Here is a 72,089-nt window from a genome sequence, read left to right on the forward strand (position 1 = left end):
GATGCTGGCGGAAGGTGCAAGCGGTACATAAACGTCTCGAACACAAAGAAAGCATATGATCTAGAGTCAGAAAGTAAACGTGCGGGCTGCCAATTACTGGAATAGTCGCTTACCTTCACTAATGCGGTAGATAAATGGTTAATGGTTAATGGTAGTAAAGGGTTAAGGTATGGGCCTTTAGCACTGCAACCATATTGATATATTGTGCACCCTATGCTGTCTATTGACTGTTAAGTATGCGTATAAATTATACGAGCTCCTTCTGAGGGAGTGATTGAAGGTCTTCATCTATAAGCATGAACTTGTTTAAAAACTTTTTCCTTCTATGCGTCAACCCCGGACATTCGATGATGAGATGTTCTTCGCAGCAAAATCTGCAGGTGCTGGTGTTAGTTATGCCTAATTTATGTAACTGTTTGTTGCAGGTGAAGTGACCCGTGAGGGCGCCTCTGAGAGTGCGAATGCTCTTTGTGTTTAACATGAGGGCCATGTTAGCTCTTTTAGCATTGAAACTTAAGAATTTTTTGGAGTGTCTAAGACCCTCTACGTTGTTCAAATGCTGATTTTCTAGAGTTTTGGCCCAGTATTTTACTTTTTGTTTTAGGCTGTTTTTGTTAAATCCAAACATGGGACTAGGTCCGATGAAATTTACATCTGCCCCTTTTTTGGCTTGAAAGTCTGCCTTTTCGTTGCCGTCATATCCCTCTTGTCCTGGTACCCAAATTAATGAGATATTGTTTTTGGATGCCAGGTTATTGAGTGCCTTGTGGCATTCTAAGAGAGTTTTTGAGTTCTAGGTATAGGTATCTAAAGCTTTTAGAACTGATTGGCTGTCCGAGAGTATTATAATCTTTTCTCTCTTCTGGTTTCTACGTTGCATGATGTTTGCTGCTTGCATTGCGTATAATTCCGCTTGGAAGATTATGGTGTCCTTGGTGAGAGTGAATGATTTGTGGATTCTGGGTCCCACTACTCCTGCTCCTACACCATAAGGTGTTTTTGATCCATCAGTGTACCATTTTTGTGAACCATCATTCATCCATTTTGGGTTGGTTTTCCCCTCGATCCTCTCAGGAAAGGTAACTGTGTATCCTTTTGCGAAACAGAGGGTTGGATCAATGTGGTCTGAAACTTGAGCCATGCTTTTGGTGTTTTTGATTTTATTTAGGATACTTAGGTGACCGGTGAGGTTGCCTAATTTGAAATTTTCTTTCATGTGTAGCATGAGTGCTTGCGTAGCTGCTTCCTCTTGGATTGCTACTTCATTTAGCAAGGAGTGCTTCCATGCCAGTTATTGGGGTAAATCTCATAGCCCCTGTGATGCATAGGCAAGGAGGCCCTTGTACTTTTCCCAGTTTGGTTACCGCTGTTTTTTGAATAGATTTGCTCCACCATACTAGTGCCCCATATAGTATGATTGGTCTCACCATTTGTGTGTATATGCAGAGGGCCATACTAGGGCTGAGTCCACAAAGATTTCGTGGATTTTTTTGTTATATTATTTAAATATGACTCCCAAGTGAGTTTTTTATCTAAGGTTAAACCTAGATACTTGACCTCTTCCTTTAGTTCTATCACTGTTTCATTTATTTTCAATATAGGAAACTCCAATATTTTTTTTCTTGTGAAGGGGATAATTGTGGTTTTGTTAGGGTTGATCGACAGCCCCTCCTTTTTACATCATTCCCATGTTGCGTTCAAGGCATTTTGCATTAAGTCTGTTAGTGCCCTTTCATGATTGCCTTTTATTATAACAGATATGTCATCTGCAAAACCAATGGTTATAAATCCCTTATTATTTAGGTGCTGCACCAAGTCATCAACTCGTAGGGACCAGAGCAGTGGAGAAAGAACTCCTCCTTGCGGACATCCCTTTACTGTTGTTACATTAAGTTCAGCTTGGCCTAACGAGGCTTTAATAATCCTCTGATTAAGCATTTGGCTTATCCAAGGTGCTAGTATAGGGTGTGCACCTCTTTTCTCGAGCGCTGTTTCCATGGATTTGTAATTTGCTTTGTCGAAGGCTCCCTCTATGTCCATAAAGGAACAGAGGGCTATTTCTTTTTGATTTAGAGCCTTTTCTATATTGACAACGAGAGTGTGCAGTGCTATGACTGTGGATTTCCATTTGGTAAGCAAATTGCAGCTTATGAAGGGGTTTTTTGAAGATTACCTCTTCTCTTAGATGGTATTCAAGTAGTGTTTCCATTGTCTTTAACATAAACGCCGATAGACTGATTGGTCTATAAGATTTTGGAGAATCAGGGGGTTTGTTACCTCCCTTAGGAATAAATATTACCTTCACTTTCCTCCATATCTTTGGAATGTATTCCAATGTTAGACTAGCTCTGAAGATTTTCACCCTGACTCGGGTCAGTTCCACAGTGCCTTTGGATTGAAGTGCTCGGAATATTCCATCCAGGCCTGGTGATTTAAAGGTTTTAAAGGAGTTAATTGCCCACTCTACCCTTTCAAAACTTATGATTTTGTTGACAAATGAGACCGTCTATCTCCGTTGATGGTGAGTTACCATGTCTAGACTATTGTCGATTGATAAGTCATGACTTTTACAATCTGGGAAGTGAGTCTTTAGAATAAGCTCTAATGTTTCTAAGAATGTGTTGGTAATAGTTCCGTTTGGACCTTTTAGTGTGCCAATGGGACTTGAGTCACCTTTGGATAGTGCTTTTTGAGTTCTGGCTGTTGCTGGAGTATCTTTTAGATCCTCGCAGAAGTTTTTCCAAGAGCTTCGTTTGGACTTCCTTAGTTCTTTGTTATAGTAAGTCAGGGATTTCCTAAACTCGTCTCATTTATTTGTTTTCTTTGCAGTGTTAAATAATTTCCTCGTTGCTTTCCGAAGTTTGTCAAGTTCGTTGTTCCACCAGGGGACCCCCTTCGTAGAGGATTTCATTTTAAGTGGACAACAGTCTTGGTATGAGGCTATAATTGAGTCAGTCATGTCTGTTACTGCCTTCTCTAGCTCCTCTGTTGAGGTTATTTTCGGTACGCTGTTATTAAGCTTAGCTGAAAGACATTCATTGTATCTTTTCCAGTTTGCTGTTTTTGGGCTTCTGAAATGTGGAAAACTTTACCACCTCATTTAAGTCAAAGAGTGTGGTCAGACATTGAGTCCTCATCCGAGACTCTCCAGTTATGCTGTAGATAAAAGCACAACTCTTTCTACTGGGATGGGTAGATTGGAGCTGGAGTTTAAGCATGAAGAGACGTGTTCAGCGGTGGCGCTTTCTAGACAATTTTTTGAACTGTTATACAATTGTAACTATCTAATATATAAGTATACAAAATAGTTTTAATAATTGCATTTGATACTTTGACTGGTTTTAAAAAACATTATACAATATAGTCGCTTCCCGTTCTCCATAAGGTCTGCTATCGTTGGGCGCTTTAATCGTCTTCGAGAATAATTCAGCCGAAGAAAGCTGGATGATACATCGTTGATATGATTTTTAGTCACTGGTAAATTGCTTTGTTACTTCACAGTTGGTATACTAAGATCATGACGACTAAACTTAGGTATCATGGTAACTTCGACGAATTTCTAATATATGTATACTTACGTACCTGAAGCTGAGGCACTTGTTAAATGAGCTGGTCTAATTAACCATTGCAATTTTTTGGCAGATTACGAAGGAGTTCAGGTGTGATTAAATCAAATCCTGGGGACCTTTTAAGCTTCATTTAGGGCAATTTTGAATAGTTGCTACATACTCCATTAGGGCTAAAGGTTTTTTCCAAATGCCCAGCAAATATATTCGCTTTTTTCTCGCTTGTCCTAGCCCAGTTTCATTCAACAGTTTTAACAGGAGTGCTGTGTTGAATTGATGTATTGAAAAATTTAGTTACTTTCTACAAAGAATATTCTGTGCTTTTATCAACCCAGACAGAAATCGATTAAATGTATCATTTTAAATGCCTTGTTCGCTGGCGTATCTGTTTATTTTTTAAGTTAAATTTCGTTTTAATTTACTAAGATCTGTTTCGCTTCCAGCGTTTCCGTTTTTCTGACACAAGGTTTCTGATCGATATTGGCCAACCAAATCAATCAGGTCTCTTAGAGATAGAGCTTTTGGTTATATTGTGGTTTTATTATCTTGCAAATTTCATGACATTTGTGTTTATCAATTGTTTGAGGTATATCGCTGCCTGTTGAATTTTTACCACCTTTTTGAACTACTCAATTATTTCCCAAGTGGGCTAGGATCCAAGCGAATACTGCATGCGTACTACAGACATGCATCATTTCAACAAGCTCAATGTAGATATAAGAGGAATTACTTTCAAGAATACTCCGACTTAGTCGTGCACACTATAATGATCTAACACATCTTCCGAGCTATCAATCTCAAATAAATCAAGCGGTAAATGAACTCACCCCGAAACCTAGATAACACTCTGTTGTTGTTGTTGTAGCACCAATACTAAACCCTGTCAGTGCAGTGTAAATCACCGGTCATCTTAGTCTAGTTCATCTAACGGTACGCCCAGAAAACTTGCTCTTTCGACAGGTTAGGTCCAAAGGGAGAGGGGTGTTAGATGAGTGGGTTTGATGAGGCTGAAGGTGCTGCACATACATTTGGCATGTCGTGGTCAATTCTGAATGAATAGAAGTTTAACCTTCTAAAATATCCAGAACATAGTTGTACCAGTGTTACGCGGGTCTCCCGAGGTAGCTGGAGCTCTTCATCTGCTGTGGGTGGTGGTTGGATTACGGCATTTGACGGTTGAGAGCTTAAGAAGGTGGTGAGCGTTTCCCAATGAATGCTTTTTATTGTCTACCTAAACACTGTCAGTTCGTGTTGTCTTGGACTTCGTCAGCGTAATTGAAGAGGTGCCTCCTGACGTGCTTGGGAGGCGGCCCAGGCTCGAACAGGTGTCTGCATGGGTGAAACTTGCGGTAGCAACGTAGCAGACACTGTTTGCTGATCAGTTTGTTGCATAGCTCGCAAATAACTGTTGACACTTTTTCGTTGTTTGCAAATAAGTGTCTTTCAGTCACACAATAAAAAATACTCAGACAGAAACTGTTTTTGTCGCGTCTGGCTTAGCTCGCTCGCGCTCTGAGCGAGACAGTTATTTCTGTTTTCCTTTCGCTGAAATCAAACACTGATCGTTTGCTTGAGTTAAATGAAGCAAATTGTCTTTTGCATATGTATGGGTAAACACACGCGATTGTTGCGTTCTTTTTGTTTGCATTATATATTACATATTAATTCCATTTGTGAATTCAATGTGTGTAGAGCATTATATTTTTTGCGAAATGGGAAGAGACGGAAATAAAAAAGTTCAACATTTTTTTTAGATTTATTGTCGAAGAAAATAAAGAAAATGTTTCAGCGGTTGAAGCTCCTGCATCTGAATATATAAACTTATCATACATCTTCAACTTTTTCGACTGCATCCTCGGCTGAAGAGAAGACGCTCTTGTCGGCATATTTGGATGATGTCCAGACAGTGACAGAAATCAAAGAAGATAATGTCTCTGCAAAACTTATAAAAATTTATGCTGACATTGAAAGTTTTGACGCAATATATGGTCGTTTACCATTAAACGCCAATATTTTGGAGTTTTTTAATGATCTCAGACTTAAGTTGCCACATTTGAGTGCACTCGCGCAGGTTGTTCTAGGCAACTCAGGTATCTATAGAGCGAGCATTTTCTGCCCTTCATTTTATTTTAAGTGAAAGACGAAGCTCTATATCTGCAGAAAATCTTAACGCATTATTAGTTGTTAAAAAAAATAAATACTACAATATTAAAAACAAAATAAAAATAAATATTGTTAAAAACATTTTTTCACATTTTTATTTAACATCCGATTGCATTTTTTTTTATTATTTTCATTCTCATTTACATTTATATGTATGTATGTATGTATGTATTTACATGCACACGAAGGAAAAGATCATTTCTGTTGAGTTTTTTAGTCAAACTGTCTTTTACTGAGAGTCTTTGTGTGAGCGAAAATAGTATTACTCTTTACGCGACACTCATTTGAGAGCGTCACACGAATGAGTCAATGCAAAGCGCAGAGAACATTAAATATAGAGAATTTTCACGAGCTACGAATAGTGTGAATTTTCAAAAATGAAGTGAAACGGCGAACACTGTTTCACCTCGCTCAACTCGAAGGCGGGGAAGTTTTTAACAGAGCTGATTACAGTGAATTATGTAGAAGTACATTGGCTCCGCTCACTCTTTGGTTTCTGTATGAAATCAAGCTGACGAATGACGGCGGCATTTTGCAAAGGATTTGCTTGTGCATTTCTATGTTACCTTGAGAAACGTAATTTTATTCACTTTATATTTTCAAACAAATACAATTATGAAATTATGCGCCAACATTCATCACTTTTTTTTTGTTGATTTAATCTAAAAAGAAGAATTTAAACAAAAATTTTAGTAAATTGAAAACTTCATACAAATTTGATGAAAATTTTTAATAATTTTTCGAGTCTAAATTAATTTTAGACAAGAATTCATAGAGCATACAAGTGTATGGTATATTGATGTATATGTATGTATATCAATATATGTTAGTTATGTTTGTGCAAAAGATCAATTGCATCTTTAATTCTTATAGAGTTTGGTACATACGTGCACACGCACTGGAGTAATAATGGCCTATCTCTTGACGCACCACCTTATCATATTTACATTTGAATATGCATTCATTTGTTCCTTTGCAAACGAAATTTTTTCCAATTTAGATTTATTACTTGGAATAATACATGTATGCATTTTATAGATAGTATAAAACTTTGAAATTTAAAATAAATAAAAGAAAACTTGAAAGAAACATATTTGCATACATATATGGGACAACTAAGTTCTATTGCATCTTTAATAAATATAGTGTTGCACGCATACATATGTATGTATGCACTGAATAAAGATGACCTACCTCACGAGCATCGCCTTATCATATTTCATGCAATAATTAGGGAGTAAATATTCGAATGATCGAATTCCTTCAAATGCTAAAACAATTTCTTTTGCATATGCATCGACGTATTTGCATGTGCGTATATGCACACTTGATGCCCTAACTATGTATGTACGTTCAATTGATCAAATCAAAAAATTCTTTATAGAAAACGCTTCATTACCAGGCACACAGAAGATGGCATATGCAAATATAAATATGTGAATTGAATTCAAGCAAAACAATGCTTAGGTATTAATATACACATATGCATGTGCATACAACCGCACACGCAGGGCATTCACTTTATTCCCTTAATTCCGAATGTCGTTCAAAGCTAACATTCTATGCCTAGCGACTACAAGAACAAAAAAGTTTTGATATTCAAAATAAATAAAAGAATAATTTTAACAAACCCAAGATATCCTCCATATTTACACATTTTATAGGATAAAAAAGCATATTCGTATGTTACCGTAAGTATATCAGTAACAAAATCTGTTTAAACTGTTTCTTATTACATACATATGTATGTACATACAGTGGCTCAATAAAGAACTCGGACAAACCTTAGTTAAAACTTTGTATAAAAAACATTGCTAAAATAAAGGCAATTTGAAACAATATTTTTCGATTTCTAAATGCTTCATTTATATAATTTAAGAAATAACAAAAACATAAGATAAGTCGTGTGCACTTCTTTTACAATAACAAAAAACTTTCAAAATGAGGAGAATTCACGCCAAAAAAGAACTCGGACATGGAAATTAATTTTACTTTAAAAGCCAATAAAAATAGAAATTAATATTTTGTGGGAAACCCTTTGGATTTAATAACAGCATTTAGTCGTTTCGGAATTGACTCCACCAAATTTCTGCAAACGGAACGATCAATTTTAGCACATTCGTCCTTAAGAGCAGCTTCGAGGTCCTTTTTGTTTGAAATTTTGTGATTTTTGAGTTTATTCTCCAAATGCGCCTATAAATGCTCAATGACGTTTATATCAGGGACTGTGGTGGAGTTTCGAGCACTTTCGGGCAGTTATACATCAACCACAAGCGAACATCAAGCGCCTTATGCTTGGGGTCGTTGTCTTGGTAAAAATAAAATTGTTCCTTTATACCCAATTTTTCAGCACTTTGAATTAAATTTCTTTTTAAAATTGAGAGATATTGCTTGTGATCCATTATGCCATCATCAAAACAAAGATTTCCGGGTCCGGAGGCGGACATACATCCCCAAACCATCACTGAACCGCCACCGTGTTTAACAGTGGCACGCAGGTTTTTCTCTTTCAGCTCCTCATTTGGCTTCCTCCATACATACGACTGCCCATCTGATCTGAATATGTTGTATTTGCTTTCGTCGCAAAATATCACATCTTTCCAGAATTCAATGCCCTTATTTTTATAAGTTTTTGCAAAATTAATTCGTTTGTTTTTATTTTCCTTACTAAGGGTGTTTTTTCTTGCGACTCTGCCATTGAGGTTGTTTTTTCTTAGAACTAATCGGAAAGTTTCTGGATTGCAGTCAATTTCAAGATGTTCTTTAACTTGTGTTGTAAGTTTTGGTGCACTTAAATGAGGATTTGCTCTGACTTGGCTTACTATCCACCGCTCGTTGGCGTCCGTAAAAAGCTTTGGCCATCCTGTTTTCACTTTGTTTTCTACAGATTTTGTTTCTATAAAGCGTTTTATGGTGTCACATACAGTTGATCGCGGTCGATTTACAAGTTTGCCGATTTCACGCATGGTTTTTCCATTTTTATGTTGCTCAATAATTATTTTTCGCACTTCTACCGAAGTTTGGCCACGTTGTCGACTCATTTTACAAAAAAGAAAAAAGAAAATGCGTACTTGACACAATTTTCTTGACACAATTTACTTCCAAAAGTGTCGATCGTTCCTCAATTAACTGTATATAATTAAAAAATGGGATTCCCCCATTTAAACTGTCAGAAATTACGAAGTGATGCCAGATGTCCGAGTTCTTTTTTGGCGTGAATTCTCCTCATTTTGAAAGTTTTTTGTTATTGTAAAAGAAGTGCACACGACTTGTCTTATGTTTTTGTTATTTCTTAAATTATATAAATAAAACATTTAGAAATCGAAAAATATTGTTTCAAATTGCCTTTATTTTAGCAGTGTTTTTTATACAAAGTTTTAACTAAGGTTTGTCCGAGTTCTTTATTGAGCCACTGTATATACATACACATGTAAGAAACAATTAAGCCAAAGGTCAATGTACTGAAGCAACCATGACCTACCTCACGTATTGGCATATTGCGCAAGTGTGCCCTATTATATGTATGTCCGTACATACATATATGTACATACATTCTCGACTCCCAGCAAAACTATGCTTATTAGTATACACATATGTATATACATCCAACAGCACACACAAAGCACTGTCTTTATGCCTCTGCACGCGTATGTTTCCGAAGCTAAAATTATAAGCCTAGCGACTGCAAGAACAAAATACATTCATAGGCGCAGTCGCAGCGGTCATGATTTTTTTAGTCGCAACGGCGCTGAAAAATCCAAAATATTCTATAACACTAAGTTCGAGCTCATCTGCTCATATGACAATTTTCTCGTCAATTCGAAAATAGTCAATATTGTAATATTTCGCGTTGAATTATTTGCCAATATTTGGTAAATCTTCAATTTTTGTCAAGTCGAGTGGCCGCGGCTCCGTACATATGTATACATCAATATATGTATGTAAAAATGTGTGCTAAATTCTCGACAGCAATAGCAAATCGAAATATTTTTTCTGTCGCAAGTGCTCGCAGCCTCATATGTGGGTATGGCTATGGCAGTTTGTATGCATGTATTTATGTACTGTATATGCGTGTTTGCTTTTGCACGTCCATAGTAACAATTTTTCATATGCAGATATTTATTTTATTGAGCTGAACGAATATGTGTATTGATATTCTAATGAAATTATATTATTGGTATATGTTTCTTTAAGATCCTCTTACCAAATAAATATTATTATCCTTAAGAAAATGAAATACTAATTTTTTTAATTTTAATTTTTTATTTTTATTCACAGAAATTTATGTATATGTATATATATTACAATGCTATAAATAATAGGTAATTACATTTCCTGAAATGAAAAAAAAATATAATTATTTTTATTCACAAGTAATTTAAGTATTCTTATATGTATATGTATATATATTACAATGCTATAAATAATAGGTATTTACATTTCCTGAAATGAAAAAAAAAAAATATAAAATTTTGAAAGCACGAATTACGAAATTGTTCTCATACTATAACAATTTCTCACACGACTTCGATATTGACATCGATTAAGTCATTGCGATTTACCTGATTTTTAAAACACTACTCTCAATCCATCATGATTAAGAAAAAATTGTAGTGCTTTAAAAATCTAGGCTCGGGTGCTACCTGAAAGAGAAGAAAAAATAAAAAAGAAGCCTGTAAAATAGACTAAAAAATAGAAAAAACCTGAAACGGAAAATACCTGTAAAATATATAAATAAAAAAAAAACCTGAAATATAGAAAAGAGGAAAACCCTGAAATAAAAGAATAGGTATCATCATATGCAAAAGATAGCTAATAGATTATTAATTACCTGTGTGAGCGGTGAATCTCTTTTCGTGGGGCCCTGGCTTACAACCTACTTACAACCTACAGCTTTTTAAATTTATTTTTAATTTTTCTGTTTTTGGCATTATTGGCCTCATTTCGCAAGAGCCACTTTGTATTCTTGAATAAAAGGACAGTTAAGAGAAAATCTAATAGCTTCACGCGATGATCTCTACATTCGCCAGATACTATAAACCAGTCGGGAAACACTTTTTGTGTTTTTTCTTTTAGAGCGGACAACATTAAACACCTAAGACCTGCAATGTGGGCATATTTTGCGAAGAGCTGACGGTACCACACCATTTGGAGTCGACACACTTCGAAAACCCTGTCTTCAGGATGGACAAGCCTTAAATCGCTGTCATCCGTGAAGTTTTTTGATCTTATCAGGGCTTCTGAATGCAACTTCAGCTCCCCTTTTGTTTTCGTCATGGCGTGGGTGCACTTTTCACATTTTAACTTGCACAGCACTTTCTGGTAAATACCATAGCCAGTGAAGTAACGCTGCACTTGTACCTCAGCTTCATGACTTTCTTCAGCAAAATTTAAATCTTCCACATCAATCTCTTCTAAAATGAGATCGTCATTTCGCTGGTCTCCTACTTCTGCCTCAAATCTCTGGCGTAAAATTTTCATTGAGATCAGTCGCGCAACTATGTATTGAATTTCGTGAGCTGAGGGATGGGTATTCATACCCTGACTAGCTCGTATGCGATAGAAAAAGTTTTCTAACGCATCTTGATTTATTTTCCCGGTGAAAATAAATTTGAGGGAGCTGTGCTCAATGAAAAGTTCCTCGCATAACTTTTGCATCGCTAAAATCGTTATGCGGAAACCTTCGATGCACTTAACGTGTGCGTTTCCCGGCAACTGTACTGACCGCAAAAAATCTAGATGTTTATTTAATCTATCAATTTTTTTGGTGTCACCACGCCTAATCGGGCATTTTGAAGGATTTTTCGACTGGAATCTTTTTGCATCCAATTCATCAAAGAGATCATTCATTTGTTTTAACGAACATCTGTGTGGGCTTAGCGCATTTAATCACGTAGTCGTCACTGCCAAATAAATTTTGGGCCAAGGCCATGCCGATACCAGAGGCTACCGAATTGCTCAGGACCTGAGTCGCGCGTGAAACGCTCATTTTTTCCATAAAACCGGGATATATATGGCCCTCCGTTAGTTTCGGACAAATTTTAAAATGGGGATTCATTTGATCTATATCAAACAATTTTTTGATCACCTTGAAGCTTGTCACTCCATCTGATGTTAAGATGTCATATTTCATCAAGGTATTTCGGACGGACTTTATCAAGTGACAGTAATCGAACATGCAAAAAAATGTTGTGTCTTCGTGCAGGAAAAAGGGGCGATTCTCAGAAATCCCTAAAGTGTTAAAAATAGCAGTGTTGATGGACCCTTGATCGCAAACTATACCTTTCAAATTTAACCCCATTTTTTTCAGTTGTGCGATATTTTTGTCCAAAATGGACAACAATGTCTCCGTACGTAGACCACCACTTGGAGATATAATACGAAAACACGTATTTCCATTTGGAGCACAATCCCTTAACCATAAAAAATAAACATTTATTCCCAATTTTGTTTTCGCGTTGACCTTCCCCATGGTCTACAAACCCATCGATAACATCTCTAGCTTTATTATAGCTTAAGTCCGATTTGATGATGATTTCATCGAATAATAGAACGCTTATGCGTTCGGTGTCGGACATAGTTGAAACAATTTTTTCTAAATTATCACAGACATTGGCATCGAACCCCGGAACAACATATTTGATGGGGCGCCAACGCGAAAGGGATGATTTATGGGGCAAAGCAAAACCTAGATCGTCACGCATAAACGTATATGCTTTGGAGGACATATAATTGATGTTTTGGGCCAATGTCTTTTCCTCCTCGCTATAACGATTTTTTTGGCCACTGACGATCATTCTTGCGAAAGTTACAGCATCACTGCTTGAAGTTTCTTCCGCAAGAACTGCACGAGTACACAAATATTTATATTTTTGCAGTAGCTTCTCATTTTCTGCTTCTAACTCTTGAATTCTTTTTTTTTAATTTTATTTCATTGCTCCGATAATAACGAGCAGTCTGAGCAAATCGTTCGCTACTGCTTGTGATTTCTAAGTCCTCACAGATGTTTTTGTTTTTGGGTACCTGCCTTGTTTCCTCTAGCATGGAATATTTTGCGAATTCTTCTAACGTAAGATCGTTTCCTACACCTACTGTACGATTTACGTACACTTTAGTAACGGGCGGGCAAACCCAATCAGAGCCAGTACTAGGTGAGCGACTTCTAGTAACTGGCTCTAATCTTAAAGATGGAACAGCCCCATCTAAAATTTTATAACGAGTTACTTGCTCTGGACTAAAGTGGCGCTTACAAACATATAACCTGTCAGTATCGGCTGGTTGCACGTTGCAAGCCAGGGCCCACCTATTTCGACCCTCTCCGCGTCGAGGAAAGGCGTATAACGTATGACCCTTTTCCACCACGCATCCTACCACGCAACAGCTTCGTTGCTTCTTCGGTATTGTACAGCTGTACGTAGGGTCATCGTCATGCCCTATTAAAAAAGTTTATTTTATAATATAATAATTTATAAACATTCAATAATTTAAAAACATATAATAATTCATAAACATATAATAATTCATCAAACTACATATAACGCATCACTACGAAACGACAACACCAAATGACGTAAAAATTTGTATGCATTTATATTTTCACCCAATGAAGGTTATAGGCTTGTGTTTATGATGGAACTCTCTCCCCACAGCCCCCAGGCCGCGCCACCACTCTCATTCGTCACTAATAATCGAATATTAGCTTAAATTTAATCTAAAAAATCTTAGTTTTTCCTATTTCCCACTATTTATAGCGCACTCTAGACTTCATAATCCGCATAAGCTGTTCAACTATGACCCAAATGCAAAGTTCAAAAACGGTTTCAGACAGAAAATTAATAAACTAATTTTGCTTAAAATTTTCCGATTGGTTGCCGTGTATTGTAAATAATATTATGGTTATTAATAAAAAATTATTTTCTATGAAATTATATACATATCCTAAATCCCTCAAAACTTCTCGCTCGGTAATTTTATCACACTTGGTAATTCCCATTTATATGTATTTATATACAGTAGAATTCCAATTATCCGGATCAATTGGGACCAGACTCGATCCGGATAATCGGAAATCCGGATAATCAGATTTGACCAAAAAAGCTATATATATATAGGGAAATAAAGCATTAATAAGAACATTAAAATCACTTTACTTATTAAGCAATGAAGCAAGTAAGATTAAATATGTAACTTTATTGAAAAAATAATTTTATTTTAACATTTTTGTCAATGTAAGTGTATTAATGAACAAACTCGCTTTACTTAATCATAACTTAATAGAATAAAAGAACTTACTCACTTTACTTCATTTAACTTTAGATATTAAAGAAAATAATTTTATTTAAACATTTCTGTCAATGTAAGTGTATTAATGAACAAACTCGCTTTACTTAATCATAACTTAATAGAATAATATAAAAGAACTTACTCACTTTACTTCATTTAACTTTAGATATTAAAGAAAATAATTTTATTTAAACATTTCTGTCAATGTACGCTGTTTTAATGAAGAAACTCGCTTTTTAGCAGCTAGATCTTTCAAGCGCTTGACGACAAGAAGGTCTACATGGTCGCATTCAGATTGTCGTTCCATCCAATTTAAGGCAGTCTCAAAACAAGCAAACGCCTCACTTGCAGAAGGTCCAGCTTCTAATTAAAATGTAGAATCATTGTCATCTTCTGTGTCCACTGGGTATGATTCTTCTTTTGTACTCTGAATAATTTCATCGTCACTCAATAATTGGAACCCAGGATCTATTGAATCAGAATGTAACCAATCTTCGATATCCTCTACATTGCACTCGGAACAGCCTGGAACTTTTGTAATCATATTCTGCAGGTTTTCCGTAGACATTGAATCAGTATCTTTATCACTTTCCTCGTTGTTCTTCAATTCTGCATTTTCTTTTTCTTCCTGTATTTGCTGTTGTGTTGAAATTCCATTTATTTTATTCCAAGCCCTCTTCAAAGTTATCGCCTTTACGGAAGTCCATGCATCAGCTACCATGTAGCAGCAATCTTTTATGTTAATGTTTTTATGATATATTAGAGTACCTTCTTCATTTTCATCGGCTAACAATAGCTTACGAAGCAGTTGTTTTTTGTAAAGTCGTTTCATGCATTCAATGATGCCTTGATCCATAGGTTGCAGCAAACTGGTCACATTAGGTGGCAGAAAAAGAGCTTTGAAACGACCATTTTCTCTCTCAAGTAAACTTTCTGAAGGATGAGTAGGTGCATTGTCCAGCAAAAGCAATACATTCCCCTTTTTATTTATTTTCTTTTGATACTTTTTAACATCTGGAATAAAAACGTCATCAAATCATTCCGTAAACAATGCAGAAGTCATCCATGCTTTATTTTGGTTTTTATAAACAACTGGAAGCTTTTTAACGTTTTTAAAAGCCCTTGGGTTTTTGGATTTGCCAATTAAGAGTAATGGAAGCCGATGATTGCCTCTTGAATTGGCACAAGTAAGAACTGTCACGCGATCTTTGTGACCAGGAGCACTTGTTTCTCTCTTTGAAGCTAAAGTTTTACGAGGTAGTGCCTTCCAATTGAGGCCTGTTTCATCCGCATTAAAAACAAATTCAGGATCGTAATTTTCAATTTTCGTTTTAAATTCCTCAATAAACTTTTCTGCTGCAGTATTATCGGCAGAAAGCTTTTCTCCACACAAATCGAGCTCTCGAATGCCGTGCCGAGCCTTAAAATTACGCAGCCAACCGTCACTCGCTTTAAATTCGGACAAATTATCCATCTTCTCAGCAAAAATTTTTGCTTTTTCACAAAGAATAGGTCCAGAAAGAGGATTTCCAATTGAACGCTGCTGTAAAAACCATTTAAACATTGCCTGTTCAAGTTCTTTATTTTCAGCAGTTTTCATATTTTTTCTAGATGGACTTCCATCCTCAAATTGCAAATTAGAAGCAAATTTTAAAATTGCAGAACTGTTTTTCTTTAAATCCGAAATAGTCGGTGTTCCTACATTATAAGTTTCAGCCAAAAATTTATTAGACACTCCTTTGTTTAATTGTTCAATTATTTTCACTTTATCTGTGATTGAAAGCACAACACGTTTTCTTTTAGAAGACATTTTACGCAAAAACTGTACGCGAAACACTAAAACAAATCACTTAGACATAAAAAATATATAAAGATTGGAAAACGCGACGAAAATTTAACCGCTGTTTGCATACAAGTTTGTACACGCCGAAGAACGCGGTATCCGCATGCGTCTCAGTCAAGTGAAATCTACAGAGGAGGGGATAACGTTCTTAAACTCGACGAAAAACGCACTTGCAAATGCTATAGTTTCTACACATTCTACACATTCAAAATTTAGATAATATAAAAAATATTAATAATAAATTATAGTCTAGAAATTCAAGTTTACTTTTCATCAATATTATGTATTTATTATTAAATGAAAAAATATTTTTAGAAATATGTAATTTATTTTATAACATTGATGCAAGTGACAATTAAAATTTATCTCCGAAGCCCTTTTGTTTTTTGGTAAATTACTTAATTTATTAAAAATATTACAATCACAAAATTAAAACTACATAATAATTTAACTTTAAAAAATGTTAAAACATAAAAAAATTATAAAAAAAATTTTTTTTTTTTTGACGAAAAAAAATCCGGATAATCGAATGTCCGGATAATTGGAATCCGGATAATCGAAATTCTACTGTATATGCATATGTAACATAATTCACATTCAATATATATGCACATACATATGCATATGTAACATAATTTACATTCAAAAATTAGTTTAAATTTCTCAACTTCCTCCACTTTCCTCCCTCAAAACTCTAATGTTGCCAGTTAGCAAGCCTCACCCTCAATGAAACCTATCCACCCTAATATTATATCAAATGTATGCAATAAAACCTATCCACCCTAATATTATATCAAATGTATGCAATACATATGTAGGTATGTGTGTTTGCTATTCTTGTACGTTCGCTTCAGCGAAATATAAAAACACACATACTTATGTATTGAGCAAAAACTTACCTAAACGAAGGGTGGGGATGGCACCCTTTCTTAAACATTTTCCCCCCACAACATATGGCTCAAAATGCTTTACGCACACATATGAGTTGTGGGGTGGAAGATGCACCGCCGTCGGGATTTTCAAGTTGGCCCTCCACTTTGCCACTTCCTCCGGATCCTTAGGGAACGAAAACAGCCGCTTCTCGTTCTGCGAACATCCGCGTACGCGACACAATCTATCACTCATTTTTTTTTTAATTTTCAATTTTTTGATTTTAATTAATTTTTTATTACGCACGGCGCTTTGAAACAAACGCTAAATTTTTACCGCACTTTAAACACTCGAATACACGCACGGCGCTTTGAAAAAAAACGCTTAATTTTTAACGCACTTTAAACACTCGAATACCGATTTTAACGCCCGAATAAAAGTCCGCCCGTTGGAATTTGCAAGTCGCCTTCGCAATTTCGCAAAACTTAAATCTCGTTAACTTTTTGCGATTGACATTTATTATTCTGGCGCAATTTTCCAAATTCCAAAGGGCGAAATAAATAAAAAAAAAAAAGCACCTGTAATGTCAAATACATTACGCCCCTCACACAAACTTTTCTAATAATATCTTACATTGCTAATTGCTGTTAATAATACTCACTTGCTGTTAAATTTTCCGAATTGCCTTTTACGCTGTTAACTATTGGTGAAAAATGTGTCAGTGGTGAAATTGTCTTCGCGAGACGAGTACCCCTCAAAAATGAACACTTTCCTGTCATTAAGACTTCTCTATACATCAATGTTCTCTGCAAAGCGCAGAGAACGTTAAATATAGAGAATTCTCACGAGCTACGAATAGTGTGAATTGTCAAAAATGAAGTGAAACCGCGAACACTATTTCACCTCGCTTAACTCGACAGCGGGGAAGTTCTTAACAGAGCTGATTACAGTGAATTATGTACAAGTACATTGGCTCTGCTCAGTTTTTGGTTTCTGTATGAAATCAAATTGACGAATGCCGACGGCATTTTGCAAGGCATTTGCTTGTGCATTTTTATGTTCCCTTGGTAAACGAAAATTTATTCAATGCGCCAACATTTCAAATCAAAGTAACTTTAATATTTTGATTTAATTTACCTCTCACATTTTGGTATGCGTTTTAGTAAATTTAAAACTAAACAAATTTGATGAAAATTTTTACTAATATTTTGAGTCGAAATTAATTCATAGCATACAAGTGTTTTGGTATATCGACATATGTATTTACATTTGAATATGCATTTATTTGTTCCTTTGGCAAACCAAATTTTTTTCAATTTACATTTTATTACAGGGAATAATAATATACATACATTTGTATGTATGCATTTTCTAGATAGTATAAAACTTTAAAATAAATAAAGGAAAACTTCACAGAAACGTATTTGCATATAAGTTCAATTGCATCTTTATTAAATATGTATATGTTGCACGCATATGTGTGCACTGAAGCAACATGACCTACCTCACGAGCATCGCCTTATCGTATTTCATGCAATAATTAGGGAGTAAATATTCGAATGATCGAATTCCTGCAAATGCTAAAACAACTTCTTCTGCATATGCATCGACGTATGTACATGTGCGTATATGTACACTTGATGCCCTAACTATATCTATCTATGTACGTTCAATTGATCCAATCAATAAATTCTGTATACAAAACGATTCATTACCAGGCACACAGGAAGATGGCATATGCAAATATAAATATGTGAATTGAATTCAAGCAAAACAATGCTTATTAATATACACATATGCATGTGCATACAACCGCACACACAGGGCGCTCGCTTTATTTCTCAAAATGCGTATGTAGTTCAAAGCTAAAATTCTATGCCTCGCGACTACAAGAACAAAATGCAGTCTTAGGCGCAGGCGTAGCGGCCATCATTCTAGTTGACATAGCGCTGAACAGTCGCGGCGGCGCCGAACAGTTTCAACTATTGTACTGTGCAACAAAAACTCATCATCAAAAAATTCATTGATAAGTTCGAGCTCATAGTTCTAAGAGCAAGAACTTTCATTCATAAAACGAGCCGCCCATATGCCAATTTTCTCGACAATTCGAAAATAGTCAATATTGGAATATTTCGCGTAGAATTATTTGCCAATATTTGATAAATCTTCAATTTTTGTCAAGTCGAGTGCCCGCGGCTTCGTACATATGTATGCATCAATATATGTACGTAAATATGTGTATATGTACAATGCTGTGCCTATGAATGTGCGCTACATACACACAGCATATAATTACATATGCGCAAATGTATATAAATTCACAAATTTACATTTGCATATGCCATCTTCCTGTGCGCCTGGTAATGAAGCGTTTTCTATAGAGGATTTGTATTCAGTTGAAGGGATTCAACAAAGTTTTACAGACACCAGACAGACAGACATAACATACATATGTATATAATTTTGGATGATTTGGAAAAATTCAAATTATAGGTCATATTAAAAAGCTACCTAACATTCTTTGCTTCTAATCACCAAAAAATTCTTATCGACTGCTGCTAAATTTACATAATTCAGCCCCTACTGTTAATTTTTGTTGAAAAATGTGTCTGTGGTGAAATTGTCTTCGCGAGACGAGTACCCCTCGAAAATGAACACTTTCCAGTCATTAAGACTTCTCTATTCATTAACGTTCTCTGCAAAGCGCTTGACCAAAACCGATTCAAAACAAAACAAAGAGAGCCGCTTAGAGCGAGATCGTATCTGCACAATCTTTTCGGTTATGTTACGAAGCAGAGCATATAAGAAAAAACGATCAACTGTCATTTGCGAGCTATGGTTTGTTGTGCTCCTTTACTGGTAGCATATGTCCCTTGTTGTGTAGGTGTTGTAGAGAAGACATCAGGAAGCAACCCGTCGCTGTTCGAATAGTAGTGTTTTGGCAATTGCTACCAGCAAGCGTTTTGAGGCCTTCTTGCGATTTTGGACTCTAGTGGTAATTGCGGTTGTATGCTGAGAGACAGAGAAAAAAGTGTCGAAGGTTACACCCAAAATTTTGGGGTTGTTTATCGTCGTAATTTGTGTGTCGTCGACTTTGACTTTGAGCTGCAGTTTGACCTCCTTTGTCCAGGTGATAAATAGGGTCACCGCGAACTTTGTGGGGAAGGCTGCACATTCCTCGCAGAGAAAAAGCGAGAACGATTGGTGACGTAATCTCACTTTAGTGCACAGGTCATCAATATCATTGCCCGACGCCATTACCGTGCAATAGTCAGCGTAAGAGACCAGGGAGACTCCGGTGGCTGGAGGAGGTTCGATAGATAGAAGTTGAACAGCAAGGGTGAAAAGGTACCACCTTGCTTTATCATCCTCTGTCTGAAGATTTTGTCTCGAAAAATCACTGACGAATGTCGATCACTCAGGTAGTTGGGACAACCTCTTCAAAACTTGCAGGAGTGTCGACTATAAAATGTCATCTACTAGCCAAGAAGCACTACGCGGACTGGGCCCGCGGCTTATCTGGGTGTTTATGGCGATGAGTGCAGTGGTGGTACTGTGCATTCCTCCAAAGCCATGCTTGCATACGGCTGGAGTAAGGTGTTTCATGTAGAGTGGGAGTAGAAAGGCTTCAAGAATCTTCAATACTGGGGAAAGGAGAGTTATCGGTCGATAATATTCCCCTTGGTTGGCTGGTTTCCCAGGTTTCAATAGTGGTATCGCTCGCCCTGATTTCGACCTTTCAGGAATAATGACAGTGCCCATTGGCAGATTGAAAACCCTTGTGAGGTCCTCTTTTCCCAATGGATCCAGGTTTTTCAGCATTAGCATGTTAAGTCCGTCAGGGCCAATGGCTTTTCGTTGCTTAACCTCATCACAGGAGAAAGTAAGTGGTTCTATTTCGACAGGGCCCTTACAGTGGACCAGTGCTTACTCACACCAGTGGTGAAGTTACAGATTTTCAGGTGCTCTAACCATTTGGTCCACTTAGGTTGAGTGACCAGATGCCGAATCTCCAAATTGCGGGGATCGGGGGGAATAGCCTGGCGTAGGTGGTCACGGTCGTTTACTAAAATGGCTGCTTCAGCTGGGAAATTGGGGCGTATATCCCGAATCGTTCCATCAGTAATGAAGCGAGTCGCAGCTGTTGTCAGCACCTTGCGGAACGCCCGTTCGCAAACCAGCTCAATAAGCTTTGTTGAAGTTAATATATGAAAAGCGATCCGCGGAAACAAAGTCGGCAGGTCTCTCAATCGAGACGATAATGGGCAGGTGGTCTGATGCAACCGATATCATAGGTAGCGCTACAGGGGGCGGTTGGGGGTGCAGTGCTCTACAGCAGGGGGCAACGTAGTCACGTGTTCACTCACGGGTGGTGCGCAGGATAAAGGATCTCCGAAAGTTGCACCAGCCATTGCAAGAATTTCATTTGACTGATGTCGGGTTCCGAGGTACTCTGGTCTGACACACGGAACGGACTGTGCGGGGGACCAAGAGCCGCTGTTTTGTCCCCGCACTAGGGTTAGATCAAGAAGGTTGGGTTTGGTCGATGTTGGAGGAGTTGTGTTGCGCCGATAAGCTCCTTACCGTGAAGGTATGGCCTAATGGCGGGAGCAACACGTGGGCACATACCGTGTGGACCACTCCCTGTGTGACTTAAGGCCTGAACAGGTCTTAAGGTGGCTCCACCCGTTGCACTTGTTACACCTAACCGAGGTGGTTTATGGCAATCGCAGCAATAGAATACCTCTGGTCCTGGGTTGGATTCAGTACCAGTCCTAAGGAGAAGTACTTAGAGCAAAATTGCTGCATGGGATTGCTCCTGTGACGACAGAAGAGGGGCGAGATACGGTGCACTAACCAAGGCTCGTTAACTGGGACAGCTGCCCTTAGTTGGGAAAACCCCGAGTCATTCCGGTAACGTAGAAGCGGCTGGAACCATAGGAATGATCATAACATTCTCGCTATCCTCAGATCCCTTAGTCCTTCTAAGCTAGTCACGGTTGGTATCGATGCAGGGTACCGAAAGGTCTCGAATCACTATTGACGGTAAATTGATTCCAGCTCCAGTTTTGAAAAAGTATAAATTAATGGTGCCGGCTGCATGCAAACCAGACCAAGCAGTCCATTTTTTTAGTTGTATTGGTGGTCGCCGTATACGAATGGGTTGATGCCTGGCATGAGAGACCACATTATAGAAAAATTTTTTTCTAACAGCCGTTGCTCCTTGACAGGTAATGATAAACCTCCGTATTTATTTCTACCATGAAAAGAGCTCCTTGCAAAAAAACATCTGCAGTTCGGTGGCGACCTTAAGGTGTGGTTCCTCCATTTGTGGAAGTGCACCTACAAGTTTTTTGACTGGTTAATTTTTGTATACTCACTGATATACTGATTTTAAATGTAAAAGCATATGTTTGTATTACTGGGTGAGCGTGTGAAAAAAAGTCGAATCAGTTATGCAGAATGTTCCACTTGGCATATTTTGTGTAGGCCAATGATTCTTTCAGACTAAAATCCGGCACATATAATAACTTTCTAGGAGATGTATTTAAAGCAGATGAAGGTATCGTGCATCGATTAAAATATCGTAGTGCACGGAGCCTCGAATGGAGTATTAATTTTGAAAATAAAGTTGGGATATTTACGCACGTGGCTCGCCACTTTACCCTTCTATGGTGATTCACCATACGAGTTTCATCGACTTTTTTGGTGCTCCAGTAGAGTGCAAAGAACACAAGTACGAATAATATATGTATATACGAGTATGAATAGTACCTTTATTTTTCAAAACGTCTTGACAAGGGTATTCTAACTTAATTTGTTAAAAGCCTAAACTATTTGAGCATGGTTTTTCTTCCAGGAATTAACACAACTTGGTAAGTACAATTTACATTTTTAAATTATAATAACAAAAAGGGGGCACAAAAATTTAGTATTGTAAATGTAGCGTGTTGTTAAATAAATTGGATTTTGTAATTTTATATTTAAATAAAAGAATTCATTACTTACTGAATTCAAACTTGGTTCAAATTTTCTTTATTACATTTACTAAACTGTTTTGTATTAAAAATTGTTAAAAAAAGACTTTAACTCTCTTCTATTTCATGAATATTCTACATACATACTTTTATGTATTTCACAATATGCACTACTTATTACTAATTAGATAATTTTGATTTCTTCCCCGAACTTTTTTAACGAAACTTTTTTTTCTAAATGTTACAGCAAAATGCTTTAAGATCTTTAAGTTAAATAAAAACACTTTAACGGCATTTTGAAGCCGAAATGTCGATTAAAAAAGATACTGACATTGTTTCAAACAAATATGCATACAGGAACACAATCCACGAATCTCAGCCGATTTCACCACCATATGGCAAGAACAAATATTTGCCTAAATTAGAGGTACGCCCATTGATCCTACTTAATTATTATAAAAATATGTAAGTAAGAAAAGCACTATTCAACTTCCGCAGAATATGTGGACTACCACTACTACATCCGAAGGTACCACGTCAATAGACCTCGATCCAATACTATCCCGGCACATGCACGAAAGCTATCGTCATTTTGCAACGACCGCTGAATTGCCTCTAAATCACATATCGCACAGGACTCAAGTGGATCCTCCGAATCACACGGATATGCGGTAAGGTCTTATATCCATGTTTCTGAAATTTTTTGGCTTAAATTTTAAGATATTTAAAAGAAGCTACCTTCAATCTCTTTAGTTTGGCGCTTCTTTTAATGACAACTCGGTGTAACTTTCTAACTAAATACATCCATATTAAGATCTTTTTACTTGCTTCGTTAGGGCAGAAAGCAGTGTTGTACAGCATTGGCCCGTTATATCGCTTACTGCCTCCCAAACCACCATAATATATACATACATATATGTACGGCGTCCGCCGTAGCCGGATGGGGCGTGACCATTCGAAATTCGAAAAGAACGTAGGTTCAAATCTCCGTAAAACACCAATATGAAGAAAAAGTTTTTTCTAATAGCTGTCGCCCCTCGGCAGGCAATGGCAAACCTCCGAGTATATTTCTGCCATGAAATTGCTTCTGATAAAAAATATCTGCCGTTTGGAGTTGGCTTAAAGCTATAGGTCCCTACATTTGTGGAACACATTCAAGAGGTACACCAAAAATAGGAAGAGGAGCTCTGCCAAACACCCAAAAAGGATATAAGTGCCAATTATGTACATATATATATACATATATGTAAGTAAATATGCCACCGTATTCGAATGGGATTTTGCGTGAATACCTTTCTGTAGTGGTTGGGTTCAAAACCCGCTGAGGGCACAAAATACCGATTTATGCAATAGCGAAGTTTGCGAACCGACTGGCAACAATAGCGAGACATAGCATGCTTTCTTGGTCTACCGCTAGATGAGTTAGACCAGTGGTCGCCAACCCGTCGATCGCGAGCTATCGGTAGCTCGCAAAGGCAATTCTGGTAGCTCGCGCTGCTCACGTTGCAAAAAATCCAAAAGTCTAAAAATCATACCAGTATTAGCAAATTTCAGAAATTTTCATAATAAGTAGATAAACAGCGGCAACACTGCGGTAAGCGATTTCGCGCCGACAAACACGACGCGAAGTCGCGTCTCCGTTCTATAATCGGCTGGAACCGATTAGCGTGTTCGAGAATTTTTTGGCTTTATATATACGCAATGCACGTCGACATCACGCTCAGTTTAATACTGAACGGCATTATCAACGTTCTGCGTGCAGCGGTTGGGTTAGAGTTCGAAACATTATGGCAAGCAGTAGTAAGAAGGCGAAGACATACCATTTCCATTCGGAATGGGAAGAACAATACTTCTTCACAGAAGTTAAAGGCAAAAGTGTTTGTTTGTTATGTAATACATCTGTGTCAGTTCCTAAAAAAGGAAATATTCAGAGGCATCATAAAACTGTACACTCGAATTTTGAGAAGGCATTCCCGTTAAATTCTGCCACCAGAAAAGAAAAACTGAAACATTTAAAAATCCAGTTAATTGGACAACAGTCAATATTTTTGAAAACAATCGACAAAAATAAGGCTGCAACTGAAGCATCTTATCGTGTTTCCCAGATAATTGCACAAAAGAAAAAACCTTATGAAGACGGGGAAATCATAAAACAAGCATTTTTGGAAGCTGCAGATTCTTTATTCGCCAACTTTAGAAATAAAGCCGAAATAGTGTCTGCTATAAAATCTATGCAACTTTCTGCTAATACAGTGATGAGGCGAGTAGAAGTAATGAGCAATGATATTTTTTTACAGTTAAGAAGTGACTTAGATAACTGTATTTATTTTTCACTGCAACTGGATGAATCAACAGATGTAGTTGACACCTCACAGATGGCCATATTTGTCAGGATGGCTTTTAGTGATTTTACAATTAAAGAAGATATTTTGAAGTTTATTCCTCTCAAAGGACATACTACTGGGCTAGAGCTGTTTTCTCATTTAAAAAATCTCATCTCTTCTGAGAAAATTCCAATATCAAAAATGGTAGGCCTGACAACTGACGGTGCTCCAGCTATGGTGGGTTGTGATAAGGGGCTCGTGGCGCTATGTCATAAGGATGAAAGTTTTCCACAATTTCTTAGTTACCACTGTATTATACATCAGCAAGCATTGTGTGGAAATTTTCTAAACTTGAACAACGTTATGAAACTGGTGGTGAAAATTGTGAACAAGATTAGAGCTCAAAGAAGATTATTTAAAACCTTGGCTGATGAAATTGACTGTCAATAAGGGGGAGCTACTTCTTCACTCTGAAGTGCGATGGTTAAGCAGAGGACGAGTGCTCAAACGTTTCAATGATGTCCTGCCTGCTATACTCCAGTTTTTCAAAGAACGCGATAAACCGATTCCTGAACTGGAAAATTCGACTTGGCTCAGAGATTTGGGGTTTTCGTGTGGACATTACAGAGAAATTAAATGAGCTTAACTTGCAGCTTCAAGGCAGGGATAAAGAATTAGCGGAAATGATTTCTGATATAAATGCATTTATTACAAAACTTGAATTTTGGGAACAAAACCTAAAAAACCGCGATACTAAGCATTTTCCTATTCTTTCCGAAAAGATATCCAAAAATCTATTAGAGCCCTATGACAGTAAATATCATATGGAAATAGTTTCTAACTTGAAGGAAAACTTCAAAAATCGTTTCAAGGATTTCAGCAAAATTGCTTTAGTGACGCAATTTTTTGTTTCACCCTTCATGGACATTGATATACAACAGTTTGCAACTTGTGTTATGAACAACTTTGGCTTGACTTGACTTTAAAATCTTTAGGTTCAAATACAAAATGTATATGGAATTTAGTAAGTAAAGATAAGTATTCAGTTTTATGTCGTGTTGCATTGAAAGTGAAAGCGTTATTCAGTTCAACTTATTTGTGTGAATCTTCTTTTTCCAATATGAAATTTATTAAAAATAAATACCTCAATCGGCTTACAGATATACATTTGGATAACTGTATTCGAATGACAGTATCAAATTATACTGCAAATATTAAAAAAATTATCGATGAGTCAGAATGTCAACCTTCTCATTAAATATGCTCTTTTTATCTGCCCATATTTTATTTATATATTAATGTACTATTACTGTTTTGTTGTTTTTTTAAGTCGCTTGTGATTTGCCATCATGACTACAAAAAATTTTGTTACGATTGATAGGTGTGAACATGGATGTAGTTATGCATAAGTATAAGCACTATAAGTCATAAGTTTATTATATATAGAACGTATATTACTAAAGTGTATACATGTATTGTATGTCGAATATAAATGTGTATTATTTAATTTATGTTGGCTTGTGCAAGTAGCTCGCTGTTTATTTCAAAATCTTGAAAGTAGCTCAACACATTGAAAAGATTGGCGACCACTAAGTTAGACGAAGGATGACTAGTAAGCTGCCGGTGCAACAGAACCCACCAGAAGAACATATACATATACAAGCAGAGGTGCATGCGCATAGGCTATTCAATAGTATGTTAATCGTGTAAGCGAGTTATGCAACAATCCCGTGATCGAACTCACAGAGTTATTTTAAGAGATTTATTTGAATTTGAACGTAAGAAAATTCGTAACAATTGGTGTCAGAAGTGGGATTGTTGAATAAAGTCCCAATAACAGGATCGTGAAAATGGCAAAATTGAGCGAACTCAAAGTTCAGCAGCTTAAGAAAGAATTGGAACAGCGTGTCTTGTTAACTACAGGAAACGAGGGAAAGGTACAAGTACGGCTGAGCGAGGCAGAGCACTTCGATGTAGACGAAATGTGTTCCAGGCAGAAGCTGAGGAGTCATCGACAAAATGGAAGACAAGTCAGAGCCTCCAGGACGTTCACCAGGTATTGACATGACTGTGATTATGGCTAGATTTTCGCAAACGTCATCGCAGTTATCGTAAATGTCATCGCGGTCTTTGGTCCAAGTGGAAGTCATCTGGGAATCACTAAGACGCTGGAAAAGATTAAGCAGCGGTGCTTCTGGGTGAATCGCAGGGAATCAGTTGCCGAATGAATTCGAAATTGAGCGGGGCGTAAGCAGAGAGAAATCCAAATGATAGAAGTAGTGGAAGATCGCAACAACACAATTGTAGGCCGCAAGGACCACCTTTGGAAGCAATTTAAGGTTTCCTAGTAATATAGCGTTTGGAAGAGGTGCCGCTCATGCAATGGGATGGAAGAAATGCTGAAACACTATGAACTCCGAAGGATCCAGCGAAGGAAGTTTAGAACTTCTTTATACTCCGCAAAGAAAGAAATGGATTTCTCCAAAACTGCAAGCGTTCTGGGAGGGTCCATACAAAGTGATTAAAAGATTAAATGATGTGGTGTATCGAATACAGTAATGCAAAACTGTAGAAGTGGAGCATCTGGAAAGACTAGCTCCATTTAGATCGAAAGTTTTAGTGTCTAATCGGGATGATCAGACTTAAGAGGAGGCCAGTGTTGCAATCGTGAAGTTTCGCGAATTAGACTTGCTTGCGACAGCAGATAGCGAGACAGATCACGCTTTCTGGGCCTAGTGCTAGATGAGTTAGCCGAAGACCACAGGTGACTACTTAACTGCTGCTACAACAGAATTCGCCAGAAGATACGAATTGCCAGATCTAGAAATTACGATAGTTATTAAACACATATATATAAGCAGAGGTACATGCGCATAGGGTATTCAATAGTAAGTTAATCGCGTAAGCGAATAAACGAAAAGTAATAGAGTGATTACATTTAGAAGTAAAGTGTTGAAAATAAAGAAAAGCAAGTACGTTGCTATTAATGTATGTCTTTTATTCGACAATTCAGTGCACAGAGTTATTGTAAGAGATTTATTTGAATTTTAACGTAAGAAAATTATATTCATATATAAATGTGTAAACTAAAGAAGTAACGCTTAAGAATATTGCCTTACGATTTACAACCAATTATTTGGGGTACCCCGGAAAGAATGAGGTTTTATAAGTAAAACTTTATTGAATATATTTTTGTTTGCGATCTGCCTGCCTACACGACTTTGCCTTACCTCTACCACTTGTCTGTATATCATTCTCACTTTTCGTCGCATACTAAGATTCCTGTTCTACGTTATACTCTCTAGATACTCAGATTATTCCACTAAACTCAACAACTTGTAATAAATAGTTATACATGCACAATATCTATATAATAACATAAAACTTGTTCGTAAAAAACTACAACATGGTTTTTATAATAGTTATTATATTATCTACTCTTACAGTTACTCAAAAATATATTCACATATTTATGGATAATTTAATCTATACAGATTGCACGAGCATCAGCTGACGGCACATCATGCTTATCCACATCAGAATTATATCTCCCAACAGCAACACCAATTATACCGTCAACAACATCGATATTTGCACACTCATAATCACCATCTTTTGTCATATGCAGCGCAACAATTAGATGTCAACAGCAGCAGCGGTGGTACACAAACACCTGGGATCGTACCTTTTATGCCTAGTCAAGAGAACTTTCTAAATAACCCCGATAAACGGTGCTTTAATCCCTTGAAAAATGGTAAGAAGAACCTTGAGGTACATACAACATCGCACATATCTGCAAAAGGTGAAAATCAATATATTTCATTTGTGGATTCTGAAGCACTACGACCAAAGGGGACACAAATAAAATACATGTCGGAAGAAGCAAATACTGAAAAGAACACAAGTTCTGTACTTGGTGACGAGAACACATGTGAACAGAGAACCGAATGTGAAGGTGAACAAAACAATAACCCAATTTTATCAAACGATGGCCCAAAGGTAAAAGGCTAAAGTTCTCGGAAATAATGTAGAAAAAATATACACTTTCTATTGGACCAATCACACTTAATGGGTTACTCACTTTGAATAATATCTCCGAATTTATATCCAAACACACGCGCTCGTCTCGTTGTTATATAAATTCAATTTAAGACAAGAAGAAGAGAACTTTGTACGGTGTGCTCATATACAATACTTTCAATTACATTAAAATTAATTTTTAATGGATATAATTATGGTTTACAAAATAAATAAACGAAAACTGACATATCAAAAGTAAAACAGCTTCGGAAGTATGTTTTAAAATGTAGTTTCTTTTAATGAATACTGATTTTAATTGCAATTTATTGACGAGCACATTTTCGTGAAATATTAATAAAGTTGGAGAATGATCAGAGCTCGTGTTCAACCCACTTTCTTAGCTGATATTTTTTTGGCAATGAAAAAATGGAGTAGGTTGGGTGTTTTTTGAATCCGTTGATCAGTATGTTGATCAGAGAGGTTTGTATAATTCTCTACCTTTTGAGGTTTGTATAATTCTCTACCTTTTTTGTAGCGCTTAATCTCGAGCTCCGGTGTGCGTCCTGATAAATTCTTATCACCTTCCACTGTTATGGTTTCTTTTTTTCACTCCATTTATTACATATAATCTGTGATTTAAAAATAACATTCACTATTACTTCTAGTTACAATTCAAAAAAGGACATTCAGTAAGAAGTCCCAGTGAAATTCATTACACAAAATCATTACACAAAACCTTGTTTAGTACGAAACATTTTATATAATTTTACACATTGTTAAAGTATATGATACAAACGTTGTATTAAATTAAAATGCATGCATTTTTTTATCTACGGTCTGTGTCAGAAGAAAATAACCGGTTTTTTCTTGTAACTTCAATATATATTATATTTCGTTCTGCGAATGCTAACTCAGGCTAGTGTCGTTCGAAGCTTTTCCGTAAACGCCACCAAACAAAAATGAGTGAGAAGTAAGCGAAGCGTTTCCAGGTGGTATTTTTATGCACGCATTCGAAGGGTCCGAAATTATCTTACGCCGCGGCTACAAAAGTAATTAAAATATCAAAACAGTTTGTTGTGATGTGGAATCAGCGGTATAAGATGTGCAAAAATGTGGATGACTTTTCCGAGCGGGGCTTGAAGCGAGTGGCGCCAACAAAAAAGGAAATCACTTTATCCCTTCTTTGTGACTACGCCAAACACAATCAGTTACTCCTAAAAAGGGAAAAGATGTGAGTATCAACACCATCGAGCGTCGACTGAGAGAGCCGAACATATCCTACCGTCCCACGTCATCAAAACCACTGCTCTCAGAAAAACACATCGAGACGAGCTACGCTGAAAAGCGTGTTCAAAGCATGAAGAAGATGCCAATCTATACTCGACAACAATGAAAACTACATGGCTTATTGAGTAATTGCGACTCGAAGTTTTGTACATACTTTCATGTAAACAAAAATTTGAAATATATATCTTTTATACTTCATGACTAATCGCAAAAATGTTGTCTAATAAGTTATTGTTGACCCGAGGACTTAGAAGAGTGCCAAGGCGATTGCTGTATCTCTGACTGACATTGCCGACTCCTCCATATGGTGAAATTGATGAAAGAACGGTTAAAGTTATTTTCATGTATTTGCTTTCGTTTGCTTTCATACGCCATTTTTTCAACCAGGCGCAGACATTATCGAGGTTTCCTTTGTAGCTTAAAAGAAGCTGAGACATGATTGCTCCTAGTTATTACAACAGTATGTGCATATGTGGAGATGTATGTATGTGTTCGCCGATAAGGGAAAATCGGCTGTAAGCAGGGTGTACAATACAGGTCCTGCTTTTATCAGGTGGAGTTCGGTGACTTCGTCGTTTACTTTGACAAGAAAATGCCTGTTCCGAAGATATGATTTTAAGAGTGATTCAGTCTTAAGCTGAACGTGTGCATTTAAAGAAAAGTGTTGGAAATAAAGTAAAGCAAGTGTGTTTCCATTAAATTGTGATTTTACTTCACAATCTAGTGATCGAATTCAGAAGAGTTATTATATATGATGCTTTCCATTTCAATTCAACCGGGCTATTCGGGTCATGTTCTTCGATTTCGATGTAACTCAAATGTGTTGCTCTCTGGTCAAAATAATGAGAACGTGTTTTTTTGTTCGCCCGAAAAAATTTTTTTTCAAGATTTATCGGCAATTTTGTTCTTCGGCTCAAAATCGATTTTTTTTTTTCATTATAAAGCGTTTTTCAGTAAGAGCGCTTCAACTTTTGAACTTTTTTGAATAAAACACAAACGGTTTGACTTTTTTAACTAATTTTTTTCTTATTATCGAGTTTGAACATATACATTTAAGTATGAAATTCGATTTCTTTTGCATGACCACCACGTGCACGTTTTACGAAGTCCAATCGTTGAACCCAATTTTCGACCACTCTTTTGCATAAATCGGCCGAAATTCCAGCAATTTCGCGTTCAATATTGGCTCTGAGCTCACAAATCGTCGCCGGCTCGTTACTGTAGACCAATGACTTCACATAACCCCAAAGAAAATAGTCTAGAGGCGTCAAATCACACGAGCGCGGCGGCCATTTGACTGGTCCATTTCTGGAAATAATGCGCTCATCGAACTTACTCTTCAACAAATCAATTGTAGCGTGTGCTGTGTGGCTTGTGGCCCCGTCCTGTTGAAACCACATGTCGTCTAAGTCCATACCATTCAATTCCGGCCAAAAATAATCGTTTATCATGTCACGGTATCGATTTCCATTCACAGTAACGTGGCGATCGTTCTCGTCAACGAAAAAATATGGGCCAATTACGCCGCCGGCATGTAAACCGCACCAAACAGTCACTCTTTGTGGGTATATTGGTTTTTCGGCAATCTCTCTTGGATTATCTTTCGCCCAAGTGCGGAAATTCTGCTTATTGACGAATCCACTGTGGTGAAAATGTGCGTCCTCACTGAAGATGAAGTGCGCGATATGCATTTTGATTTGAACGTCCGTTTTCATAATAAGCCTGAATAACTTTAACGCGTTGCTCAAGTATGTAGCGTTCCATGATGAAATGTATACTAATGAAGTTTACAAACGACAAGCGAAAAACAAAAAATATTGCGTCGTTCGCCCTCCCTATCGGAAAAAAGTTGAAGCGCACCTATTGAAATACGCTTTCTAAGAAGTTTTTTTGTTAAATGCTCATAACTTAGTCAAAAATGAACCGATTTTAATGATTCTGGGTTCAAAATGATCGTCATTACTTACACGAGTGACTTCATGTAGAAACAATTGCAAAAGAGTAGTTGAACATTTTTTATTTTCCAAAAAACAAAAAGTGCGAAACAGGTTTTTTACTCAAAAATTCATTACTCAAAAACAACTCATTTTAGCTACTAGGCATTCAGCTCAATTGAAGTTTGAAGTGTCCTCTTGATTTGGAAAAAGTTATAAAAAAAAAATACACGTTTTGAAATATTGAATTCCCAAAAAAATCAATTTTTTTTCTTTTCTGCTAAATAAAAAAATTTCAACTACTTTTTCGCAATTGTTTCTACATGAAGTCGCTCGTGTAAGTAATGACGATCATTTTGAACCCAGAATTATTAAAATTGGTTCATTTTTGACTATGTTTTGGGCATTTAAAACAAAAATTTCTTATATAATTAAAAAAAAAATCGATTTTGTGCCGAAAAGCAAAACTGCCGATAACTCTTGAAAAAGATTTTTTTCGGGCGAACAAAAAAATACCGGTCTCATTATTTTGACCAGAGAGCAACATATTTGAGTTACAACGAAATCGAAGAACATGACCTGAATAGCCCGGTTGAATTGAAATGGAAAGCATCATATACAATTGGCGCGTACACCCGTTTTGGGTGTTTGGCCGAGCTCCTCCTCCTATTTGTGGTGTGCGTCTTGATATTGTTCCACAAATGGAGGGACCTACAGTTTTAAGCCGACTCCGAGCGGCAGATATTTTTTATGAGGAGCTTTTTTTTTATGCCAGAAATTCACTCGGAGGTTTGCCATTGCCTGCCTAGGGGCGACCGCTATTAGAAAAATTTTTTTCTTAGCTTTGGTGTTTTCGCCGAGATTCGAACCAAAGTTCTCTCTGTGAATTCCGAATGGTAGTCACTTACCAACCCATTCGGCTACGGCGGCCGCTACAGAAGTTGCATAGTAGCAAAAGAATTACAAAAAATTCGCGACAAGAAAATCGGACAGCGGAAAAATAGCACTGAGGCTAAGAGCGCAACTAAAGGAATAGAACAAAATAAAAATGAAGCTGTTACAAAAACAATATCACATAAACCAAGACCAATTACAGCACCAAGCAACCTACCAACATACTCACAGGTGATACAAGTTAACGAAAATGTTTTCATAAATATTGCAGAAACTAACAGAACAACAATGATTTAACAAACCACTTGAGCAAAGGTTGGAAAATCTTGAATTTAAAATATACGAGTCAATTACACACGCCTAATTTTTTTTAAATAATGCTAAGTAACGCGAACGGTCTCCTAAAGCACCAGCAAGAATAGGAAATGATTCTTAGTTCAGAAAAAACCGACATTTGTTTAATTGCAGAGACGCATTTCACTAATCGAACTTGTTTCAAAATCAAAAAGCAAGAGTGCACGAGGCGGAATTATTAAAAGTAATAATAATATATGTCGGCCGCCGTAGCCGAATGGGTTGGTGATTGACTACCATTTGGAATTCACAGAGAGAACGTAGGTTCAAATCTCGGTGAAACACAAAAATAAAGAAAAAACATTTTCCTAATAGGGGTCGCCCCTCGACAGGCAATGGCATACCATCGAGTGTATGTCTGCCATGAAAAAGCTCCTCATAAAAATATCTGCCGTTCGGAGTCGGCTTGAAACTGTAGGTCCCTTCATTTGTGGAATAACATCAAGACGCACACCACAAATACCCACTGTACTGACTTGTGACAAATGAATTCCAGGCCACCACCATCACAATTAATGCTGGAGATGACCTAGCATTGACAGCTGTTTATAGTCCTGCAAGAGACCAAATCAACTGCGATCAATATGTCAACCTCATTAACCGGCATAAAACAAAATTCATTATGGGCGGCGATTTTAATGCAAACCATATCCACTAGGAAGGGAGCTCTTCAAGGCGCTTCAACAAACACACTGTAGCACTGCATCTTCATGGATGCCAAAGTATTGGCCATCTGATCCACAAAAAAATCCGGACATTATCGATTTCTTCGTCACCATAAAAGTCTAGTGCATAGATGACGAAGTTTTAAAACTGACAATAGAAATACAACACCCTACGTGGTCGAGCACACCTTCTTTAATGAAAACTTCCTCTGGCCACAAATATACAAAAGATATAAAAGAATTGGTTCTGAAGAAGCCCAAAATGCGGCGTAGATGGGATCAGACAAGGTCACCCGTTGATAAAAGATCTCAGCCATAAAATTATAGAATACAAAAATCAATGATTTACAATCTACGCACAGCAATTAAATAATAAAAGAGACACAAATTACTCACTATGGAAATGCACCAAAAATCTCAAACAGCCAGCTAACAATAATCCACCAATCAAAATAGATAATAACGGATGGGCGAAAACAGACAGAGAAAAAGCAAACATTTATTTATTTATTTATTTATTTAGTAAATTTACTTACATAATTAAATTACATAAATAAACTGTAAAACTAGGCAACTAACAACTGTGGTCCTCGGCCTAATATAGATTGATCAGATAATTATATTATTAAAGTTGGTATTGGTAATGTTTTCTGAGGTAACATTTTTTAACAATTTGGGAAAACATATTTCATTGAATAATTGTAGTTGCATACTCTTAATATAGCTACAGTTGTAAACTAAATGTTCGAAAGTTAGTGCGCTGGTTAGACAAAGTAGACATGTTGGCGGTGGTATTTTCTCCATAATATGTTTGTGTGTTAGTCGCGTATGGCAGAGCCTTAAGCGTGTATATTTTATAAGTTCATTTCTGGAAAAATTATATGGATACTTAATGGCTAATCCTTCTTCGTTGAAACTTTTATACCCGTCAATGTATCTGCTCCATTTATTTCTATTTATTTGGGAGTAGTGGTATTTTACTGACCTTATGATGTCATTTTTGTTAACAGTTTTTTGAGTGATGATAGGTCAGCTAGTTCGTTTCCACGGATGCCAACATGACTTGGGATCCACATTATTTTTATCTTAGTAGGGTATTGGATTAATGCATTTCTGATCTTTTGAATAGTCTCGTTTTTGTGTTGAATGTTAAGCAGTGCTTTTATGGCAGATAATGAGTCAGAGCAAATCAGATGTTTTCCTTGGATTACTTTACACGTATTAACGGCTCCTAGCAATGCTTGAGTCTCAGCGGTAAAGATAGAGCTGTTTTCATCAAGACGAAAGAGTTTTTCAAGTCGGAGGTCGCTACTAATAATTGAAAACGAGGTAGCATGCTCCGTTTTTGAACCATCTGTATAAATTAGATTCCGGTTTTGCAGTCTGAATTTGGAAACCACTTCCTTAAACGTTGTTATAAAGACTTGTGGATTCGTTGTTGATTTTGGTAGCTGCATTAAGTCCGTGACTATAAAGTTTGTACTGAAATGCCAAGGGGGTTTTTGAGGCGAGTATAGTTTGTATGCCCTAATACTTATGCCAATCTTATACCCATTTTTAATGATAGCACATATTGCTGGGGGGAATCGTAGGTCTCGTTTCCTTGTGGCCAATTGATTTATATTAGTGACCAACTGCTTATCCGTGTACAAAATAACTTTTGGGATTTGTTTAGATGTGATCTCTTCGTATCTACTGATGATATCTGGGATGCCAGTCTCGGCATATATATTTTTTATAGGTGTAATGCGAAAAGCTCCTATGCTGTGTCTTGCCGCTTAATCTACAGCTAGTCTTCATACATAATTATATTACATGTAATAATTTTGTTTTGGGAAAAGATATCTGCGAACCAGAGTAATGGCACCAGTCCAAGATTTCTTGGAAAAGCGCCCTTAATCTGTTCTTGAATTCTTCCTCGCTCTTAATTTTTGCTAGCAGGTAAAAGTCATCTGCATAAATACAATAGTTGAAGCATGGATACCCAAGCATTATTTTGTTGATATGTTCTGTGCCAATTTGAAATAGTATGACTGACAATGGTGAGCCTTGAGGTATACCGTTTTCAAGTGGATAGGTTTTTGTATATATACCGTTAATTCTAATACGGAACTTTCTGTTTGATAAGAATGAGTGAATATATCTGAGTAATTTTGGTCCTACTTTCCATTCCATCAGTTGATTGAGGATTGCATGCTTCCCAATACGGTCATATGCCCTTTCAAAATCGACTGATAAAATGGATATGTGGTGCCGCCTGGATATGGATTGTGCAATCTGGTTATCAATATGCAGTAGTGCATCTAACGTACTTTTCCCTGACTTAAATGCCATTTGATGCGGGCTTATCAGCTTTCTCCTAGATAAAAACCACGTAAGTCTTTTAGCTACAATCTTTTCGAGAATTTTTGCGGGGCACGACAGCAGGGAAATCGGTCTGTATCCATTAACCTCTGTTTTAGGTTTGCCTGGCTTTAGAATGGGTAGAACTGTCGCTGTTTTCCATTCTTGTGGGATATGTCCTATCTGGAAAATCTCATTATAAAGTTGGATGTACCTCTGTTTTATGCCATATGGAAGGTGTTTTAACATTGAGTAAGATTTTATCGAAGCCACCGGACTTACCTTTGGCAGTGTAGAGAGCAGAATCAAATTTTATCAGAGTTATTGGATCTTCTAAGAGGTTGGCAATGGTATCCACTATATAACTTCTGGAAAGATTTATATTTGATTTGTTGGAGATAAAGGAGCTAGCGAAATTAGAGTCTTTTGATTGCTCTGACCATGTACTGGCAAAACTTTGAGCTATGTTGTGTGGGTCTGTCACTGTTCCCCCCTTTTCCGTCTCCAATACCCGTACATGTAGCGGCGTTGCCTTCCCGTATAGCTTGTTAACTTTGCCCCATAAAAACTTAACAGATGTTTGTGGATTAATTGATTCAGTGAATTTGGTGAAGGAAATTCTTTTAGCGGCTTTACATTCTCTCTTAAAAATTGCATTCGCTTTTTTGTATGCTATTCTGTTAACTACTGTTGGTTGTTTCTTAAACTCTCTCCAAGCTGAAGTTTTTCGGTTGCGCAAGTTGGATAAATCCTCACTCCACCAGTATGTAGTGCGTTTGCTAAACTGTTTTGTAGCACGTGGTATCGATTCATTTGCTGCTACAGTAATAAGCCTGTGGAACACCGCTGCAGTTTTATTTATATTAGAGGATACTAAAAATTGTTCACGAAGGGTCTCGAGTTTAGTTTGGAACTTGGCCCAGTCTGCTTGATCGGTGTTAAAACGTGTCAGTTTGTTAATCACTCTGTTTGAGTTATATGTATCTCCCATCTTAGAAAGTTCAATAAAGATTGGGAAGTGATCACTACCGTGGAGGTGTGAGTCAATTTCCCAAGTGAAGAAAGGGCGAAGATGTGTGGTAACCAAAGACAGATCTATATGTGTGAAAGTTGACCTAGTCGAAAAGTGGGTTGGGGATCCATCATTTAGTGTACACATATTTGAATTTAATAGAAAATTTTCTATGACAGTTCCTCTTCTATCTGTTTGAGGCGATCCCCATAATTTGCTATGAGCGTTAAAATCACCTAAAATCATTGTGCCACACTGGTTATTATCGCAAAACGCACGTAAATCACTAAAAGGTATATTTTCCCCAGGAGTTATATAGATAGAACAAATTGCAACTGTAATTTCGGCTTTTATTATTGCAGTCACCGCGCACATATTCGGGTTTGATGGTAGAAACTTATGTTGTAGCGATTTCTTTACAAATAAGGCAGTACCACCTTTTGCATTTGCTTGCGTTAGCGTGTTACATAAAGAATATGCATAATTATTTAAGTTAATTGAATGAGTAGTTAGGTGTGTTTCTTGGAGAGCAATGATGTCGGGAGAATATTTATCGATTATTAGTTGAAGCTCATGTAGATTATTATAGTAACCTTTCAGATTCCACTGCAGAATCTTTAGGACCATAAGAGGGATAGAGAGAAAAATAAGCCTCATCAAGTATATATTAATTATATACACTTGAGACAGACTTATGACGGGCTCAGGACAGAAGCAACAACCACCAATAGCCGTAGCTAGTGGTCCTTGTCGCTCCCGCCCTGAGCCCGCCACATCAGCTTTTTACTCCATCGACATATCCAAATTAGGAGGGGTGTTATATTGTAAGTATTGTTGTATGACTGAAGAGTCGGATTGCTTTGAGAAAGAATAAAATTTGTTATTAGTGGTACAATTGTTGTTGTTTATTTCATTTGGTGTTGATATTTTTGTAGAAATTGTTGTTGAGTTTTTGTTAGTGTTTTCGTTTTCTTTTGTGTGATTTCCGTGAGTGGGAAGAGAGTGAATTATCTCATTATTCGAATTAGGTGCGTTATTGGATTGCTTGTTTTGAATATTTTTTGATTGAGAAGAGAGACGTTTTTTTCTCAGTTCTATAGCTTTTTCAAGTGTTTCTGTTGGAATGTCGTAAACTTTGGCTTGGGATTTTTCTATAGCTGTTTTGTATGTACACTTTGTTATTGTTTTTATTTTAATTGTTTCTGCTCTTGCTTGTATAACGGGACAGTTTCTGTTGTTGGCTCTATGAGCATGACTGCAGTTAATGCATTTAACCTCTTTGCACGTGGTAGGCTCGTGAACATTTGCGCTGCATACCTCGCACTTTTCATCGCTTCTACAATATTTTTTGGTATGCCCTAATTTGAAGCAGTTCTTGCATTGGATAGGTGCTTGTGTATATGGTTGGACCTTACAGATTAGAAAAGCAATTTTTATTTCCTTAAGAATTTCATATTTCTGGAATGAGATGATGTGCAGTGAGGTGTTCACAAGCTCCCCATCAACAAATTTCTTAATCTTTTGACAGTCTGTTACTGCTTGATCTCTAAGGCCTTCTACAATTTCTTTATCGGATAGTTGCCTTAGTGAAGGTGCAAAAATGACACCTTTGACAGTGTTTAAGGTTGGATGTAATTCTGATATTATCGGACAGACGTTAGCTAAGTTTTTTGCTTTAAGGAATTTATTTGTTTGCATGTCGTTTTTTGTAAGCACTAACAAATTCCCGTCATGAGTAAAGGAGATTTGTTGTGGCGGTTCAGCACAAATATTTTCAAGTGCTTTCGACACAAAAAATATATTGAAGTTGTTAATTGGCTTTTCCGGCACTGTACTTTTAATTATTACAAATTTTGGGCACTGCACTTTAAATTGGGGGGTTTTATGTCCTAATAGTGGGAAAGAAGTAGTGCTGTTGATATTCACTTCACTTTTTTTCCGTTTCTGATAAGGAGATTTCCGAGCGCTGTCTCCTGGATCAAGCAGCTCGTAGTAGTTCCCTCCAGAGGAGGACGCCATCTTACACCAAAGAAAAACACGTGTAGGTTAAGTATTACGAGAATACAGAAAGAAGATAACAACAGTTAATCTGTTAATGCGCTAACGATCGACAATGACTGTTCTCAATGAGCACCGTTTATCGACTCAAAAAAGCAAACATATTTTTAGACTATCTAGCAAAAGTCTTTACACTCACTAGCGCTTCACCACCAACACCTAATAATGATGGCATAGCCAGTGACAAACAAGACTGGCGCCATCTTTTTAATGAGTTAGTGCGTTGGAAGTTACATCCCTGGCTGACTTCCAGTGAAAGCTTGGTGACATTCGGTTCAGTGGAAGCGAAGTTATTGCGTGTAAAGTATCTGTGTGTTTGTGACATCGGTACAAAAATGAGTTTCGAACAAAGAGCTAGTATGAAATTTTGTTTCAAAATCGGAAAATGCTTACCAAAACATTGAAATTGATGAAAAAAGTTTATTGCGATGATTATCTATCTGGTACCGGAGTTCATGAATGGTTTGCACGTTTCACAGATGGTTGTGAGGACATAAATGGCAGTGAACACACAGGTCGCTCAAAATCAATAATAACCGAAAACTTCATGGAAGTTTTTTGTAAATTTATCAAAAATGAACCGAAATCATCGTTGAAATTCATGGAGTCGGAGTTGAATATCTCCAAAACATCGATTTATCACGTTTTAAATGATTATTTGGGCTTACGAAAAGTCTGTGCACGTTTCATTCCGCACAAGTTAACTGAGGACCAAAAATTGCTCAGAATTCAACATTCGAAAGACCTGAAAGAAAGAGGTGAGAAAGTACGAGAACTTCTTTGCAACATTGTAACTGGTAAAGAAACGTGGTGTTTTTTTAAAATGAACCTGAAGATAAGCGTCAAAGTGCCGAGAGGAAGGCCCCAGACGAGCCACCACCCAAAAAGTCGCGTTTGAAGAAGTCAAAAATCAAGTCGATACTCATTTGTTTTAACGATTCCAAGGAGATTGTCCACAAAGAGTTTGAGCCAACTAGCTAAACCGTCAATGCAATTTTCCATCATGGCGTTTTGAAGCGTTTGTTGCATCGCATTTGTCGAATTCGCCCTGAATACCACGAAGGAGGAAGCTGGCGCTTATTGCATGATAATATACCATCTCATCGATCCACTCTTGTGATTGATTTTTTTGACTAGAAATCGCATTTTAACCATCAATCCCTCACCATATTCGCTTGATATGGCTCCCTGTGACTTCTACCTATTTGGAAAAATGCTTTTGGCTATGAAAGGAAAACGTTTTGCGTCCGAAGAGGTCATCCAAAAGGCTTCTACCGACATCCTGAAGGACATTCCGGTCAATGACCAGAAACACTCTTTCGAAAAGCTTTTAGATTGCGCAAAACAGTGTATCGAGGCCAGAGGGGACTATTTTGAATAAATAAACTCGAAGTTATCAGAACAAAGTTCCTGTCGTTTCTATTTTAGCTCAGTCTTGTTTATTTTGGACGGCACTTTGTAGTATTCATAACTGAAGATGAGATGTGCGACGACGAAAATAAAAAATGTACTGCCAATAAAATTTTGTAATATCTTCAAAACTTACCTGTCCGAGCGCTATTTTCGTGTCAGATACGAAGATGAGTTCTATGAACTGAAAGAGATAAAAGCTAGTATGACGCAAGGAAGTGTGCTTGGTCTCCCTCTTTATCTACTTTTTACTTACGACCTGTCGAATAGCAACATTTGCTGATGACATAGCAATACTAACTGTCGGAAAGACAGAAATAGAGTCTACTACACAACTGCAGATTGCTATTAATAAAATATGCAGTTGGGCAGATAAATAGCACTTTAAACTGAATGAAACATAGTCTGTACACATCAACTAAAGAAAAAAAAAAAAAACAAGTCTAACGGTTAGACGCGATGGAAGTGAAACCTTCCGTAAAACAAACTGAGAGAGAATGAGACGAAAGCAGCATTAGGAGCGGGATAATTATAGGTTCATTATAATATTGTTATAAAGTTTATATTTTATTTTCTTCATTTAATTATTATTCATCCTCAATGTTTTCAATTTCAACAAATGATACGAGTGGCTTATGATAGCTAAAATATGTTACAAATGCTTAGGTTTCGATGTTGTCAACATATCTTTGAAATACCGCGTCAATTGTTGTTTTTGATCGTGTTGTCGATTCAGTGCGATTGTAACACATTTTTAAATGTTGAATGTTGTATTGAGAAATTCAATTAAAGGAACCGCTGTGTCCAATGCAAAATTTTCGTAAAAATCGCCACTTAAAATCATTGGAACTTTATCGTAATCTTTTCTAAGTATCCGCGATACTTCTGGGTATACTTTATTAAATTTTCGTGAATGAATTCCGTGATGCTATTTATTGACTGATTCGGTGAAATATAAATTGCCACAATTAAAATTGTTTTTCCATTGCTCAATCTGGTTTCGCATGCACATATTTCTCCCACTATAGAGCGCTGAACAGACAGTGATTCTAGTTGCTGTGCATTTAGATCTATCTGTGATGTTACAATACGAGCACCGTCATTTTGATTGTGGTATATTGCAACACCGCCTGCAATTACGGTAAATATTTAAAAATGAAAATATTTACGAATATAAAAATACGGACGCAATACAGCACACGCGGTTGCTATTATGAGCGTCGTAACGCGTATATTACACAGACGTACTAACATACACACAAACATTCGTAGGACGCTTGGTCTAAGCAAGTATTAGGTAGTGTAGTATAGGTATACATAATGCCTTCTCGCTCACCGTGGCTCCGTAATACGCAGGCGCGCACACATACGTACTAGCATACATACAAACATACATACGTATGACGCTTGAACTAAACACCAAAGCAAGTAATAGGCAGTGTAGTATACATACTACAATACTCACTATACTAGCGTGGCTCAGCAGTACGCAGTCACACACATATACGTATATCAACATATAACTTCGTACTGTCGCTTTTTCGTTTCATCGAGTCTCAAATCACTCCCAACGATTCTAAAGAAGTTTTCACTTCAAAAACCAACTATCTACCAATATACGTAAAGATCATTAAAGTACCATACTCTAATACAGCAAAGTATTAGGTATGACGTGAACAAGAATCAATCAGCTTTATCCGCTCACAACATTACAAACAGGTCCTCAAACCTATCTGGATCTGTGGGATTCAGCGATGGTGATGCACCAGCTGTAGCGTAGCAACTCATCGCAAATACAAAGATTCCAGACTAAAGCGCTCAAGCATGCTGTTCGTGCTCCATGGTATAAGACGACGCAAGACTTCAATATTGATTCAGTTATGGCAACCGTAAAGAAATTTTTAAAGTCGCACACAGAGCGACTAAACAATGAAGTTTTGATTCTTTACAGTAATGAAATTTTTTATTTACAAAATGAAAACGAAGGCTCAAACGAAAAAACCACCAGGATTAAACTAATAAATAAACAAAAATCAGTTAAAAATATGAATTTTATTTGCTGAAGATTAACATAAATTATTTGTTGTAACACAACTCGACCCGTATTTGTACAGAATCCAATAGTATGAGCATTGGCTGAGATGATTTTCATGAGTACCACCAGCTAAATTTTGTGAATCACATTCCAAGTGACGTCAGCATTTCCGTGAAATTCGCTCAGAGCCGAATAATGCTTCGCACACTCGCGGACGTAAGCGCAGGTTCGTGTGCGCTGTTACGATCAAACTAATGATAGCCCCATATAAATGAAAAATTACCAACCTTCAATATCGTAGTATCATAGATTTTATTGTAGGATCTAGGAAAATTCCGTAGAATCGTGTCAACTGATTGTTCTCTCACCACACAGTGTTGCCAAACAGTACATTTCGAAATCATTACAAAATTAACTTAGAAAATTTTTAATTTTTATTAAAGTAACTTATTATAAAAGCAATGTTGTGTAATGCTAGTTATAGATAAATGAATCATTTGTATTTGTTGGTTTTTGGCTTTGGTTTACTCTACAATTAAAAACTATACCTGATAACGCGGATGTGTGAAAAGTGTATATGCAAAAATGTCAATGATGTATTGTGTAAATATGTAACTAGAAGAACGCAGTTGTTCTCTATGGCTGCGGTAAGGGACTACGTACGTCGGCAGCATAAGTTTTCGCACTGTTTTCAGCATAAGTCTTATTCTCTAGTGACAAATCATACTCAATAACTTTGTTGTTGCTTTCGCATGCAAATTTTTCGTCAAGTTAATCGAGCATAGAGAAAGAGAGCGGAGAAATGGCGAATAGAAGAAGCCTCTACGGGATAAGTTTTGCTCAATTTCGTGTTCTCTACGAGCTATGGTAAGGGACTACTATGCGTCAGTCAGTGTGCGCACTATAACAGTCTGCTACGTAGTACACAAAGTGGATTTAATAAGGTGATAGAAACCATCCAGCTGAATGTTTTGACGTACTCGTAGATTTGTGATTATGCATTAACTGTTTTGAATTTGAAATAAAATTTCTACTTAAATACTTTAAAAATAATGAAAAAGTGTAAATTGTGTTCAAAATAAGTTAAGAAGGGTAAAGGACCTTTTTTTGCCGTTCCTGTTGAAGAACCGAAACTTCAACAGTGGATCTATTCATGTGTGTGGACCCTTTTGCCCGGGCGGATATTGACCATACAAGCAAAATCGTGAGATTGCTGCCAAAAGCCATGCCGATACCTCTACCCCTTTGCGCAAGTAACACCAATTATAAGCCACCGATACCAGGGGAAGGTCATATTAATGCTTAAGGACAGTTAGCGTAAGTAACGAGCTTTTAATTTGTAAGAAGTGTCAATGCTAATATTTCGTAATATATAGGACTAGTTTCGAGTGGCAACAGGTATTTTGTCGAAAATTCTGTAAGTGATGGCAGAAGAAATGCCCAACGTTGAACTAAATTTTGATACGCCAGATACATACATATGTAACTTCTACTCAAATATGAACGAGACATATGGCAAAATAAATTTTTTGTTTTTTAGTTATAAGCTTACATGCCAAATTTCAGCGTGATATGTCACAAGGTTTGTTTTCTGTGCTACTGTAAACAAGTCAAGCTCGAGTGTGTTCTTCGAAATCTCTTTTATGACTTCAATTGTCTCAAAATGTTTTCCACGGAGCGGCAACTTGAGCTTGGGAAACAGGAAAAAGTCACATGGAGCCATATCAGGCGAATACGGTGCTTGCGGAACGATATTAACATTATTTTTGTTCAAATAATCGCGACCAAGACGTGATGTGTGAGCTGGTGCATTATCGTGATGCAAGAACCATGACTTGTTGTCCCACAATTCCTTCCTTTTAAGACCAATGTTCTCGCGCAAACGCTTTAAAACATCTAAATAATATTCAGCGTTAACCGATTTTGCGATTTTTACGATTTTCAAGCACAATTTCCTTTACTTTTCCGATGTTTTCGTCGTTTACTGATGTTGCTAGACGTTCATGAGGCAAGTTTTCAACCGATGTACGGCCCTCTTTGAACGATTTGTACCACTGGAAAACACGTGCACGCGATAGAGCAGAGCCCCCATAGGTTGTCTGCAACATTTTTAAGGCGTCTGAAGCCGAAATTTTGTTGGAATAACAAAATTTCAAACAAATTCTTTGAATTTCCATCGTTAAATTCGAAGAACACACTAGAGCTTGACTTGTTTACAGTAGCACAGAAAACAAACTATGTGACATATCACGCTGAAATTTGCTATGTAAGCTTATAACAGTCCTACCAAAAAACCAAAAATTTATTTTTGCCATTTGTCATCCGCGGACCGTTTTATTGATACCGCCTCGTTCATATTTGAGCAGAAGCTATGTATAAAATAATGATTGAAAACAGAGACGAAAGATTTAAGCATCCAATTGGAGGAAGCGAGCACAGTGGTCAAATTCGAAAAATAGTTTTCGGCGGCATGTCTTATTTTTAATTGACAAACACGTTTTATAATAATCTAATTATTATAGATCGAAATTTGTGCTCATGTTTTCGATGGAATGAAAGTCGTCGAATTATATAAGTATGATCAGGCAGGCCACCAGGTCCGAAAGCCTGCGAAGTACGTTCAAGTAGGTATGGCACGTGGCTTACGAAAATCGTGGAAGCTGCTATTATTTTATAATTTTGATTGCCAAATGTCGAAAAACATTTTGTTTTCCATAATTTTGGCACTTCAAAATTCAGGCTATCCGGTCGTAGCTGTAGTGTGTGATATGGCCCTCACTAATCGCAAGCTTTGGAAGAGTTTGAAAATCACTGTAGGGGTTCAATAATATGTTTAAAAATTTATTTTGGACTTTGCTATTACTTTTTACAGCATATATGTATGTGGTAAATAACTTTGGAATATTGTAAATAAAATTAACTTCTTATACTTTTTTTAGTTCAACCATGGTTCCCACATCCTTCTATTGATAACGCAGAAGCTTTTACGTTTGCAGATGCGGCACATCTTCTAAAGTTTTTAAGAAACCACTTTCTAGACTAGGTTAAGGTGGAAGGAGAAAATTTTAACTTCAAGGACCATTTGTGATCTGTTGAAGCACAACATAAAATCGGATGTTTCAATAACTTTCAAACAGAACTACAGAACTGCAAAGTGTTCTGTGACAAGTCCGAACAGAAAACTGACAAACTTTCTACTAAAACTTGGAAGGAAAGACGTTCAGTTGATAGTCGGTATTATTACAGGACACAACCCATGCCATCAGCATATGACCACCATTGAAATCACTGAGGACCCAATGTGCCTGTCTTGTTTGGAGGAGGCGGATAGCACTGGGTACTTTCTCTGTGAGTGTCCTGCCTTTGCTAGAGCTAGGCCACGAGTTTTGGGTTCCGATGTCGTTAGAATGAGTAATATTCGTACTCTAAAACTGGAGTATATTTACAGATTTACCAAAGAATCTAGAAAGTTATCACTGGACCAAATATCTCTGTCTCTGTCTCAATTTTTTCCTATCTCTTTCTCTGATACTTTTCTCCTTCCCTCCTTGACTATATACCCTCTTTCCAGAGCTTTAAATACAATGGGATTTTTAACCTGAGTGTTTTAGGAGCCACCAAATCTTTTGGTGCTCCTTGGCTCGACCAATTCAAATTGCAATTTCAATACTTTATGAATATTTTCAGAAGACAAAAGTGGAATACATTTTGACCTACCGGCTAAATCAAGATTTTGGAGCTATTCACAGTAACGGCGGCCTAAAATTTCAAATTTCCCTTCTTAACTATATACCCTCTTTCCAGAGCTCTAAATACCATGGGTCTTTTAACCGCAGTGTTTTAGGGGGCACCAAATCTTTTGGTGCACCTTGGCTCGACCAATTCAAATTTCAATTTCAATACTTTATGAATATTTTCAGAAGACAAAAGTACATTTTGACCAACCGGCTAAATCAAGATCAAATCAAAGAATTCAAATATATGTAGTCTTCGGAAATACATTCAAGGTATAATTGTTAATATTGCTTATAAATATTGGTAAACATGATATTTTCTAAAAAAAGTTTAGCACGGAATCCTGAATGCCTGCTAGGACGGGGAAATGTGAAAGGCGATGACACAGCTTGAATCTAGCGTTATCAACGATTCGTTTGTCTGCGAAAAGGTGGTTTCCGAAACACAAGAGCCTCAGCAGTCCCAAAATTTGAAGTCAAGAGGTCTAAGCGGGTCATTCAGTTTCGACCAACTTGCTGATTTTGACGGACCTCATGCTAAATGCGAACTTGACGCGGAAATGATGCCGGATATTATCGATGTACTTAGTTCATCACATTCGGACGGTTCTGTTGTACTGCAAGATGACGCTTTAGATGTACGTTGCTGGATACACCATAAAAAAGCTGAAGCTTTAAGTTCAGAAAGTTCATTTACGTGGATGGATCAGCTTTCAAAAGACTTTTTAATTAAACCGTCATTCCATTCTGTAAGTGGAATTAAGCTCGAGTCTGTGTTCAACAATGTGAATGGGCCAGACATAACATACCGTAAAAATATTCCTCAGTGTTTGGTTAATAGAAGCGCGGAAGTTGAACTTCCAGAAGACGTAAAACGGCTTTTTTCAAATGTAGGATTTTCTTCCGCATGCACAATCTTAACAACCGTTTGAAAATCAAAAAAGCGAAACAGAGGATAATGGGCCATAAAAAGTTCACTAAAATCAATCTTTGAATAGTAAGCAGACCCTATTAGAGTAATGTTCTTAAAAATAATTTCTAATCCACTTTAATTTGTGTTTTAGGCTTAAATAAAGCAGCCATTCAGTTAAATAGCAGCAGGTGAAAACTTGGAAACCGTTCGCCGAATGACGGCAAGGAGGGAATTTTTGGTCCCACAGTCGGACAATTCAGCCTGTACAATGAAACATCCGGTAACGGACAGAGGCTGATCGACTTCGCCGGGGCCCGAAACATGGTAGTCTGCAGCACCAGATTCCAGCATAAAAATATCCACCAAGCTACCTGGCTGTCCCCTGATTGAAAAACACGAAACCAGATCGATCATGTTGTGATAGATGGAAGACATGCTTCTAGTGTATTAGATATACGTACGATCCGAGGACCCAACATCGACTCGGATCATTACCTTGTTGCAGCAAAACTGCGCACACGCCTCTGTGCAGAAAAAAACGTACATCTACCTACGCAAAGAATGTTCGACATCGAAAAGCTGCAATCACAACAGACAGCCAGAAGATCCGCCACTCGACTCTCACTCCTGCTCTCAGAGAGTACTGCCCAACAAACCGGCATGCATGAGCAATGAAGCAACATTTCTCGTTCCCTACGTACCGCCGCCGAAGAAGAAATCGGATTCCGGCGAGCCCGAAAAAACAGTTGGTACGGCGAGGAATGTCATGCTGCCGCAGAAAGAAAAGATGCCGCCTATAGAGCCACGCTGCGATCGGGTGCAACGCGAGCCATGTGGGATCGCTACAGAGAGCTAAAAAAGGAAGAGACGTATTATCAGAAAGAGGAAACGAGAGGCCGAAATACGTGAGTACGAGGAGCTTGAGATGCTGACCAATAGGAACAACGCCCGAAAATTCCAGCAGAAAGTTCGGGGGCTTACAGAAGGTTTTAAGACCGGAGCGTTTTCCTGTAAGAACAAAGACGACAAACTGGTGACTGGCGCGCTTTTTTAAACTCGGCCAAAATCGCGTATGCGGTTATCACGCCAATTAAGAAGAATAAGTATATATAAGATCCTCTAACACGTACATAGTTGGAACATAGGGCGTCTAATGGTAATGTATGGCAGGAATAAAATTATCTAGTTTTATGTGAAATAAATATTTAAATAAAATAACTAATATAAAATATATTTTGTTTATAAATCCTACAAGAATAAGAAATAGGCAAATCAAAATTTTGCCATAGCATCAAATATTTTACATTTGTACATCACCACATATTATAAAACAAAGTCGCTTTTTCTGTCCCTATGTCCCCTTATACGCTTAAATCTTTAAAACTACGCAACGGATTTTGATGCGGTTTTTTTTTAAAGATAGATTGATTGAAGAGGAAGGTTTATATCTATATAATGTGAAGAAATATATAAAGGGGGCGTGGCAATCGGTCAAAATGTGGCAAAAAAACATAAATTTTTTGTTTTCACGGCCATAAATCATAAACGAATCAATCAATTAAAATGAAACTTTCTTGAAGTTTAACTTTGAAATATTTACTTTCGTTCTGCATCAAAAAAATATCATTGATTTATTTGTTATTTAACCAAAATTGTTTAAACAAAAGCAGCTCTTTTTCCAAAAAAAAGCTGTTTGTGTGTTTGTTCGCTGTCAACCGAATGAAGCAACAGGCGTTAAGCGATAATCTTACCACACCTCATTAATGTTGAATTACATCGTATGGTGACGTATGTATGTATGTATTTACGAATCGCTCGCATTATTTCATTTCGGACGTATGTACATATGTATCTATGTATGTACTGAATTCCATGTAATTGTATGTACATACAATTTTACAGCGAAATAAAACGCTATTTTCACGTTCCATATTAGTAAATCGCACATAATTAAAATACAGTTTTTGAAAAGTTTTTATTGATTCGGAGCGCGTTTAGTTTGCTATCGATTCCATACAATAACGAAGCGATTTCAACAAATAGGTACAACATTAATCCTTATACAATTAAATACCTTAAATACATTGTTGTTTTCATATAGATCTATGTATGTATATGGCTCTTTACAGCATATAATTAAAAACAATATTTTTCAAGATATTACATCAGTAATTAGTAATTGAGATCTACCGGAAAAATTGCGTTAGCTGTTGCGTCATCCGGCATTGCCGCTACTCTTTTGGAAAGAGTCTTTTGGAAAGAGGCCGAACCACACACTCTACAATCAAGCACCCGCTGAAAATCGCCACCGATGATGATAACAGCGTCTGTAGTGTTTCTAGACAGAGCAATACAGGAAAATTGATGCGTGACTGCTCATTAATAGTCTGGGACGAAGCTACCATGTCAAACAAGACGTCTGTGGAAGCACTGGATAGGACAATGCGCGATTTGCGCAACAAAAATGCACCTATGGGTTGATGTACAATTCTGTTCTCAGGAGATTTCCGTCAAATCCTACCAGTTGTGACTCGAGGAACACGTGCTGACGAAATAAATGCTTCGCTAAAAAGATCCCACCTTTAGTCGTATGTCAATAAATTAGAGCTTAAAACTAATATGAGGATTTCGTCATCTTCACGTGAGAACAGGCTATTTCTAGAGATGCTGCTAAAAGTTGGCAATGGAGAATTAACACAAAGGGAGGGAAGGATTAACCTAGAAACCTTTGTGTTTTGATAGACAACATCCAAGAGTTAGTCAACAATGTCTATCCAGACATTGATAACATAAGTTATAAGATAATATCTTGGTTTAAAGAAAGAGCTATTCTGTCACCAACTAACGAACAAGTAGATAAAGTAAATAACTTGATTATTTCAAATATTGATGCGCCGACGAAAATATACTACTCGGTCGATACTGTTCTCGATTTGGAAGAAGCTGTTCAATTTCCTACAGAATTTCTAAATTCTTTGAACCCGTCTGGACTCCCTCCTCACAAAATGGAGCTGAAAATGGGTTGTCCTATTATTTTATTAAGAAACCTAAGTCTACCTAAACTTTGCAATGGCACGCGTTTGCTGGTAAAATCACTGAAAACTTTCATAATAGAGTGCACAATAGTCACAGGATGTGGTACCGGAGAAGATGTATTGATTCCCCGAATCCCTCTGATACCATCGGATCTACCATTCCAATTTAAACGCTTACAATTTCCGGTAAAGACATCTTTTGCAATGACCATTAATAAATCTCAGGGTCAAACCTTCAACGTTGCAGGCTTAGATTTGAGTGTTGACTGTTTTTCACATGGCCAACTGTATGTCGCTCTTTCAAGAGTAACCTCTAGAGAAAACATGTTTGTATTGTCTAATGACAAGAAGGCTATGAACGTTGTATATAAAGACATTCTGTAATATAGTAATTGTTATAAAAATAAAATAAATACATATGTAAAAATGCAAAAAGTTAATATGCAAAAATGTAGGGTATGAATTTAGATATCCCAAAGATAGCAGGAAATCTTCATGCTATAAAGAAAGGGGAATTGTTTTACTCCAAATTTAACGCGTGCGGGCCACGGGCAGTAATGAATAAGCCAAAACTACTGGATCGATTTTAATCATTTTTTCAGTGAGTGACATAGGGTATATATTTTATACCCGTGCGAAGCTGGGCGGGTTGCTAGTAGATACTAAAGTATGCATGAATATACAGCGCTCGCTCGATAACGTGAACTAATTCCAACCAAGGCAGTTCACGTTAACAAAAGTGTTCACGTTTTGCAATGCCCAAAAAGACTAAGTAAATATATTTTTTCACATTTAAATTCACATTTTATTCTTGTTTTCGTTCTATATAAATTGAAAATTAAGTCGTACGATGGTTTTATTTAAAAAAATCAGTCATCTTTTTTTGTATCTTCTGTTTTTCTAAAACTTGAAGCACAGCTTACTCCCTTAACCGTCAGAGCACACTCACATCATTTTGATCGACATCTTGATGACCAGCCCATATAAACGCCTTGTTGAAAATTTTAACTGCTTCAGTCGGCTTAATTTTCTCCAGTTGCTCTGATACGCTGTCATCATCGGATTCGTCCTCTTGTTGATGATCGTCATCTGCATTGCCCTCCTCGATATCTTCGTTCCATTCATGAATGGCTGGTAACGTGAATTCAATTTGAAATTTTTAATAAAAACAAGTTTCTTCAATAACCCACATACATATCTTTGAGCATATCTGCGAACACGAACGAACCTCAGTATTTAAACTACTAAGGAGATCGACGGTGTTGCTCATCAAGGTACGAAGTTCAGCTTCCCATTTTTCTTTTAAAACCGCCAACGGAACATTATCTTCGGGATCGTCATTGTTTACCGCAAAATTTAAAATACTGTTCTAGCACTTAGCTAATGTTGCTTCACCAACACGAAACCAAGCCGCGTCCAAAAGATTTATAGTTGTTTTTAAGTTAATTTTTTTCAACGACTCGAGCAAATCAGACTTTGCCGCTGCTCTTGGAGCTAGAAGGCTGTTTCTTGGTTGAATGAGGGGAGTAACGTTTGGTGGCATAAACATTGCCGAAATTTGCCCATTCACCGTTGTCAGTTCAGCTTCATTTGGGTGAGAAGGAGCGTTATCGATTAGGAGGAGAACTTTAATTGGTAAGGCTTTCTCCTTTAAAAACGATGTAACCTTAAAAAACAACCAGTGAACCTTAATGATCGGACAAAACTTAAAAGGAATATTCACCTGTGGAGCAAATGACTCGTGAAACCATTGATTGAAAGTAGCCAAGGTCATCCAGGCGGATTTCGAGCTCTTATAATCGGTGGGACACTGAAAGTTTTCAAAGCATCGTGGATTCTTCGCCTTTCCAATTACCAAAAGCTTAAGCTTGTGGGATCCAGTGGCGTTTGAACAGCATAAAAACGTGATTCGCTGCTTCTCGGACTTTACCCCTGGGGCTCTGTTCTCCAAACTTGACGCGTACGTTTTCTCTGGCAAAAGTCTCCAGAATAACCCCGACTCATCAGCATTATATAACTGATCGTTGCACAACTCCACCTCGGCCATTTTAGCTTTAAGGTTTTCTTTAAACAGATCCACTAGCTGAGGTTGCGAAGACAATTTTCCGCCTGATTTTTTAAGAAGACGTATACCGTACCTCTTCTTGAATCCTTGGAGCCATCCATCACTAGCGAAGAAGTTTGCTTCATTTTCTTTAAATTTTGTATGCAGGGTTTTTGCCTTTTTTTCAACATTAGAGAACTTAATGGCCAGTTTTTATCTCGCATTCGGATAAACCAACGATAAAGAGCTCTCTCCATTTTGGTAAACTCTGAAGAAGGCAGTGTTTTTCTATTTCTAGGTCCACAATACGTGTTGTTTACACATTTTAAAAACACTTGCTTTTTCGCTTTAATGTTACAAATTGTTGATTTAGCATCATTATATTTCTTTTCTTAGCTAAAATCGTCACAGATGAGCCTTTTTTAAAAGCCGAGAATTTTAGCCTTTTGTTTTAATGCCAAGCACACGGGTTTTTTAGAAAAAATTTTCACCTGAAAACATAAGATGAAAAACTCTATGCAAAACCAAAAACGCTACTGAAATATTTTACTCCTTACATGCAATTACGAATAAAATGCCTATTTTATATTTAAGGGATTCCCCAATTTCAGAATTACTTGAAATCAATGTAAGCTATAATACAATTATACGTTTATTGTTCATGGTATATAGCTTTTTGGGTTTGTTCACGTTTTAGAGTAGTCAATGCACAAAAATGCCTGTTCACGTTTTGGGGTGTTCACGTTTTAGAGCGTTCACGTTATCGAGCGTGCGCTGTATTTACATTTGCATGTACATACGTTTACCGTACGCTTGTTCAGTGCTTAGGCAAAGATAAAGCTAAATAAATATTCGCGTTATCACTCATGAGATATTTGGCGTTCGGATAAATTTGTCTGAGTACTTCTTCTGTTAGGCCTCTTCTTTTCGCGTTAGTTAGTTTCGAGTTAGCAAATGGCGAATAGATGAAGCAACTGGTACAAATGAACATATGTATGTTGGCAACGTAGGAAGAGAGCTGTCTTAAATTACATGTGTTGGTAAGGCAGTGCTCTGTATCAGTCTTATGAGCTATAGCCATTCTCGCTAGTGACAAATCTTACCCAATAACTTTGTTGTTGCTTTCGCATGCAAATTTTTCGTCAAGTTAATTCAGCATAGAGATAGTGAGCGGAGAAATGGCGAATAGAAGAAGCCTATTGTTTCATAGCAGTCTATCTTTGTGTGAAGAGTCCCTATTCTTTTCGCATAGAGTTAGCAAGTGGCGAATAGATAAAGCAACTGGCAGAATTGAACATATGTTGGCAATGCGGGAAGGAAGCTTCCTTATAATACTTTCACATATAATATAGGTATGTAGATGATCTACATTTTCGCTTTATTCAAAATCCGTGTTTAAAAAGCGCGATTTCTGATACAAAATTTCTATCCCAAAATCTGAGATTATAAAATAATCCCAGATAATAACGACACTTATTGACATACAACCCTGTGTTTTTTGTGTTATCGATAACTACAATATTATTACGAATGTAAGGAGAAACATCAAAATAAAAACTGAACATAATTCTAATAAAATGTTTGTTAAATATTATTAATTAGGGACTCATTTCACAGAAAAACCATGTGTCCATAAACGAGTTGTCCTCCTTTTACTTTTTATAAAATGTAATATAAGCTTTCCTATGTGTATTACTGCCATAATTTTTTGCAACCTAAGTAAACGTTGCATACGGATTTCCTCTAACTGCGCAGTTAAATTAGCTATTCCTTCTCCTTGAATTTTCTTCATATCATTAATAATAATTAAAGAAACCATAAACAGCGAAGTATTCCACTAAAATTTAAATTTCTATGAAGAAAAGCAGAATCTACAGCTGATTGCAGGTTTTGCAGGTAATCTGCCATATGTGAATGGATGGATTAATTTGGTGGATTTATAGGTGATTAATGCATATGTGAACGTATTATTATAATACTTTCACATATAAGTAATGGGTGATTTTTAGCTATTATCTTTTTAAACAGTTGGTTTAAACAGCTGACGCACGTTTCGTGTTTTGTTTCACTGTCAAACATATCCAGTTTGGTCTTACAAACGAACAACGCTTGCAAATCATTGAATTTTATTATAAAAATGCGTGTTCTGTTAAGAAAGTTTATCGCGCGCTTCTTCTATTTTATGGTCAGTTTAATCGACCCACTGATGCGGCTGTTCGAGCTATTGTGACTAAATTTAGAACCAAATTCACATTATTGGACATCAAACTACCAACACGCTTACGTAGAGTGCGAACTGAAGAAAATATCGCAGCTGTATCGGCCAGTGCTAATGATGACCATCAATTATCGATTCGTCGCCGTTCGCAGCAATTGGGCCTCTGTTACTCAACAACATGGAAAATTTTGCGAAAAGTTTTAGGTTTGAAGCCTTTCAAAAACAGCTGGTGCAAGAATTGAAGCCGAACGACTTACCACAACGCAGAATTTTTGAAGAATGGGCTCTTGGAAAGTTGGCCGAAGATCCACTTTTTTATCGAAAAATTGTGTTGAGCGACGAAGCTCATTTTTGGATCAAAGGGTACGTAAATAAGCAGAATTGTCGATTTTGGAGTGAAGATCAGCCAGAAGAATTGCAAGAGCTACCAATGTATCCAGAAAAGGTTTGAGTTTGGTGCGCTTTAAGGGCTGGAGGTATCATTGCACCGTACTTCTTCAAAGATGCTGCGAATCGTAACGTAACTGTGAATGGTGAGCGCTACCGTGAAATGATATCCAACTTTTTTTGCCCAAAATGCAAGAGTTTGACTTGCATGACATGTGGTTTCAGCAAGACGGTGCCACATGCCACACAGCACACGTAACAATGGACTTGTTGAGAGGTGAGTTCGGTGAACATTTTATTTCACGTTCGGGACCTGTGGCCACCCAGATCGTGAGATCTAAGGCCTTTAGATTATTTTTTGTGGGGCTATGTTAAAGCTCATGTTTATTCAGACAAGCCTGCTTCAATTAACGCATTGGAAGACAACATTAAAGCATTTATATGTGAGATACCGGCCGAAACATTGGAAAGTGTACGTCAAAATTGGACTAAGCGGATGAACCGTTTGAAGCGCAGTTGCGGTCAAGATTTGCATGAAATAATCTTCAAACATTAAATTATTGTATATGGACTGTACTATAGATTTAAATAACAGTTTCATGAACTTTTATGAATTTTACGTATGTTTTTTAGAAAAACTTTCCTATAGCTCTTAAAAATTACCCTTTAGATGATCTACATTTTCGTGCTTAACTCCAAATCCGTGACTAAAAATCGAGTTTTTCCATACAAAATTTCTTTCCCGAAATCTGAGACCATACGTTCATACGCATGATTCAATTACCAAAGTTTGCTCAGTAAACAGTTGTCTCGTTTCTTCTTGACGAAACTGTGTTGCTAACTCTAGAAATTTTGAATAAAAATGGAGCAAAAGTTAAATTCGTAGAACAAACATAATCGTTGACATTATTTCTATTTTTTTTTTTTTTAATATTCGCTGACACTTGATTTCCTGAATTCGTGAATTTGAGTAAGTATGATAGAAGTATTCCAACTTATGGAAGGAGTTGAACGTGTCAAGCCTATAAAATATCGGAGGAATATCTCACAGTGCACCATGCTGGTCGTTAGAAGGTCAAGTTTGGCTGCTCAGTCATTTTCGCACGGCATTATGCATTAATGCTGCAAACAGTGACCGCCGTTTCGTAGTCCCTTACCGCAGCCCATAGAGAGCACAAAATTGAGCAAAACTCATCCCGTAGAGAATAACTGCGTTCTTTTAGTTACAGATTTACAAAATACATCGGTTAGTGTGTGTATGTGTTTGGTTGTATCTACACAATGCTGCCATTGATAATTTTGCTTAAACACTTTTTCACACATCCGCGTTTAATAAACCAAAGCCAAAAACCAACAAATGCAAATAGTTCATTTATCTATAATCAACATTATTCAATATTGTTTTTAAGTTATTTTAACAAAAATTTAAATTTTTCAAAGTTTATTTTGTAAATGATTTCGAAATGTACTGTTTGCCAATACTGTGTGGTGAGAGAGCACTCCTGAGAGGAATTTTCAAAAATCCTGCTATGAAATCTACGATACTACGATACGGAAGGAAGGAATTTTTCATTCATATGGGGTTCTCATTAGTTTGATCGTAACAGCTGACAGGCGACTGCGTTTACGTCGGTTACTGTTTTCAGCATAAGGCATGATATTTACAATGCGACCGAAACAGGTGAGTTCATACCGATTGTGTACGATTGGTTTACATATTTAACCGAAAATTCACAAATGTTCATTCCGTTCCAACAAAAAAGCCTTTCGGAATGGATTTCCTACCCCAACTTCCATTTTTGGAAAGAATGGACTCGTAAGTGATCAACACAAGGGCTTTTGGACGAAAAGCAATGCTACCTTTTCAAAAAGGTGTGCTTATGAGCAATAACTCGATCAGAGATTTGTATCGATATGTCCACGACCACAAAATCGGATGTTTCAATAACTTTCAAATTAACATACGAGCATATTTCGGTTAAAGGAATGGGCAAGTAAAAATACTCCCCATACTTCATATTATTAAAAATTAAAAGATTAAAAGAAATTTAGGACGCCAAAAAATTAGACTTGCGGCTCAGTTATTTTCAAATAAGACTGGTTTTGCCATTAGGCATTTCTATGCGTTAGGACTCGATTTGTATAATGCAATAGACAGAGCGTCTATGGCTATGCCATCAGCATATGACTACCATTCATCCATGAAAACCTTCGGTTATCCTGCAAAGGTACTTGATATAAGTCAGAAACTTAACAACTAATCCTTCTTAGATTAAACTTTTGAATAAAGTTTGAACCATTTGGAATAGCCTTTAAATCGAATAAAGGAGTTCATGTCTGAATCCATTATTCCAAACAAGAAGGGACTCGAACGTTTTCAGAAGGGCTTTTTAATTAAAAATAAACCTTTGGTAATGCTTTAAACTACACATAGTTTCATTTCAAAGGAAATTTGATGTCAGATTACCATTGCGTGAGCAATGGAGCATTCCAGAATGCATTCACGGAGGTTGGAAGAATATTTTCTTTACCGATAGGTCCAAGAATGAAATAGGGTAGGGAGCCGGATGGTACCTACTTAAACTTCTGTCGCACGACAGAACAGGTTTGTACTTATATGGGTTCCAGGACACTCCGGTGTTCAAGGAAACGAAATTGCCAATGAATTGGCAAACCGTGGATCAGCGGTTACCCCCCCAAGAGCCAGAACCAATAATTGGAATCAGTTCTGCAGGAATCATGAATTGGATCAGCGATTATGTATGCAATTTACATAAAGAGCGATGGTTCGGTCTAGAACGCTGCAGAACTGCAAAGTGTTCTGTGACAAGGCCGAACGGAAAACTGACAAACTTTCTACTAAAACTTGAAAGGAAAGACGTTCGGTTGATGGTCGGTATTATTACAGGACACAACCCATGCCATCAGCATATGACTACCATTGGAATCACTGAGGACCTAATGTGCCTGTCTTGCTTGGAGGAGGCGGATAGCACTGGGTACTTTCTCTGTGAGTGTCCTGCCTTTGGTAGAGCTAGGCCATGAGTTTTGGGTTCCGATGTCGTTAGAATGAGTAATATTCGTGCTTTAAAACTGGAGTATATTTACAGATTTACCAAAGAATCTAGAAAGTTCTCAATGGACCCGGTTGATTACGCAAAGCATCAATGGAAACTATGCTGTGATTTAAAAGTGGTCACCAGGCTTCGAGGCATGCAAGGCGGATACACGAAGAATATGTGTTTCTTGTATAACTGGGACACAAGATAGCAATAATGTAATTCGTTAGGCATTAGTCCTCAAAGAGAAGATTTTGCTACCACCGTTGCACGTAAAGCTTGGTGTTGTCAAAAGCTTCATTAAGCAAGTGTCGAAATATTGGAGTGTTTGCGAAAAATATTTCCTCGATTAACCCCAGCTAAACTAGTCAATGGTAAAATATGCTTACGATATTATATATTAGCATTGTTTTTATATTCCTTTTTCTTACATACATATATAGGTGTTCTGAATGGTCCAGATATAAGGAAGCTGCTGTATGATGAGTCATTTGACGCTGTTTTAATAAACACTGAGTTGATTGCTTGGCATTCAATCAAAATGGTTGAAGGCTTTCTAAGCCTTCAAAAACCTACAAGTCTGATGTGCAAACTATGTTGGATGCATTCGAAAAGCTTCAAGTCAACATGTCTCTCAAAATTCATTTTATGCATTTTCATTTGAATGAATTTAGTTGACAACTCGCCACCGAATCCGACGAGCATGAAGAACGATATCATCATTTGAAATAAGGTGACTTTAAAAAGCGACACAATATTACAGCAATTCTTTTCTTATTGAATTCTTTTGTATTCTTTTTACTAGATACAAGGGGAAAAAACCCCGGATGCAGTCTTAGCTGAAATTTTTTGGTCAAAGGTGCTCAAAGTCTTTGACAACCCCTAGTGAAATTTTCCAAGAAATCTTTTTGTAGAACATATTAACCCCTTAATACCCAGTTTAAGAGGGCTTTTGAACAATTTTGGAAAAATGCGTTAAATAGTCACATAACGGTGGGATTTTACTAAAAGCCTTCTAAGACGAAATTTAAAAAAAAATTAATATTTGAACTGGTTTTACCATATTTACTATGACATTTTATCCATATTGCGAAACTTTAATGCACTGTAAAAAGTTATGACCCGGTAGACAAAACCCCAGTTGGGGTTTTACTTTGAGTACTTTGATTTGCAATTGGTTTGGCTTGGGCCCGAGGAGATGACCTGAAAATTGTCGCACTGTGTTATTTACATTCAAGTATTAATTTAAAATTATGTTTTGCTCAAAGTCTTTGACAACCCCTAGTGAAATTTTCCAAGAAATCTTTTTGTAGAACATATTAACCCCTTAATACCCAGTTTAAGAGAGCTTCTGAACAATTTTGGAAAAATGCGTTAAATAAGCCTTCTAAGACGAAATTTAAGAAAAATTAATATTTGTACTGGTTTTACCATATTTAGTATGACATTTGATCCATATTGCGAAACTTTAATGCACTGTAAAAAGTTATGACCCGGTAGACAAAACCCCAGTTGGGGTTTTACTTTGAGTACTTTGATTTGCAATTGGTTTGGCTTGGGCCCGAGGAGATGACCTGAAAATTGTCGCACTGTGTTATTTACATTCAAGTATTAATTTAAAATTATGTTTTAAGCCGTTTAGTTATCAAAAAAGTACGTTTTTGCTACCATTATCATCTAGAGGAATTTAATTTTTTCCCCTTTCTCCACCCCTCTCAAATGCTGAACAAAAATGGTTGTGTAAGTTAACGTATTCAACAATTCGAATTAACTTCACTTAAAATATTCATTTATTTATTCCCACTAAATATTATGCTGACGCTATGTCTGCGACAGCGGATATTTTCGCAGAAACAGTGCCAAGTGTTTTGTGGTAATCTGACGCGCACGTGTTGCATCGTCAACAATAAATGCAGTTAAGCGAGGTTTCATTATGTTGTGCTTGCCTAATTAGAGTTAGTCTTTTAGAGTACTCAAGAAGAGCATGAAGCTCAAATAAATGTAAAATAAATTAATAATAAAAATAATAATAAATGTAATTTGTAGCTGTTTAAATGAGGAGATATTACGTCTAGCGACTACTACTTCGGAATAATAAAATATAATTGGCGCCCAACGCAGATTAAATTAATTAAAAATTAAGAAATTAATCAAAAAATAATAAAATCTTTTTAACAAAAGTTTTTTTTTAAATAAAATAAATTTTTAAATAAAAAATAGTTAATCCAGAACAGTAAAAAAATAGAAAATTAAAAAATAAAATTTTCAAGATAAAAAATTAATCCAGAACAGTAAAAAAAGTAAAGTTTTTAAATTAAAATTCAAAAAAATAATAAAATCTTTTTAACAAAAGTTTTTTTAAAATAAAAAATTTATGCAGAACAATAATAAAATATTTTCAACAAATTTTTAAATAAAAAATAGTTAATCCAGAACAGTAAAAAAATAGAAAATCCAAAAACTGAAAAATAAATTTTTTAAACAAAATTTTAAAGATAAAAAATTAAGCCAGAACAAAAAAAAAAAAACTTTTTAAGTGAAGCAAACAAAACAAGTTGGAAAATTCAGAAAAAGTCACCAGAGCTTCGAAACAGCCTGGGCAGCAAGTGTAAAAGTAAAAAAATTGCCGGAGCACCAGAGAGGAAACCAGCAAAAGGAGAAAAGTCACCAGAGCTTCGAAAAAGCCTGGGCAGCAAGTTGTAAAAGTTAAAAAAAATTACCGGAGCACCAGAGAGGAAACCAGCAAAAGGAGTCTTATATTTTAAGAAAAATGAAATACCTTAAGTAAGTAGAGCGCAAAAGTAGTGTCATATTTTTTTTTTGTTTCTATAAGAATAAATAAAATTTTTTTTTACGTAAAATAACAAAGTTTAAATTTGGAAACTAAAATTATTTTTTGTAAATCTTTGCACGGATTGATCTAGCTCCTTGTTTTTGATTTTATTTTTGATTTCTATGAGTGAATCTGATAACGAGTTAGAACAAGTTTTGCAGGGGATCAACGGAATAGAAGTTAATAAGATACAAAATAGAAATAGTTTAGGAGCAACTAATTGGTGGGAAAACACAACAATGTCTGTCACAACAGAACAATTGAAGGCAATGGTAGAGGTCGCCATTGGAACCGCTCTAAGATCTCAGAAGCAGGTTTTCGAACAACAAATTGAGGATCTTAAGAAAAAATTCGATGAGTGTGTCATTCACACCCCCAAGGTTGAAACATACAAAGACTAGAAATAATACAGGGGCAAAAATGTGATGAGTCACTGGACATTGTTAAATCTCTGCCTGATTTTGAAGGTAAGCAGGAGACGTATGTTTCGTGGCGCCAAGCGGCACACACCGCATATAAGGTTTTTGAAAAGTCGGAGGGCAGTTCCAAGCATTACCAGGCAGTAGCCATAATTAGGAATAAAATTAAAGGCCCAGCGGACATGGTGTTGTCCTCCTTCAACACAGTCCTGAACTTCAAGGCAATTATTGCTCGGCTCGATTTCACATACTCGGACAAACGGCCGATTTACTTAATCGAACAAGAGCTTTCAATTCTCCGCCAGGGAAACATGACCCTTTTAGAGTTTTACGATGAAGTCGAGAAGAAACTTACCTTATTGACGAACAAGACAATTATGTCATATGATAGGACCACCGCGGCTTCGATTAACGAAAAGTATAGAAAGGACGCCCTACGTGTGTTCATATCTGGAACAAAAAAAGCATTAAGCGACGTACTTTTTTCGGCTCGGCCGAACGATTTACCCTCGGCCTTAGCATTAGCCCAAGAGGTTGAATCTAACCATGAACGGTATTTATTTGCCAGCAACTATGCTAGGTGCCTAGAGGACAAGGAAAGACAAAAAGGGGAATTTAAAACACAAAATAAAATAATTATATTAGTACAGGTAATCAGACATTAAAAAATCCACATTTTTTTAAACGGCAAGGTTTCAGCAACAGGACTCCTAAAAAAGAAGAATTAGTTCAGCAAGCGGACTACGATCAATCAATGCGTACTATACAATCGGCAAGACGCCAACCAGCTAATATTGGTCCCCAGGCACAGTATTATAATAATCAAGTGCCAATGAGGACCGGGTTACAACCACAGGGCTATTACGGCAATAATCAAACCTCAGGTCAGGCCGTAAAACGTCAGTTTGAACATTCCGCTAGATTTACGGGACCAAAGCAACAAAGAATTAACCACATTTCCCATCAGGATGCCTCAGCTGAACTCGAATGTTATGAGCAACAGGCAGTTTCAGCTGCGTCAGAAATCGATGCTGAAGAATTTGACCAGGTAAATTTTTTAGACAGAACTCCCTGCTACCATTCATAGAAAGGACAGTCGCAGGGAGAACCATTAAACTATTAATAGACACAGGGGCTTCGAAAAACTACATTAAACCCTTACGGGAACTAAAGAACGTAACCCCTGTAGATAACCCTTTTTCAGTGAAATCAATTCACGGTTTCACGACCATTAAGAAAAAGTGTATTATTAACGTATTCAATACGAACAGCAACTTTTTTATTTTACCGTCACTGTCGACATTCGATGGTATAATTGGCCTTGATTTGCTAACGCAATTAAGGGCAAAACTTGATTTCAAAAACAAAGAAATCCAAACCAAAAGCGGGTTAGAAAAATTACAATTTTTAAAGTGTGCAAATGTAAATTTCACACAAATAGAAGACATAGTTGTACCTCAAAATGCTACAGAAAAATTTAGGAAAATGATAAAAAAGTTATTAGGAGTTTTTGCAAACCCTAATGAATCTTTACCATTCAATACAAACATTGTGGGCACTATTCGTACGGAAAATAATGACCCAGTCTACTCAAAGTTGTACCCCTACCCGATGGGTGTAGCTGACTTTGTTAACAGTGAAATACGGGATTTATTGAAAAATAACATAATTAGACCTTCTAGATCACCCTATAACAATCCTATCTGGGTCGTGGACAAGAAAGGCAAAGATGAAAATGGAAACATTAAAAAACGATTGGTAATAGATTTTAGGAAACTAAATCAAAAGACCATCGACGACAAGTACCCTATTCCGGACGTTACAGTTATTTTATCAAATCTTGGTAAAGCAAAATTTTTCACAACGCTTGATCTTAAATCAGGGTTCCATCAAATATCCTTAGCAGAGCAAAAAACGGCATTTTCTGTCGGCAATGGAAAATATGAATTTTGTAGGCTTCCTTTCGGGCTGAAAAATGCGCCCAGCATTTGACCAGGTAAATTTTCAAAGAGCCATTGATGACGTTCTCAGAGAACAAATAGGAAAGACATGTTACGTCTATGTAGATGATGTGATAATTTTTTCTGAAAATGAAGAGGCCCATGTTAATCACATTGAATGGGTACTTCAAAGATTGTATGAGGCAAACATGAGAGTGTCTCGCGAGAAATCGCATTTCTTTAAGGAAAGTGTTGAGTATCTCGGATTTGTTGTTTCTAAAAATGGGATAAAAACAAGCCCAGATAAGGTAAATGGCATCCGAGGTTATGAGCAACCCTCAACGCTATTTAACATTAGGTCCTTTCTGGGACTAGCAAGTTACTATCGATGTTTTATCAAGGATTTTGCTACAATAGCAAAACCTCTTACTGATATATTAAAAGGTGAAAACGGAAAAGTTAGCGCTCACCAGTCAAAAAAGATAAAGGTGAACTTGGACGAAAGACAAGTTCAAGCCTTTGTCAAATTAAAGGAAATACTGGCCTCAGAGGAAGTTATGTTGTCTTACGCAGACTTCAACTTACCATTTGATCTTGTAACAGATGCTTCATCGTCGGGGATAGGTGCTGTTTTGTCACAAAAAGGTAGACCTATCACAATGATTTCAAGGACTCTAAGAAATAGAGAACTAAACTTCGCAACTAACGAGCCCGAGCTACTAGCCATAGTATGGGCTTTACAAAAACTTAGGAATTATCTTTACGGCGTAAAAAATTTAAATATTTATACCGACCACCAACCGCTTACATTTGCGGTTTCAGACCGAAACCCTAATGCTAAGATAAAACGTTGGAAAGCGTTTATAGACGAACACAACGCAAAAATTTTGTATAAACCAGGAAAGGAAAATTACGTTAGTGACGCACTGTCGCGTCAGCACATTCATGCATTGGAAGAAGAGGATCGCTCTGATATTGCGACAGTACATAGTGAAATGTCACTTACATACACTATTGAAGTGACAGATAAACCAATTAACTGCTACCGGAATCAAATAGTTTTAGAAGAGGCATCTTTCGCCCGAAAACGAAACTTTATTCTTTTTGGCGAAAAAACTCGTCATACAATCGAATTTACCGATAAGAGCTCGCTGATTGAAGAAGTTAAATCAGTAGTGAACCCAGGCGTAGTAAATGCGATATACTGCGATTTGCCAACCTTAGCTTGTATTCAGGATAAACTGGTCAGGTCTTTCCCAGCAACTACATTTTGGTATTGTAAAAAAATGGTGGTTGATATTTTTAATAAAAGTGAACAATTGGAGATAGTTAATACGGAACATAGCCGTGCTCATAGGGCGGCACAAGAAAACGTAAAGCAGATTCTTGATGATTACTATTTCCCAAAAATGACTAAATTGGCAAACGAAGTAGTGGCAAATTGTAAGATCTGTACAAAGGCCAAATACGATAGGTACCCGTGTAAACAAGAGATGGGTGCAACTCCTATACCATCTTATGCAGGGGAAATGCTGCACATTGATATATTCTCCACAGATAAAAAATACTTCCTGACTTGTGTCGATAAATTCTCGAAGTTTGCAGTAGTCCAACCAATACCATCTCGTACGATCATAGATTTAAAAATTCCAATCATACAGCTAATGAACTTTTTTCCGGACACAAAAAACATATACTGTGACAATGAGCCATCGCTAAAATCCGAAACTATGACGTCCATGTTAAGAAACCAATTCAACGTCGAGGTTGCAAACGCGCCTCCGCTCCATAGCACTTCAAATGGTCAAGTTGAGCGTTTTCATTGTACTCTCACAGAGATTGCGAGGTGTATCAAACTTGAGAAAAAAATTGAGAGTACAACTGACCTTATAATGTTGGCTACAACTAAATATAATAGAACTATTCATTCAATTACGAACAAAAGACCTATAGACATTATCCATAGTACATCGTATGAAATAAAAGAGAAAATCATAAAAGCTCAGCGAGGTCAACTCGATAGAGAGAATCCTTCTAGACAAAATAGAATCTTTGAAATTGGGGATCGTGTGCTCGTAAAAAACAACAAAAGACTGGGAAACAAGTTAACACCTTTATACACTGAAGAAAGAATAGAAGCGGACTTAGGAACTACGGTTCTTATTAGGGGGAGGGTGGTCCATAAGGACAATCTAAGATAAAATATTCCTTCTGACCACTCGGAACTCTTTTCTATATTTGTAAATTTTGTTTTCACTTTTCTTTTTTCTTTTCCTATATTTCCTATATCTCCTACATTTTCATTCTTTGTTTTTCCTTTCTTTCTTTCATTTTCTTATAGGACTTTGCTTATAATACTTCCACTTCAAATTATATCTACAAAATTAACAGATTATTCTAACTCACACTACATTCCTATTGCGGATGGAAATGTATTCATATGGCAAGACTTCGAATACATGCAACATACAAGCAACCTGACAATGTACTCTGAAATAGCAGACGAAACAAAACATCTGACAACCCACTTCCCTTTATCTCATATGGTAAAGATTCTAGACTCAGACATAGCCCGAATTAAAACAATATTGGCATCCTTTGACATCCACCACCGACATGTCAGAAGCACCAATATTCTAGGCACTGCCCTTAAGGTTGTCGCCGGGACACCGGATTTCGATGACTTCGAAAAAATCAGATTCAATCAACAAAATCTAATAGAGTCAGAAAATAGGCAAATTATTATAAATACAAAAACACAGGCCCAAATAAATATATTAAATTAACGGAAACAGTTAACGTAATAATTAAAAATTCGAAAACTTACCAAATAGATACCGCCCACCTGTATGAAACTCTGCTCGCGAGAAACAGAATAATAATTTCGGAGCTTGAAACATTAATGCTAGTTGTCACCCTTGCAAAGATAGGGATAATTAATCCTACTATTTTAGACTCTAAAAATTTAAACACGATTATAAAGCGCTCTACAAATATAACCTTAACTATAACTGATCTAATGGAAGTATCCTTTGTTAAAGTTCTTCTAGATAATAATTTTTTACATTTTCTAATTAAATATCCTAAGCCTAAACTAGAGTGTAAGAAAATTATTGTATTTCCTGCACAACATAATGAAACGATCCTGCACCTCGGTGAAAACAACAATGTTGCTGATTGTGAAAATAAGGTAATTGCTATTGGAAACTGCAATGCAACTCTTACATCAACTTTTTGTCGGGAGTTATTGAATCCAACATGTGCCCAACAACTCCACTCTGGAAGCGTAGCCCAATGCAGTACAAGACCTAGCCACCTAGAGCCTCTGGTTGTAATTGATGACGGCATCATCATTATCAATGACGGCACTGCTGTAATAGAAACCATTGAAAAAACTAAAAAGCTTATCACCGGAACGTATCTTATCACATTTGATGACGAGATACAGATTAATGGATCCACCTACAAAAATCTAAAAAGAGAATTGAAAATGATACCAAATTCTGCAGCCGCTACAATCATAAACATTACTGGCCACCAAGAAATATTGAGCCTTCCATACCTTCGAAGACTGGGCATCGAAAATTTGCGATACATTGCGCAAGTCGAAAACAAACTCATTGTGGGACCGGCTGTTTCCACTCTCATTATAATTTGTATCATACTCGCCTTTGGCTTAATTTCCAAACTACGTCAGAGAAGAAAGAAGAAGCGCCAGGGTCATATCATTCAGGCTACCATTGATAGTTTAAGGAGACCCGAGGACGGCTCTCACTTAAGCGGAGGAGGAGTTAACGTATTCAACAATTCGAATTAACTTCACTTAAAATATTCATTTATTTATTCCCACAAAATATTATGCTGACGCTATGTCTGCGACAGCGGATATTTTGGCAGAAACAGTGCCAAGTGTTTTGTGGTAATCTGACGCGCACGTGTTGCATCGTCAACAATAAATGCAGTTAAGCGAGGTTTCATTATGTTGTGCTTGCCTAATTAGAGTTAGTCATTTGTGGAACAACATCAAGACGCACACCACAAATAGGAGGAGGAGCTCGGCCAAACACATAACAGAAGTGTACGCGCCAATTATATATATATATTTAGAGTACTCAAGAAGGGCATGAAGCTCAAATAAATGTAAAATAAATTAATAATAAATTGAACTAGGACTATGAATAAGTTCGTGCGGTTTTACAACAGATGGCGTAACTTGATTATTATTCCATCGATCCACATTTCCAAACATTCATTGGAGAGCTACTGTCGTAAGGCACAAACGTCAGTATAAGTTTTTTATTTGAAGCGTAAACAACAATATTTTTACCACACTTAAAAATGTCGAATTTCGTGCCAAATAATGTGTTTTTGCGGGGAATTCTTCTTCATTATTTTAATATGAAGAAAAAAGCAGCCGAAAGTCATCGTATCTTGGTGGAAGTTTATGGTGAGCATGCTCTAGCTGAGCGAACGTGCCAGAAGTGGTTTGCACGCTTTAAAAGTGGTGATTTTGGCTTGGAAGACGAAGAACGCGAGGGTGCGCCGCCGAAGTTCATGGATACCGAATTGGAGGAATTGCTCGATCAAGATCCGGCTCAAACGCAAGAAGAGGTTGCAAAAACTTTGGGAGTTGATCAATCAACCATTTCCAAACGTTTAAAAGCCATGGGAATGATCCGAAAGGTAGGCCATTGGGTGCCGTATGAATTGAAGCCAAGAGACGTTGAACGCCGTTTTATGGCATGCGAACAACTGCTTCAACGGCACAAAAGAAAGGGTTTTTTGCATCGAATTGTGACTGGCGATGAAAAGTGGGTCCATTACGACAATCCAAAACGTCGGGCAACGTATGGATACCCTGGCCATGCTTCAACATCGACGTCGGCGCAGAATATTCATGGCCTGAAGGTTATGCTGTGTATCTGGTGGGACCAGCTGGGTGTTGTGTATTATGAGCTACTGAAACCGAATGAAACGATTACGACGATTACGGGGGATGTCTACCGACGACAATTGATGCGTTTGAGCCGAGCACTGCGAGAAAAACGGCCGCAATACGCCGATAGACACGACAAAGTTATTTTGCAACATGACAATGCTCGGCCACATGTTGCACAAGTGGTCAAAACATACTTAGAAACGCTCAAATGGGATGTCCTACCCCACCCGCCGTATAGTCCAGACCTTGCGCCATCCGATTACTATCTCTTCCGATCGATGCAACATGGCCTGGCTGACCAGCACTTCCGTAATTACGATGAAGTCAAAAAATGGATCGATTCGTGGATTGCGGCAAAACCGACCGAATTTTTCACAAAGGGAATCCGTGAATTTCCAGAAAGATGGGAAAAAGTAGTAGTAAGCGATGGACAATACTTTGAATATTAAATTTGTAACCATTTTACGTCAATAAAGTTTCAAATTTCGAAAAAAAACCGCACGAACTTATTCATAGTCCTATTAATAATAAATGTAATTTGTAGCTGTTTAAATGAGGAGGTATTACGTCTAGCGACTACTACTTCGGAATAATAAAATTTAATTTGTATACGCTCAAAAAACGCTGGGAAATATTGCGACATCACTTTGAAAATCATGGTAATGTTGCAGAATGTGTACGAGAATTACGTACGGCAATGGGAAGAAGAAAAGCACCGAATGAAGCGTATGTGCGTTACTTTGCGAAAAAAGTAAGAGAAACTGGGTTGCTTATTAACAAACCAACGCGTGACCGACCAAAATCCGTGCGTACACCCGAAAATATTGCTGCTGTGGCCGAGAGTGTTCGTGAATCCCCAGGAACATCAGTTCACCCTCGTTCTCAACAATTGGACATTGCGGAGATATCATTGAGACGAATTTTGCGTAAAGACCTTGGTATGACGCCGTACAAAGTCCAATCGGTTCGGCAGCTGAAGCAAACCGACCACCCAATGCGTTTTCGCTTCGCTTCATGGGCTTGGAATCGACTTGAAAAAGATGAAGACTTTTACCGAAAAATCATCTTTTCGGATGAAGCTCATTTCCATCTCGGCGGGTATGTTAACAAGCAAAATTGCCGCATTTGGGGCTCAGAAAACCCGCACGCACTCGAAGAAAAGCCGATGTATTCACAACGAGTCACTGTTTGGTGCGGATTTTGGTCGAGAGGTATCATTGGTCCATTTTTCCTCGAAAATGAGCGAGGAGTGGCCGTAACCGTCAATGGAGAGCGTTATCGGGCCATGTTGAACGAATTTTTGTTCCGAGAAATTGAAGAGGAGAATATTGGTGGCATTTGGTTCCAACAAGATGGCACTAATTGCCCCACAGCGAATGTTACGATCAATATTTTGCGCACTGTCTTCGAAGATCGCATTATCAGCCGAAATTCTGTTATCGTGTGGCCGCCTCGGAGCTGCGATTTGACGACGTTGGATTATTATGTTTGGGGTGCCGTCAAAGACCAGTGTCATAGCTGAAATACAGCCGCATACAATCGAAAATGTGTTGAAAAATTGGACCGATCGTATTGGATGGTGCATGGCTGGCTGAGGCAGCCATATGAATGAAGTTTTATTCCATCATTAACCGGAAGGATTGTACTTTAAAATAAAAAAAAAACAGTTTGGAAAAATATTGAGTGGTTTCTTTTTTATAGCATTTTTAATTCCGTAAAGTTATATGCCGGACCCTGTAGAAATGACGTCAGCTAATTGATTTTGAGCTAGTACAAACGTTTTTAGTTTAGAAAAGTGGTGATCATTTCATCTTTTAAATGAAAAATTATTTCCTCGTGCATCTTCAGCGCGTTAGTAATATTTGGTCTAATAACGTATTTTAGTTTAAATAATCAGTCTGGTGTATCTTTAAAAAATATTGTGTGTCTAAATCTACCGGGAAATATTGTTTGGAGAGTACTTTGTTTCTTTCATTATCTTGTAGTAAAATTATTAGAGTTTTAAATGCGTTAAGTGGCTGTTTAACTTTTTTAATAATCTCATTTGGTGACGCGAAAGTGCATCTACGACAATATTCTGGTGTCCAGGCTTATAAACTAATTTGGCTCCATATTCTTCAATTAAATTTGTCCAGCGTTTTATTATTGTATTGGGATTTTCTTCAGAGATGGAAAAATTATTGCTTGAGATCCATGTCAAATGTTAAGTCTGCTATGCCGTATAAATAATTTCTAAGTTTTTGTAATGACCACACAATTACTAATAATTTTTTCTCATTGGTACTGTAATTTTGTTACGTTTCGTATAATATACGTGAAATACGAGGGTGTTTCAATAAGTGCCCCGGTTTGATGGCAGAGGGAGTTCCTGAGGGAAGTTAGTGTTAGCATCGTGTGGTGCCATCTATAGAACGAAAGCAAAAAACTGTTAACTTCGAAACAGTGTTTGGAGCGATTGAAGCGAGATCCGAAAGAATTTTTGCGTCGAGTTGTCACCGTTGGTGTAACCTGGATTTATCATTACACACCAGAAATTAAGCAACAATCAAAACAATGGATTTCCCTGGTGAATCTGCACCAAAGAAGGCGAAATGTCATGGCCATCGGCCGGAGAGGTCATGCCGACGATTTTTTGGGATGCGAACGGCGTCATTGTTATGAATATTGTAGAAAAAGGAAGAACGGTCACTGGACAATACTACAATGAGTTATTGGACCGCTTTCACAAAAAGTTGAAGGAGACGCGGACGTATTTGGCGAAAAACAAGGTGCTGTTTCACCACGATAACGCACCAGCACATTCATCCGGAGTTGTTGCCGCTAAACTGCATGAATTGCGTTATAAATTGCTGCCGCACACCTTATTCACCCGATTTGGCTCGCAGAAAAAAAATTAGTTCAAACAAGGAAGCCAGCGCCGAAATAGATACGTATTTTGGAGAGTTCGACATATCCTATTTTTCGGAGGGGTTAAAAGTGTGTCTTTATAAAAGGGGACTATGTTGAAAAATACAATTTTTTTTTAGGAAAAAAGTGTCATCATCTCAAGCACAGGTACTTAGTCAAGCCCTCTCGTATATATGTATGTTCTATGTATGTTTTATGTGTGCTTTCATTTTGGTATACATTTTTAGATTCATAACTAATTCTTTGCGCGCCAAAGCCATCAGCGTTGGAACATTTATTTATCACATAGGTATATGTATATGTATATATTTTTCCGGGCAGGCAATAACAAGTCATATTCTACTTTATTTTAGTTGTGAAATAGAAGCACCAATGGGCATTAGAAGCGCTCGCCAAAGCTACGTATTCCAAGTAATATATTTTGGTTATCATCTCCTTATTTTGTTTTTCATAATTATAGCGATTAGCTGAAGAAAAAGAAGAGAAACGATGAACTAATTTACCACCTGAAGAAAAGTTAGCTGAAAAACTACGCTGGAAATTGTCACAATATAGTACAAAAGTCGCAGCAGTTCGTTAAAGATTTAGTACGTAGAATATGTATGTGCGAATTGTAAGTTTT

The 72,089-nt window shown here is 37.0% G+C and overlaps 2 protein-coding genes and 1 pseudogene across 3 annotated transcripts; 1 reads left to right on the top strand and 2 right to left on the bottom strand.

The window, feature by feature from the left end:
• Window positions 1-14,379: 14,379 nt before the first annotated feature.
• LOC129251384 (jerky protein homolog-like) lies at window positions 14,380-15,486 on the bottom strand. Its single transcript, XM_054890783.1, has 2 exons — window positions 15,267-15,486; window positions 14,380-15,026 (listed from the first exon to the last, which is right to left on the bottom strand). Exons 1-2 carry the CDS (start codon window positions 15,484-15,486, stop codon window positions 14,380-14,382), a joined length of 867 nt encoding a protein of 288 aa, XP_054746758.1.
• A 7,498-nt stretch (window positions 15,487-22,984) lies between these two features.
• Window positions 22,985-29,205, top strand: LOC129251336 (uncharacterized). 2 transcript variants are annotated; one of them, XM_054890701.1, is made up of 4 exons: window positions 22,985-23,130; window positions 23,202-23,374; window positions 28,522-28,781; window positions 28,866-29,205. In XM_054890701.1, exons 1-4 carry the CDS (start codon window positions 23,011-23,013, stop codon window positions 29,036-29,038), a joined length of 726 nt encoding a protein of 241 aa, XP_054746676.1. In that variant the 5' UTR covers window positions 22,985-23,010; the 3' UTR covers window positions 29,039-29,205. The 2 variants fall into 2 exon arrangements, with proteins under 2 accessions (XP_054746676.1, XP_054746675.1); XM_054890700.1 differs by having other exon boundaries at window positions 28,522-29,205.
• Window positions 29,206-47,305: 18,100 nt separating this feature from the next.
• LOC129251385 (tigger transposable element-derived protein 1-like) lies at window positions 47,306-52,911 on the bottom strand (annotated as a pseudogene).
• Window positions 52,912-72,089: the final 19,178 nt, after the last annotated feature.

Source organism: Anastrepha obliqua, unplaced genomic scaffold (assembly GCF_027943255.1).
Source record: "Anastrepha obliqua isolate idAnaObli1 unplaced genomic scaffold, idAnaObli1_1.0 ptg000012l, whole genome shotgun sequence".
NCBI classification, from domain to species: domain Eukaryota; kingdom Metazoa; phylum Arthropoda; class Insecta; order Diptera; family Tephritidae; genus Anastrepha; species Anastrepha obliqua.

Coding starts and splice junctions, on each gene's coding strand:
- LOC129251384 (XM_054890783.1), bottom strand. CDS start 15,486: ATGGATAATTTGTCCGAATTTAAAGCGAGTGACGGTTGGCTGCGTAAT. Junction 15,027..15,266: donor CAATTGGAAGGCACTACCTC/GTAAAACTTTAG, acceptor TTTTTATTCCAG/ATGTTAAAAAGTATCAAAAG.
- LOC129251336 (XM_054890700.1), top strand. CDS start 23,011: ATGTCGATTAAAAAAGATACTGACATTGTTTCAAACAAATATGCATAC. Junction 23,131..23,201: donor AATATTTGCCTAAATTAGAG/GTACGCCCATTG, acceptor CAACTTCCGCAG/AATATGTGGACTACCACTAC. Junction 23,375..28,521: donor CCGAATCACACGGATATGCG/GTAAGGTCTTAT, acceptor TAATCTATACAG/ATTGCACGAGCATCAGCTGA.